Source organism: Cololabis saira, chromosome 9, assembly GCF_033807715.1.
Source record: "Cololabis saira isolate AMF1-May2022 chromosome 9, fColSai1.1, whole genome shotgun sequence".
NCBI classification, from domain to species: Eukaryota; Metazoa; Chordata; class Actinopteri; order Beloniformes; family Belonidae; genus Cololabis; species Cololabis saira.
The window spans coordinates 23,938,494-23,999,441 of NC_084595.1; the positions used below are offsets into that span (position 1 = coordinate 23,938,494).

A 60,948-nucleotide genomic window follows, 5' to 3' on the forward strand; every position below is an offset into this window, starting at 1 on the left:
ATTAATGCAAACCATAAAATATAAAAATTTTCGCCAGGCCTGGCTTGCGTGCAAAATTTGGTGACTTTTTGGGCACGTTTAGGGGGGCAAAAAGGCCCTCCTTTCGTCAGAACATTAAGAAGAAGAATAATTCCTACAGATACAATAGGGCCTTCGCACTGCAAGTGCTCGGGCCCTAAAAAAAAAGTTGTAATGATAATCAGATTTGGTGCAAATGTGAAAACAAAGGAAGAAAAGTATACAGAAATGAAAAATGAGTTGTTAGAAAGTTAAAAGTATGAGAAGGAACCCAAACGCACTTGAAGACAAGTGCAGCTGAAATGTGCATAACATTACCTTTACCACACACCTTTTTTTGTTTTTAAATGGGAAGAGAAGCATGGGCTTGAACTCTGGGCATGACATAAATCCCAGAGTACTTGAATGTCAGGTAAAATCAATGATAAAAAAATCTGAAATTATAAATCAAATCTGGCTTGTGTTGCTGCTGTGTCTCAGGTGGACTGGCTAATGGTGTCCAAGGCTCCTCCACCCTCCCACGCAGCTGGACCCCCAGCAGGGAGGAGAGGCTTATCAAGTACTCAGGAATAGGTCCTGTGGATGAGACCGGGATGCCGATTGCTTCCAGATCTGTAAGCCAAAGACAGAACTGCTTCATTATCCAACTTTTGCTCCATCTCATGTGTACTTAGGACTTATCTGGAATAATTTACCTTCTGCACCTCCCCTCTCTTCTTACACCAGAGTGTAAACAAGCCCAAAGACTGGTACAGGAGCATGTTCAGACAGATTCACAAGAGGCCAGAGGGTAAGGGCACTCCCCCCTCTTTGCTTTCTTTTCACACACCCAATTGCAGAATGAATTCCTCTACGTCAGTGTGTCAGGCATGGTGGAGGTGATCCAACAGACAGATTATTGCAATAAGACATAACGAAAGAGCATGAAAGTCTTATGTCACTACCGCTCATGAGTTCTGAAATTAATCCAAATTCTTACGTCAATCCTTTTCAGATCTTACAGGTCATTTGTCTTATTTGAAATTGGCAACACAGAGTAACAGTTTGAAATTACATATTTTCCACATGGTTTGTTTTATCAAACTGTGTAGGAACTCCAACTATTGAGGATGCAATTTAAAACATTATCAGAAACAATATTTCTGCTCAAACCCACTTAAAATAATTAAGGTTGGAATATAAAGTCACTTAAAGGAGCTTTTTAAGCAAAAAAAGGTTGATTGACCGTGTTTAGACTGACTTTCCACTATCAAATAATTATGTAATTATATAGTAGAAATGGTCACTACTAAAGAAAAAATATTATGAAAAGAAGGCTTTGGCACATTGCAACTTTTTGACCTATTTGTATAGTTGCCTTTTGAAGCAGGTGACTTATATTTCTGTTTACACATCTAACTTCATCTAAATCATCTTTATGCTCCCCAGACTCAGAAGATTCAGAGCTGTGGTCAGCTGAACGTGAGTGAATCCACAAGATATCACATCATTAGTCTTCTGGGTTGTATAATCAGTTCTTTATTTCAAGACTGATTTTCACTGATCCGCTGATCTGCAGGGCTCCGGCTGGCTGCCAGAACAGAAGAAAGCAATGAAACAGACAAAGATCTCTTCAGGCTAACACCACATGGAGCGCTACCAGATTGGTGAGTTTACACTGATTACACTGTAACTGCTTCGGGTTCACAGGATAACTTTTCAAATCCCTGCATGCAAGAGTGCGCACTCATCACAAAATGCTCTGAGATAGCTTGACAGTCACTCACTTCACACCTTAGGGCAATTTAATAAAAACTCCAGTCAATGGTAGATGGATGCTGTTTTCACTGTGGTGAGAAAATTGAACTTAATGTCCACCACTCAGAAACGAGAAGGCCAAAGAATCATATTTAAAGGGAGAATTCCACCTTTTTGCAATCTTGCAGCAAGACCGCAGCAGTGTGCCTGAGGTAGACGGTGCTAGATGGTTGCAACAGTGTCATCACTGTCTCTGTGCTAACCAAAATGTGGTTTCTTTCCCACACCTAACTACAACTGAAAATAAAAAAAATAAAAAGTGAAAATAAAACTAAGGGTGATGAAGTTGCAGATGATACAGTATGTACTGCGTACTGGTCCAGTAGTGGTTGCTAGTACTCAGTATGCCACGCTTAAACAACTATAGTGCAACACAAATGGAAGCCATTCCCATGACGACTCTGCTGTAGTGCATTATGGTATATAATACATGAGGTAGACTGGTTGCTTCCACACTGGAGAATGTATTTGAAACTGCGAAGCATCTAGACATTATGTAACTGTTCACATACTGCAAGTGATATACCGGTACTATATTTCGACAAAAATGAGGATGCACTAGTAGTACAGTATGCAGTTTTGAAAATGTCCTTTGTATTTATGTGACGTCACAGGTTCAGAGACCAACAAACCATGTTAAAAAATATGAAGCCAAAGTGAAACTCAGAGTGTATATTCCTGTGCTTGCCTTAGTTTTGTCTGGACGCCTCATCAAGCGAAGGAAAAAAATGTTTTCATCACACAGTATGCTTGAAACATGTTTGTCGTATCACGATACTAATGCGCATTAGATAATTGTTATTATTAGGAAGATAGAAGACATCCCTCACTTTATACTCAAGGTTATGTTATGTTACCAATGGATTATTTCTCACTTCACATACATAGAGACTTAACATACAGTTTAAGTCTTATGTGGGTGTCAGCTTAAACAAAAGCCAAGAGCTGGAGGGAAAATGTGCAGGAATTTAGCTTTAGTTGTTATCGCCACTCATGATGAAGCCATGATTAAGTTGCTGTCCACAGTTTGAGTCTGTGTGCGTGTGTTTCTGTGTTGGGATGTAACGTTTCAGGAGCGAGGATGTAGATAAGCTGTCAGACCCAGGAAAGCAGCACCCTCAACCCAGGAGCATATTCGACTTTGAGCCTGGGAAGACCACAGCCTCGGAAAGCCACAGCCAGGTATGACCTCACATGCGGAAACCTTTTAAAAATAAAACCTGAAAACGATTCCTGAGTAGGACTTTAAGCTCTACATCTAGCTCGCATCGCTGTTGACTCTAATAATTATAATTGTTTGTATAGTCTGTTTTCCTGAAAGGCTCAAGAGCAGGTTAGTCCTTGCATTTCATCTTCTCACGAAATGTATTCACTGACCGTGTTCAGTACTGGTTAGAAATACTCCCTTTTTTAGTCAAAGAAACAACATTAATTTAGCCTCTCAGACATGAAAAAACATGATCCGTGTTGGCTACCAGATTTTTAACTGTCAGTGATTTATAAGTTGGAGAGGTTGACGCTTCACTGGGTTTGTAATCCATTAACTTCAGTGTCCAGCACATTTTAGACACTGATGTAATTGAGCCTCGTATGCTGATTTTTAGTCGGGTTTAAATTCCTCTGGTGAGCTGCTGAGCAGCGTCTATAAAGCTGCTGTTTTTTTAATGTTTCCTTAACAATGTCCCAGGTCCAATGTGCACATTGTGTGCTGCATTTACACTTGCAGGAAAAGAAAAAAAAAGAAAGAAAGAAATCTTTGTTTCTACCCCCCAAAGGGAGCTGTTGTGTCTTGTGATCCGTATTATGGTGTTAACCTCTTGTGGTGTATAATGGCTCACAGCATGGAGACTTATTTCATTTCCTCTTTATGACAGCAACCAATGTTTGATCCCCTGGACAGTTGTAGGGAAAACCAGCTCAAATACCATATCAGGTGTTGTGCTGCTTCTCAGCGAAGAAGCCTTGGCTTCAGAGGAGCAAATTCAGCCAAGATTTCAGACAAAAACAAAACAAAGCTGTAGTCCATGGTTCTGACGAGCAGAGCCTTTTAAAGTAATGTTTAATGGAATCAGCTACTAATAGTGTCAGGTACTGTATTTGTAAGAGGAGGGTAAAAGAGACATTTGGCATGCTTGATACATGAAGAAATATGTTGGTTTATTATTTTGCTTGCATTCTGGCCAGTCCAAATGTGTTTTGGTAAACTGAAATTATTATAAGTTCTCTAAATTTTGGAAAGTCTCCTATTAAAAAAAAAAAAAAAGAAACACGAAATAACAATTTTGAACTGATGTTTTGGTTTCTATCTGACCCTGAAAGTGATCCACTGCAATCCAAATTAGTATTTTATAATTATGAGATGTTTAGTTGTGAAGTTTGTTTTCACAAAAAACAAAAGCCCTCTGTGGTATCAATTTAGCTAATACCTCATCTGGTTCCAAATTCCTCTTAACCCTTGTACACGTATTTAATGAGACAAACTGAGTGCCAAGTAACAAATCTTTTATTGCTATGAATGAGCGTTTTGAGACTGAATCACACATAGAGCTTGATGAATGTTACTTGTATCTCCGGGCAAACATTTGGCACTTCATGGCAGCATCATTATGTCCCACAATGCCATTATAAACAACTCATTGAATCAAAATTATGATCTTGAAATGCAGACTTTAGACAGTAAAATTAGATTGTTGCACGCAGAGACTGCAAGGTTTAGACGAGACCAATCAAAGTAATACAGTACATGAACCTGGAAGCATTTAGCTTGTTATCTGTCAATGGTTTAAAAACCAGCATCTACTTTGGCTCCAAAGTGCATTATGACTTAGTTTACAAGCACATCTGTGAGGACATCATTAATACTGAACAAGAAGCAAAGGCTTTGTAACAAAATATACAGCTATAGAGTTGGTTCCTCTTCAGGTAAGGCTTTGCTTATTGCGGAAAAACGATGTGAAACCCCATGCCGCACATTAGAATTATAATTACAATTCCATTATTCTGTCCAGAGTCTGGGTGCCTTACCCACCTGCCTACACCTATTAAAACCATTATGACCATCATAAAAGAAAAAATATATAATACAAAGAAGACTTGGAACAGCTGAGACTATTTTCGTAACAAAGCCACAATAATTGGCCCTCTTTGTTCCCAAATGAAACACAAAGATGCACGTCTCTACTTAAAATCGTTTGTGAGTATTACCATGTGTGTATAAAGAAGTATAAATATTCCGCTCAGTTAGCGGTTGAGATTTGCAGGGAACTGGGACATTGCAGACCCAGATAAGAGTAGGATTATCTGGTCTTCCTATTTTTATGTCCAGTCACAGTTTCGAATCAACTCGAACTTGCTGTTACCTGGAAGAGGGGAGAGAAAAGCTGAGCTACCTTGAGGTGCTCGCACTAGTGTCTGCTGCTGTGAACAGAGGTGTAAAGACGTGGTTTAAAAGAGCACCTTTGTACCGTATCCGAGATATTTTGACAAAGATGTCTCACAAACATTTTAATAAGACGGCTGGAAAATGTGTCCGCTTTTTAAAACGGTGGCAGAATACCTTTTGTTTAAAGAGTTAATATAGTTTTAAGTGTTTTTTTCCTCCCTTCATTTCTGTCTGCAGGTTCTTCTGTCTCCGAAGAAACCACCTGAGAAGCCAAAGTCCCCTTCCATTGAGGTGAGCATTTGAGATACAAGGAAAACTTGACCTTTAGAAGTTCATTACACGATGTGCATTTTCTTTAAGTTTAGAAGAGACTTCATTAGCTCCAAAAATGAAACTCCATAGCAGTATTTTGCTCTTGCGTTCCAACTTCATAATTGCTGGGGTTCAGGCCAGTTTGGTATCAGAGCTGAGTCGATTTGAGGCTGAGCTGGACATGGACATTCAGGGCCTGGAGAGGACACTTTCCCAGAAGAAACAACGTCGAGGCCGGGGTGAGGTACTGAGCCCCCCGCCTGACTCTCTCTACCGAAGCATCTTTTCTCCTCACAAGTCTAGCAGTTCACCGTTTACGCCCCACACTTCCAATGAAAGCTGCCAGTCTGTGAGATCACTCTGCTTGCTGCCTTTGAAATATGCACTTTTTTGTTTTGTCTTTGACCTGGTTGACTGCCACAGAATTGCCTGCCTGCCTTGCACTCAGATTGATCTGCTTCCTTTCTTAATCACACGCCTGCCACTTTTCCCACAGCAAACGTAGACCTGGCTGCCAGAATATTTTAGGCATAGTTTTCTTTGGATCATGTTTTTTTTTCATTATTCTAATCTTGTTTAGTACTTCCCTTTCCAGTGCCACAGTGACTTGCCAAAAATGCCACTTCTACTGTGTTTTCTTCTGTGATTGAATCAACCTCATGGACTGTAATTTGACGGAAATCAGAGACAACTCAGACAGACCATGAGCAGTGTGTGGTAGCGTGAGGAGAGTAGGACCCAGGGGATTTCTTTGCTCCTTTGGGAGTGGTCAGCACCTCCACTTTGTCTGAGTTGTTGTCAGATTTCCTCTGAGCAGTGAGATACTGAGCCGAGTTGTGCTGCAGAGAACAAACTGTGTTTATTGTTCACCTTTCTTGCAGGAGGCCTGTAGCAGGAATCCAGTATCTCCTCCAAAGGCTGTCGCTCCCTACCACAGGTTAGTCAAAGACAACATCAACGTGTTACCTTGTGATCACATGGAGGGAATCTGTGAGGATGATTGCTCTGTAAGACTATTAGCTGCATTTGATTACAGCTTTACAAATCTTTTAAACATACTTTCATGGTTTGAAATGCTTTTTTTTCTTCCCTTTAGAGTAGATTTTATTTCTGGATTCTACTTAGACGACAAAACATGTAAACAGATTTCACTGCTGATTTGGGAAAGTTTTTTTTTCTTTGCATACACACTCCACTGAAACAGATTTAGGGCTATAAAAATGTGGCAAAGTTTTGGATACACAATTGTTACTGTTACAAAAGTGCAGTTTTCTTACCAAAATATGAACAATTACATAAAAAACACATTTGATAAGGCTGTTTGACATGTCAAAAGTAGGTGTAAACCATGTTATGGATGTCAATGCGCAGCAGTCCTTTAGACAGACATTGTTTTCATAGTGTTTCTTCTATTGAAGAAACACGTACCAAGACAGCGTAAAAGAAAATATAGACACTTAACACACTCCCTCTGAGTGAAATTCCCCTCCTAATCCACTTTGATTTAGCATCAAAGCTCAGTAGAAACTTTGAGATTCCTTCTGGTGTTTTAGGAATCAGACCACTGTAATGCTAAAGAACAAACATGAAATACTTGGCACGGTGTCATTCAGATGCTCCTGTGGTTTTCTGTGCTGGACGGTCTGTTGGGAAGCTGTTAATTTAACAAATTGATGTTCAGTATTTGTTCCTTGAAGCAGCAGACAGCATTCCACACTTCCTGCCATGCATGTAATGCATTCTTGCAGGACTCTCATCATTGTTTGCTGAAATGAGATCAGAGATTCTGACCTCTTTTTATGTGTTAAAGGGATTTTGCGGAGGAGGTGGACATTGAATGTTGAACAACAAGGCTTTTTCTCAGCTGTGGGTGTCCAGCTGCAAACACTCAATTACAAAACTAAACTGTCTGAAAAAATGGAAATAAGTTCAGTGGAAGCCTGGCGGTCTTGATGCTTTGGGTTAATTCTTAATCCACAGACACACAGACTTGTGATTCTGACCATGAATGGAGAATCAAGGTTGTAAATGTAATAAAAATTCCACACCTCCATTAAACCAAATTTTCAATTCAAGGACAACAACTTGCACACACATTCCTCAGTCTGTCTGATTATATGTCTCAGCTCTGTCCAGTGTATTAAGACCATCTGCAAACAGATGATCCGTACGGTAAACCTGCGGGAAATCACCTTGCATGCTGACTCACAGCTGCATTCATTAACATATTTTCTTTTTTTTCTTTTCTTTCAGCAGTTCATTACCACAAAAACAGTCTGTCCAGCGTTCCAGTGGCATTTCAATGGAATCTGCTCCTGCATATGGTAAACATGGGGTTTATTTACAACCAGTAATGTTCATAATTTACCCATCTTTTCTTTTTCCACGAATCTGCTGGTTTTCATAATGCACTTTCAGAAAGCAGGTGACTTATATTATGAGATAGAAAATGTTTAAGGAACTCATATTGTCATAGTTCTCCTTCACGGCTTCTGTTGTCCTCTGAGAGTGAGAAAGTATCGAGTGTTTGCAGTTTTTATTTTCCTATAGAAACAGCTGTGGATGGGTGGGGAGGAAGCCCACAAAAATAGGAAGTAAAACTCGGAAGGCTCGATTAGAGATTAGCTTTATCCAGTTATTCTTCCAGGAAATTCAAGACCCTCTGAACTTTTGTAGTTGTACTGATTGATTTTTACATAGCAACACATTTAAAAACAAGTTTGCAGAACAAAAGAGTGGGTGTACTAGAGTCCTCTCATACATTGGTGTTCCTACTGGGTTTCACAGTGGACCGTCTTTCCTCCGCAAATGTAACCACGGAGCTTCCACCAAAAAAGGACGACAAAAAGGTACGTCTGTACAACCTTCTTATCGCCTAAAAAGCTGGATAGTCTTAGGAAATCCCTGTTTTTCCTAAAACGCAGAATGATGTGTGTATTTTCAGATGAAAGCAGCCAGAGCCAAGTTTAATTTCGCGGCTCAGTCACCCAAGTGAGTTGCATAAGCTGATGCAATAAATATACTATTTCCTTTCTTGCATGATCGCTAGTGAGCATGACCTCTTAACCTATTTCATAAAATAGATTTGAAACAATGTCATAACTCTTTTCTTCTATTCCAGGGAGCTCCCACTGCAGAAAGGTGACATTGTTTACATCCACAGGCAGGTAGATGCAAACTGGTTTGAAGGAGAACACCATGGAAGAGCTGGTATTTTCCCCACATCTTATGTGGAGGTGATTTTCATCTCATTTGAAGTTAGTTATCTCTAATGGGCTTACGTTATGAACTCTTTTCTAATAACAAACTCTTCATATGTCCTTCTCAGGTTCTGGCTCCCACAGAGAAGCCAACACCTATAAAGTCTCCCACTCTACAGGTCTTGGACTATGGGGAAGCTGTAGCTCTGTACAACTTCAACGCTGACCAACCTGTTGAACTTTCTTTTCGTAAAGTGAGTGATTCGTTCATGACCTCATCACTCACAGTTTCCACCTGTTCCCGAAGCGGTTGTTTTGTAATGGATCCCAGGCTTTAAGCTGGGAAAACCTTTCTTTGTCCAAGGAACACCTACCGGGCACCTTGGGCATTGAATCATCTGGAGGAAGTGGTCAAATTAGAAACATGTTCTGTATTTGTTGTTGGATTCAAGGGTTTCATGGGAAATATATGAATGCACACATGTGATAGCTGGCATTTTAAATGATCTTGAGTTTGAGGTGAACATTTAGGTCTTATCTTGTATTTATGCTGGTTGTGGTTCATATATGTGGCTGTGTTCTCTTAATTGTGCTGTTACAGTCTAGGCCAGAATCCTAGTAAAGGGCATTTTTGTTTGATTTGTGTAATTTATCCTTGTTCAATAGCTAACTTGAAATGCAGTCCTTCATATTTTTAGAAGAGGTTTTTCCAATACTTAACAAAAAAACAAGAAAAACATTGACACTGTTATTTTTGTACATTTAAAAAATGAGGTAATTCACATCCACCACTTTATTAGGTGTACCAGGTGTCTCCATTAAAGCGGTCACTGGTCAGTGACTGTGAAGTGAACGGCTAGCCTGGCTTTGAAACAAAATGAATGCACTGATGCTGCTGAAACTCAATAAGAGTCACATGCCGTTTGTTTAATCTGCACATATGCTGGGCTGTCAAAAGTAGTTACGGATAGCGTGTGGATCCAGTATTTTTCCTAGATAGTTGGAGTCTGTCAGACTGGTACCTTGTAGAAAATTCCAATCAAACTAATAACCGTAAGAAAGTTGTGTATATTTTTTATAACCTATTCAGAGACTCCCAAGTCAAGATCAGCTTTATGAAACATCTGTGAAGTGTTTTGCAAAAGAGTTGTGTTTCTTAATATGGCAGGTTCTAATTTAACACGTACAGCAGGAACAATACATGTTTATTATTTTTCAATAGAACAATAGTCATAAGAAAACACATTGTCAATTATAGGTCCTTCCTCCTCGATTCCTACCATAGTACTGTTTAAAAAGGAGAAACTTGTTAGAGATATACTGCAGCTGTGTCAAATTAGTTTGTCCTTCCTCTCTTTTCTGAAGTCCTGGCTCCCCCTACAGCTGAGCAGAAACCACCCGCCACCACAATAAGATACTGCTGTCATTAAAATCTTATTAGAGCATTCTCATCATTAGCATGCATATACTGTAAACAGGCTTCCTTATTCAGTTCTTTTTGATAGTTACTGTGTCTTGTACATCATTTGTTTGATAGTATATCATGGATATGAGGATCAGAACAGAGCATAATCACATGAAACAGATCAGCAAAAGCAAAGCCTTTACAAATTTTAAAAACAACAATATAGAAAACCTCAACCACTTACCAAAAAATCCCAGAATATTTAAGAAAACACAAAAACAAAAGACAAATCACAACAACATTTCAGAGTAACACAATCACAAACTGAAAACATCACTTTTGAAAATGCGTGTAGAATTCACAAAATACATTTCACAAACTACAGTAATATTTATGTCAGCATTGAAGCTTGGTGGTCAGTTCTCACACAAAAAGGTTCCTGCTTTGGATCCTGACAGGGGCCTCTCTGTGTGGAGTTTGCGTGAGTTGTCTCCGGGCACTCTGGCTTCCTCTACACAATGTAGTTTCTGAAATGCAGTATTTTTGTGATTTAAAAATTATTATTTTTGAATGAAATCCTGTTGCTATGTTGTCTTAAATAGTGTCCTGTTTTTTTGTTTCGTGTTGTTCTTGTTTTCTTTTATTCTTTTCTGTATTTTGGGGTTTGATGCTGTATTTTGCACATTTGAGCCACTGTATTCCTATCAAATATAATATTTTCTAAACTCTATTTTCCACTCCAGGGTGAGGTGATCAGCATAACCAGGCGTGTTGATGATAAGTGGTTAGAAGGCAGGATCTCTGGAACAAGCCGGAGCGGCATCTTTCCGGACAGTTATGTGCAGGTCAACAAGATGCCCCGCACCAAATACTCCACGGATGAATACTCGCCGGGCCCCATGTCTCCCATCTCCCCTGGACCCCAGAGTCCAGGACGTCCACTCCGTTCCCCGTGCCCGCTGTCACCGTCACCGTCATCCTCTTTCACCCCCACTTCACTGAGTCCAACGCCTGAGCACTCCACCATCAAACCGTCCTCACCTGTACCATACGGCAGCCCTGCTTCACAGTCACGCTCCCCCACTCAGACACTCTTATCCAATCATAAGCCCAACTTCACATCCAATACTGCTTCACCGAATAACCAGAACAACCACTGGGCTGCAACACACTCGGCCCACCAGAGCACCACAGTGAGAGCTGTTTCCCCTCCCACTCAGTCGTCAGCATCCGTGCACAGAGCAGGAGCTTCCCCAGCGAGCACCTCCAGATACCCTGATCCCTCACAGGTCTGCTCTCACTCCCACCCTGAGAAAGTCACAACATGTCTACACTTGTGCTGCCACTCCTTGTTGGGTTGCAGGACTCTGGCTTGTTATTTATTATGTCATAATACCTGAGTTTCTGTTTTTTCCTAGGGTGCAATAACAAACCAAGGGGCCCGTCCTAATGCACATGTCACCTCAAACAACCTTGGTTCAACAGCGGGGCAAAACCGACCGTAAGTCTGTTTCTTCACATTGTTTGCAGAACAAAACAAGTGTTGCAACTTTGGTGGAACTGTGTTTTCCACAATTTGTTTGACTTATCCATACTCTCTGTTTTAGCTATAAAGCTGTTTACAACTACAGACCACAGAATGCAGATGAGTTGGAGCTCAAAGAAGGTGACATTGTACAAGTCTTGGAGAAATGTGATGATGGCTGGTTTGTAGGTGAGGAATTTTGAAGACACTTTATTCTGTTTATTGGTGAAGTAAAAAAAGATCACAATTTTGAAAATGAAGTTTTAGTTTTGGGCCACCACTTATCCACAGAACTGCTTTAGTGTAATGAGAAACATAGAGGATCTGTTTGCAAAAAGTGGCTTTAATGGCTGTTCTTTAAATACTTTTAATCCACAAACTATTCCTTGAGTGCTTATGCCCTATGCGGAGGTTTAATACATTATTTTTCATGTTTAATTTGGTACAAAGACAACAGGGGTTGTGACAGATTAGCAGATAACAGAAAGAGAAAATTGTAGAAGGACAAATATGTAACAAAAGATTCCATTAAAAAAAAACAACCCAAAGCCCCATAATATCTGACATGACCTATTAAGCATATAAGCAATAACAAATCGTATGTGGAAGTTCAATTAAATGGTCAGCTGTATAGTGTTAAACAGAAAACGAACAGAATTAACAACAAAATTTGATAAAACATCCTAAACAGAGGAATTAAAGCGTTTCTGGGTTTTTGTGGCCGCTTGTAAATTTTCTGTTGTTGCATATCTCCCCCTAGTGGAACATTTGAAACATTGCAGGCATCACAAGCACAATAATATACGTGGTGTCAGTAGGTCTGTATACACTGTTGTGTGATAACCACACGTGTTCTGCTGTCCGTAGGTACGTCAGAACGGACTCATGCTTTTGGGACTTTTCCTGGGAATTACGTGACACCAGTTTGACTTCCTCACTTACTGCTTTGAACACATCCAACTGGACTTGTATGAGCCCGACTAGTGATAATTTCCCCGTAACAGTATCCACCACACTCCAGAAGCTGGTTTATCGAGGCCTGCATGCTCACTGTTTTTCCCAGAAGAAAAGAGAGGGAATCCATATAGTTCCACTCCTCACCTCCCTGCATGTATGTGTGTGCACATACAGAATGCGTGTGTGTTTGCATTGCACAGAGACTTGGAAGTGTGTTTTCACACGGATCATACAAGAAGAAAGAATGAATGCTGATGTGACTGTTTAAGATGCTAATGATGGATTTTTTTTTTTTTTGTTCCACAACTATTTGCAGCTGCAGGACTTTAACATTCCTTCCCACTTCCCGCTGAAGAGCACTGTTCCCTCTGAGGTCCTGACAGTGTCCAGCTGCATTCAGCTTTCACACAGTGTCACAAACCACTGCTGAAAATCATACATGAGCATTTTGTAAACTATTTTGCTGGAATATTAATATCTCATTAAATATTTCCCCCAGATTTTGTTTTAGATCTCTGAAAATCCCTGTGACAGGTTTGAAGGAGCAGCACAAACATCTGAGCGTAGTGCTCAAAGTAAAGCACGGTATATGCTCAGGCATATGAGGACCGTTTACAGCCCTCCAGAATGTTTTGGGTTTGGGGACGTCTAAAGCAACGGACTGGTTTGCCATACGTGAAAGTGAAGGGATATAAATTGTACAACGTGAGCTGTGTTGAATAAACTGAAAGTAGTAATCACAGCAGCAGATTGCTGAATTATCATATGGTGTGAATTAATATTGTATGTGCCAAAACTTACCTAAAATAATAATTAAAAAAATGAGTGCCTCTGTTAAACTATTGAAGCAATATCTCCAGCTTGCTTTATTTCTGATATGTTTACTGCTGCTTTTACAACATCCTCTTTTTTACTATGGGATTAATATCACCACTTTGAAAACTCCATAAAACAAAATTCATCTTCATTTGTTCCAGAGCATCTTTTGATGAGCTACGACTAACTACAAATCCTGTTCATCAAGTTATTTTGATGTTTTATATGACAGTGTCATGATTTCACTGTAATGAACCTAATTTTATTGAAAATGAAATGATTGTACAAAATTAAACAGTTTATAAGACTTAAAGTGTAATATAATAAATATATTTGCTTAAAAAACAATTTATTGCATATGTGTGGTACGCATTTCATGCATACAAAGTTATTAAACATTAAAGACTGATACTTTAAAGCATATCGTGTTCTTGGACTATTTTTTTAAATAATGTGATTATATTTTCATGACACACAGCTCTTTGTTGGCGCTGAACCTTTCTAACCCAATACCTTTGAAACTGTATGGTCAAATTAATTAATAAGGAAGTATATAAATGCATCAATGGACACGCACCACCATAGGTACAAGACCTCATCACTGCACAAACCTCCATCCGTTCCCTCAGATCTACAGGCAGCCTGCTCCTCCGAGTCCCAAAAACAAGACTCTGCACCCTGGGGGACCGAGCCTTCTTCTCATCAGCACCAGCCTGTGGAACCGTCTCCCCGCCCAGCTGAGGGCTCCACAGAACTTGGACAATTTCAAAACAGGCCTGAGACCCTTCCTATTCAGGAAAACTTTTAACTGTTAAGGAGAGTAGAGAGGAGAGGACGCCGGCATGTTTGTTCACCGCTTCTCAGTCTCTGAGTTTTTAAATTTTATTGATACTGACCTTTTCCTGTACCTGTTTTAACTCGTTTTAATCTTGTGAGCACTCTGAGATTCCCTGAATGAAGAGTGCTCTATAAAAAAAAAAAATTCTATTATTGAATGAATGAATACTTTATTACAGACTCAAAAGGTTCCATATAAAATACAAACCGGATTTGGTTGAAGTTGGGAAATTGTGTAAAATGTAAATAAAAACAAAATACAATGATTTGACAATCCTTTTCAACCCATATTCAAATTGAATACACTACAAAGACAACATATTTAATGCTCAAACTCATAAACTTTATTTTTCAAATAATAATTAACTTAGAATTTCATGTCTGCAAGAAGTGCAGTAGAAGTTGGGAAAGGGCATGTTTACCACTTCGTTACATCACCTTCCCTTTTAATAACACTCAAACATTTTGGAAGAGAGGAGACTAATTCTCTTAGCTTCTCATGTGGAATTCTTTCCCATTCTTGCTTGATGAACCGCTTCAGTTGTTCAACAGTCCGGGGTCTTCTCTGTCATATTTTACGCTTCATAATGCACCACACGTCTGGACTGCAAGCGGGCCAGGGGAGAACCTGGACTCTTTTACTTTCAAGCCACGCTGTTGTAACACGTGCAGAATGTGGCTTGGCATTGTCTTGCTGAAATAAGCAGCGGCATCCATGAAAAAGACGTTGCTTGGATGGCAGCATATGTTGCTCCAAAATCTGTATGTACTTTTCAGCATTTATGTTCCTTCACAGAAATGTAAGTCACCCATGCCATGGGAACTAATGCACCCCCATACCACCACAGATGCTTTTGAACTTTGCGTTGATAACACTCTGGATGGTCCGCTTCCTCTTTGGTCCGGAGGACACGACGTCCAGTGTTTCCAAAAACAATTTGAAAAGTGGACTCATCAGACCACAAAACACTTTTCCATTGTGCATCAGTCCATTTTACATGAGCTCGGGCCCAGATAACAAGGCGGCGTTTCTGGATGTTGTTCATAAACGGCTTTTGCTTTGCATGGTAGAGTTTTAACCCGCATTTACTGATGTAGTGACGAACTGTATTTACTGACAGTGGTTTTCTGAGGTTTTCCTGAGCCCATTTGGTGATATCCTTTACACACTCATATCGGTTTTTAAGGCAGTGCCGTCTGAGGGATCGAAGGTCACGGTCATTCAGTCTTTGTTTCCGGCTGTGACGCTTACGTGCAGTGATTTCACCAGATTCTCTGAACCTTTTGATGATATTATGGACCGTAGATGTTGAAATCCCTAAATTCCTTGCAATTTTGCTTTGAGAAATGTAGTTCTTAAACTGTTCAACCATTTTCTCACGCAGTTGTGGACAAAGTGGTGACCCTCACCCCATCCTTGCTTGTGAATGACCTAGCATGTTTGGGGAGGCTCCTTTTATACCCAACCATGGTACCCACCTGTTCCTAATTAGCCTGATCACATGTGGGATGTTCCAAATAGGTGTTTGATGAGCTTTTCTCAGCTTTCTCAGTATTTTTTTACCACCTTTCCCAACTTCTACTGGACGTGTTGCAGCCATGAAATTCTAAGTTACCGGTAATTATTATTTGGCAAAAAACAATTAAGTTGATCAGTTTGAACTAAATATGTTGTATTTGTAGTGTATTCAATTGAATATAGGTTGAGAAGGATTTTCAAATCGTATTTTGTTTTTATTTACATTTTACGCAATTTCCCAACTTCAACCGAATCCGGTTTATACATAAATACATATAAATTACAGGTCACACATTAAAATACATGCAAACATCTGTTCCAATGTTTCCATAGTCCAGATGTGAACCTTGTATCACTCCGTTTGACGTTAATGAGTGCAGTTATTAGACAATTTTCTGACTCATGGAGTCGACACATAAATTTAAACATAAAATTCCTCAGCAGAGCATGGAAGGTGGGGACATAACTCATTAACAAATAAATTGCTTGGACTTGTCCATCTTGGAAGCTTAAGGAAGATCCTGAACGCATCATTATATGCTACCTGCAACTTCTTTAGCTTGGCAGTGGTATAATTACACCAAAGGTGAGCTGTGTAAAGAAGTGTACAATAGGCTCTGAATAGATTTACTTCAACATCAGCTTTGCACATATGGAATCTACAGGCATATTGGCCTGAGCATGGAGCTTACAGCACTGACGCTGGATGTCATGATCACATAGATCCTCATTTATGATGTGACCCAAATACCGAACTCTCTTAACAACATCTAAGGGTACATCTAAGGGACAGTAAGAATGGGGGAAACTTTTGTTTCTGATCCTCCTTAGCTTTAACAATCAGAATAACACTCTTCTTAGGGTTAAACACAATGTCATACTGGACTCCATAGCTAGAGCACACTTTAAGCAGTTGCTGTAGCCCAGCACTGTATGGAGACATGATGACCAGGTCATCAGAATATATGAGGTGATTAATATTTCATCATTATATGTATAATGATAATAATAATAATAATAATAATTATTATTATTATTATTATTATTATTATTATTATTATTATTATTATGTTTGGGAAGCTTGTGCTGAAGAAAGCCCCAGCAGGGGGCGCTGCGGGCCTCCCCAGTGCCACAGCTTCCTCGCACCTGTGGCCAGGTGAACGCTGAAGGCTCGAATTAAGTCTGATTTATGGTTCCGCATTACACCAACGCAGAGCCTACGGCGACATTTACGCGGCGACGTACCCGTACCTGCGCGTCGCCGCGCACCCTACGGCGCAGGACTGCGTCGATTTAACGCGGAACCATAAATCAGCCTCTTAACCGACAGCCGCCGCCTTGGTGGCGCGCGCTGCGTCGCTCGGTCAACAGGTGGCGCCTGAACGCAGCGTGGCAGCTTTCAAATAAATGGCTCAATTATCTCCGCAGCAGTACCCCCCCCACCCCCCTCTCTCTGTTTCGTGATGCGACACGCCCCTGGTGCTGCTTGTGCGTCTTGTATTTTGGAAACGGCACATGGTGCATTGCTGGTGTCACTGGTGCCACTCACTCTGGAGCGGGAGCGCGCCGTCTCTGCATCTGACAGCGACGGGACAAGCAGACGGAGGACAGACCGGTTCACACTTGCTTCTTCTTTTGGAGATAAGTCGTTGACAGAGAGAGTCGGACTGGAACCTGCTGTCCACTGGGTCAACATTTGTTGTTTTTGTCAAGAAAAGCGAGATTTAAGAGGCTCCCTGAATCACACCTTTTACATTTGGTAAGTGACTTAAGCTCATAAAAGTGTTCCAGCATGGTTCAGATAATTCAAGCACCTGGATTTGATTTTAATTGACACAGCTCAGTTAATTACTGAACACCTTGTCTGTTGGGGGGTGCTATTGAACGCTCACCTCTTGTTGCAATATCTTTGTGTATGGCAGGTAGATTGAGCTATTGTCATAAAAAATATTGTGCTCGTAAAATGTGTAAGAGTTAAAAAAAAAATGGAGTGAAGCCTTGCAAAATCCTGATTTATGCCCCTGCTGTGTACGTACTTTGCATATGAGCTGCTCTGACTGATGATGCATGATATAAGTGGAATTTGGACAGATGTCTAACAAGTTAAGCTCGCACTGAGTGCAAGTTTTTAACACCCAACAGAGACTTTCAATCCCTTCTGTAATCAGGAGAGCAGGGAAGGTACTTCTTTGCACATTTATTCGTCAGTTTGATTTGTGGAGGGGGTGAACCAGCTGTAACCCTCTGAAACATTTACACACACATTCATTGCATGAATCCAGCTGCTGGGGTTATCTTATTTCCCCTGAAAAGTAACTTGTTGGCTGAAGACTCTGAATTAGCGTGTTCATTTTTAGTTCACCTTCAAGCCAGTTCCTCAATGCTGAAGTCTTTATTTTTCTTCTTTCATTTCTATCATCTCCCTTTATAATGTGCAGACGTGGCTGCAACTTCCGTTTCCAGTTCTCTAAAGGTGTTTAAGAAATAAATAGGCTTGGCTGTGAACTGAGCATATGTGAAACTACTTAAGATGTTTGACAGAACAACTCAGAAAAAGTCACAGTGAAAGTATGTTTTCTACTCTTTAGTTCCTTCCCTTTGAATGTGCTCTCTGTTGTGTCTGTGGTTGATGGCTTTCATGTGTTTGCTCTATCTACCCTCTACTTTGCCTTTTTTTCCCCTCTTTTACTTGGTAAACACTCAGGATGAAGCCATCCAGGAACCAAAAACAGATCACTGTAATTTTGGATGGAGCAAAGCAGAGGCTTTTCAAGAAAAGAGTGAGAGGGGGCCGATGCTTTATCTTGTAACTAAGAAAGATTTCTTTCGTTTTACAAATGCAGTGATCTTCTAACTGAAGCAAGTGAACATTTAAAGCGATCTGACTCACATTCTTTTCAGCATCTGTAACTGGAAGCTTTACTCTGCCATGCACATGCATGGAGGAAGTTTGCACAGTGGGTTTAGTCCGAAAGATAAGTTTCCTTTTTCGGATCACAGAAGTGTGGTTTTCAGTTTTATCAGAGACAGCCACTGTAACAGTGTTCAGATTCTTGTTTCTCTCACTTCGGGTTTAAGAGCCAAAGAATGTTCCCAACAGACCAGAAAACATTCAGCAATTATCAATGTGTTTCTCAAAGGTCTGCTGTATCCACAGTATTGATAATGTGCATGTTTGCTGCTTCTTAACTATCAAGTCAGATATAGTCTGAGCAGTGATATCGGTTTGTTTGATTATGATTCAAATGGGTGATTAGTAAAACCACCTCTTTCCTCTCTCATCTGCTTCAAAGCTGACTCATTTCAGTCTACTGCAGCAGCGCTGCAACAGAGTGGGGGGAAAAAAAGAATGTCAGAAAGAAATGACGAATGATTCACATTTTCAGATCCTTTTAACTTTGTCTACATTCTAGAAAAAGGCTCTTCTAATTTATTCATTTTATAGATAATATGCATGCATGATGGGTAAGGAGTCCATCATGCATAGACTTTAAAATACTTCAGTGATTATGTCACAAGGTGAAACTGACAAGACACTTTAAGTTTTCTCTCTGAAAAGGGAGTAACCGACAAAAACTTCAGGTATCCATACGCCCATTATCAATTTGACATGAACAATTAAAGATGGTGGACACATTGAACAACTCATAAGCCAACACCCTGTTTGACATCATCAAAATGTATTTATTTTTCCGTTTCCTTAGCTCCTGCAGGTATTTCTGAATAACTGGGTGTGATTTGGTGAGTGTATGGTTAGTTGCTTCATTTCTCTATTGCATTATTCTTTTTATTCAAAGGGTGTGTGTCCACTTAGGTGTCAACCTGTCAGTATGCACCATGACACCCATGTTAAAGTCAACAGCAAGAGACTGCTTTGCTGACATGTAGGTTGTGGAAAGTTCACAGTGGTGTATGGCATCCAGTGAGAGCATTAAAATGTGTGATTCATACCAGGAAAATTCCCCTGAAGCCACAGTGGTTAAATTTAAGACAGTGCTCCTTCACATCAGAACTCAGAGGCAGAGCGTTCAGCTGGATGTGTGTGTCTGTTATGTTCATCAGCCATTATTTTAGTATTGGCATATCTGAGAGCTGCTGCTTGTTTGTTTTGATTGAGGGTGTTTTAACTTAGAGGTCAAGAGCAGGGCCTTAGTTAAGCACCCTACTGATACCAGCAGATGTGAGGAACAGCCAGGTTTTCTCACTAAGAGCTAGCTGGGTATTGCATTGTAATGCCACACATTTACATAAAGAATGTTTGATGTTGGAGTGTAGTGCGTATGGCAACAACTTGTTTTTCCACATTTCCTTCCTTGTTATAAATGAGGTGCTAATCCTCAGAGCTGGCATTGTTAAACATGGATGCTAATGTCTTCCTGTGATATTTACTGTTTACGTCTGTCACAGCATGTTATTTAACAGTTTTCTTTACAAAATATATTTTCTGGCATTAAAAAGAAAACATCAAATGTAACTTACAACATGACCTAGGGTTGCTATAATGCTGATATGTTGTCATGCTGATTACAGTTCATGACTCGTAAAGGGAGAGCCATTGTACATTTTTGCCACATTCCAGTAAATTACTCATAGTTTCAGACTTTTGTCAGCAGGTTTCATTATTCAGACCATAACTACATACACAGAAGATTTGAAACATTAGAAGGAAGGTGTTATGTCTGTCTCTGTACACCCTTTCAAGCTGCCATTATTCCTTAGCTAGAGCCATCGACACTGTTGTATTTAAACAACATCTAGATCTCTAGGCTAGAAGATCGGCATTCTTGAATCAAAATGGGTTCATATGAAAAAAGCAAAACACAAATACATTTTGTCAATTAAACCTTAAAGGTTTCACCTTGTGTCTCAGGTCTAACACGACCGGGGGCCCGTTCTTATTCTTCCAACCTCTTCTTTTCCATGTTGCCTGAAGCTACAATTTGTCAGACATGACAAGTGCTAAAAGGACTTTAAACTACTGAACATTTACATGGCAGGCTGGAACTTCCCCTAGAGAGCAAGACTAAAATGCAGTGAAGTACAGCAGCCTTTGATGGCAGCTGGTGAAACTTTAAAATTTTGATTACTGACTTGGAAAAATCTACTAACCCCTAATAGCCTCAAGATCTCTCTTTTTTTTTTTTGGAGCTTGGTAAGGTTTCTCTACCCTGATTGGACCTTTTCCTTGTTGTTTTTTTTTTCTTATGATGCTTAAAATGTATGATTTGGGCCAGTGCTTTACATTTAAAGGCAACTAATTCCCACCATGTTTTCCAGTAAGTTATAAACAGCTGACTAATGTTTTCAAATTCTTAGTCATATAGTTGAGACATTTACCAGAAAGTTTACGTTGGTATATTTAGACAGAATGCAGATATATGGTATTTATCTGTGAATATTTACTACTGCAGAACAGCTGTAAAATATAACATTTGTATTAAGTCTTGTGTTGTCTTATTAAATTACTTTTGGCATCTATGTTTTGTTTAAATTGGCTCAGTGTGTTCCTGCAGCCTTTGGAGCCATAAATTTAAAATAAGCGTCTTATTTTTAACAAACGGTAATGATTGTGAAACTAATCAACTATTTTGAAAGTTGTGCAAAAGTTGATATGTCTCACTTTTAATCTTATGTCTTTTGGTGTAAAACCATAATAGAAATAATCAGATCATGGCAAACACAACCTCAGACAAACAACAACATGCAACTTTTTTCACTGAGCAAGTATTTAACAAAAATAATGGCCAAAATAAAGTAGTGCTATATGCAGTAATTGATTATGTAATGAAGATTAGATTTAATTAAAAAAACAAAATCTATCTTGCAGTCATTTATTTGACCATGCACTCCTTTTTTTTACCAGTAGTCTAGAGGCAAATGTGAGACATCGGTGTGACAGGAAAGCTTGGTGAGAATTGGATCATGCAAAAGGACAATAATCTGAAGCACGCCAACAAATTCACCAGAACACTTGAATGGAAGAATTATAAGCAGATCAGTGTTTTGGAAGTGAAACGCTGCAGAAGGATCTTAAGATAACTGTGTATAATAAACTGCTCCAACACCTAAGAACTGAAGCAATGTTGAGGAGGAATTTTGGCCCACTCTTCATCACAACAATCTGAGTGACGATAAAGTAATGCAGGAAATGACTACTTCAAATTATTGGTGCTAAGGTTTAGCTGCAAGCTATTAAATCAAAGTGATAGTTGATATTGCCAACTTAATTTTTGTCAGTTGAATAATGTTTTTTGGTTTATTTTTTAAAAGGAACTACCGGTACTAATGTTTACATGTGACTATGTTGTGGGACTGGGACATGAGCCAAATAAACTAGTCAAAAGTGTTTATGCCTCTTGTCGCCTGTCAAACATGACATCTTGTTGTGTGTTGGCATGCAGGTACAAAGGAAGTCATAAATCTCTGAGTTCGTCAGACGTGACTGTTTGTTTCACTGCGGCACAGTTCAGTTGTCCTCATGCTGGCCTCCTGCTGTGCAGCTGATGCTGAAATGCAAGCCATAGAAAATACTTCATGGCTAGAATTCTTGTCATTGTGTTGGGCTTGTTGAATTGTGCTGCCAAATTGGCATGGCTGCGAAAGCAACTAGATGTCACCAGAACAGATTTCAATGGTTGTTTATACCAAGAACTGCCCCGCAGTACTTTTTTTTTTTTTTTTTTTTTCTTTTTTTTTTTTCTGCGGAATAGATTTCATCAAGCTGTGTTCAGCACTTTAATTGTTCACTGATGAACTTTTTAAGAGACTGCATTGCTGCCAACAGAAAGCAACGTGTGAGACTTGGCCACTATACTACAGTGTGTATGTTTCTTTTAGTTTTTTCCCATCATCTACTGTCTGTTGGCACTTTTTACATCCTTTTCATTGTACCTTCACTTTTTCTTTTTTTTTTACAATTGGAAGTGTGAACATTAACTCCGATATCGACGGCGTGCAAGGCTGATAATGGACACTGTAGAGGAAAAACCTGCCAAGGATCATGAAACTACAGTAATTGACTCACTTAGACGTTGGGAAAGTTTGGGGCAGCTGCTCTATCATTATCACAAGTCCACTTATTTCTGTAGGCCACAGCAATTAAAAGACCCTAATGATGGGGAGTCCACTAACCCTGCTAATTGGCCTAGACTCATAATGAGTAACTATGTGTGCACTGTTTTGTTCCAAACCCTTGAAGAATGTGCAATAAAATGGACCACTGATTGAAGGGATGTCTGGGAGTAGCGTGGCTGCTGTCCTAGATTCACTAAACGTGTCTGTGATATGTTTGTCTTGCATGCTCCTCATATTTTGAGAAACTCAAATTGTGTAATAATGTAATTATTGACTACTCTTCATTGCTTTATTTAGAGACTGTAATTTACATTCCATGCTGCTGATATGAGTGTATATCAACCACTTTTATAGTACAGTACGTCATATTTTTGAATACTGCAGTTTGACCCTGTTGACCATTGTACATTAAACTATGTTTAACTGATATGGTCACGCTATTTCACTGGGGAGCTGTAAAAGGGATAATTAACAACTTGCTGATCTTGTCAGTTTTTTTGTGGTGATTTGTCATGTAAAAACAAACCCATTGTTAGAAAGTTGTGTCTGCTGTGAGGCAGGTCGCCATTTATATTGTTTACTTAAGAGGTGACGCAAGACCCAACTCTGAAAAACTGCTTGGGTGTAGTTATTTTAATCTTTTGAAGAGAAGCACTGTACTTTAAATAGCTTATGGCATCATCTACAAGTGCAGCCATGTATTATTTTCACAAATGTTTAGCTAAAATAATGCACCTTGTCGTAGGGACATTGGGTCAGTTTCAAGTACTGCGTGTGCAGGGTGGGGGGCTATGCAGGTGTTGCCGTGTTTATGAACCTGCTTTGTTTATCCCGTCATCACATCATGAAGGATGTCATACAACAGAGAGCTTTCATTCACAACTATTTGAAAAAAAGTGACAGTCAAATTACAGGTTACACTTTAGTCAGAATGCCATTTATAACCATTTTAGTGCTTTCAGAGCATGCTGCACTGGTTCTGACTCACCAGTATTTAAGAAACTGTATAAATGTATTTAAACCTGAGTTCTTTACCTTGATCTGAATCTATTCATACCTGTAAAATACTCCTTGGGACACCCCTTATCCCTAGTTAAACATTTCGACTTTTACCTATGTAGGGCATCAGTGTTTTGTAACTACAGTACACTGATTACCCTTTTGTACCTTTTTCTGATAAGAGCTTTATCATCTTTTGATTTCCATTCCTCAACAGGACAGTGACAAATTGACAATATGCTCTGCAATAGCATAGTAAAGCAGTTTAGGGGAAGCAACACTGAGCTGGTTACCCACAGACTTGACCAGCCAGCCCCATTTTTAGCTCAGTTTTTGGATCATTACTTTGTATTTTTGTAGCTCCAAAGTGTCTCAAAGGCTTCAAGAGAGAATGCGCAGGCTTTACAAGATGGTGTGTGCTACACTTTTATGGGCAGTCATAATTCCAGGAGTGTGTGTGTGTTTATTGAAACTCATTTCTCAGTTGTTCTCTATTTAGTGTGTTTTTCTTAGATTTGTATCTAACGTACTGTATGTCTTTCGATCCATCCATCCATCTTCCTCTGCTTATTCGAGGTCAGGTTGAGGGGATAATAGTCTAAGCAGGGGAGCCCAGACTTCCCTCTCCAGCTCATTCGGGGGGGTTGCCATGCCCACCGAGAGAGACAATCCCTCTAGCATGTCCTGGCTTGTTGAGACTTGCAGCTGACAATGCGGACTGAGCTCTGACACCAGATGTAGGATGTCGAATGCCTTCTCCCAAGTCCACAAAGCACAAATTCCCCATGCCCCCTCCAGGGACCTTACAGTGTAGAGCTGTTCCATGGCCAGGATGAAAACCGCACTGCTCCTCTTGAATCTGAGATTCGTCTATCTGGCGGACCATAACAGGGAGACTGAGGAAAGTGATCCCTCTATAGTTGGAGTGCACCCTTCTGTCCCCCTTCTGAAAGAGGGCGACCATCACACCGGTCTGCCAAGCCAGATGACCTGTCCCTGATAGCCACTCGATGTTGCACAAGCATGTCAACCAAGACAGCCCCACACCATCCGGAGCCTTAAGGAACTCAACGCGGATCTTATCCATCCACCAAGGAGCTTCTTAACCACCTCTATGAGATCAGCCCAAGAGAGCATCTTCTTCCTTCCTATGTCCAAAAGATAAAACTAATCAGAAAAGTCATGACAGGGTCTTGAGGCATTTTGAGCAATATAGTCGTACAAACACTAATATCAAAATTCCTATAGTGCTCAGCAATTTGTACCGTATGAACAAAGAGCAGAAAATAAACGTTTTTAGGTCTGTTTTAATAAAAATGGTTGTGCAGTAACATGGAGCTGGTATTCACAGTATGAGGTAAAATGGCATGTTAAAACATTAGGGAGAATGTGTATGTTCCTCTCAATTCTTCACAGAGAAGAGATGGAAAAAGAGCTCATCTGATCTGGTGTCAAAGCAAGGATGGTTTCAACAATCGACAAAAGGGCTGTGAAAATATCTCAAACATTTCCAGGTGTATTTCAGTACATCAAGGGTACAGCTTAATAAGACTGTTGGCAGTACTGGAACCACACTTTAAAAACATGTTCCAATTTGCTCTTTATTCTTTCTATTTTATTGTTTTTCTTAAAATGCTTGGTAGTGGGAAGTAAAGTTTATTGAGTTTCATTTTGGCTAATGAAAATTGTATGGAGAGTCCAGCTCCAGGGTTCATGGGAATTTGCCCAACCAGTCTACATGTGCTTTGTGGATCTGGAGAAGACATTTGACCGTGTCCCTCGTGCCACTCTGTGGGGGGTGCTCGGTGAGTATGGAGTCCGGGGCCCTCTATTAAGGGCTGTCCGGTCTCTGTATGAGCGGAGCAGGAGTTTGGTTCGCATTGCCGGCAGTAGGTCAGACTTGTTACCGGTGCATGTTGGACTCCGGCAGGGCTGCCCTTTGTCACTGGTTCTGTTCATAATTTTTATGGACAGGATTTCTAGGCGCAGCCAGGGGCCGGAGGGGATCCGGTTTGGGAACCACAGGATTTCATCTCTGCTTTCTGCAGATGATGTTGTCCTGTTGGCTTCATCAGACCGGGACCTTCAGCATGTGCTGGGGCGGTTTGCGGCTGAGTGCGACGCGGCAGGGATGAGAATCAGCACCTCCAAGACCGAGGCCATGGTTCTCCACCGGGAAAGGGTGGCGTGCCTTCTCCGGGTGGGTGGAGAAGTCCTGCCTCAGGTGGAGGAGTTCAAGTATCTCGGGATCTTGTTCACGAGTGAGGGAACGATGGAGTGGTGACAGACGGATCGGTGCAGCGTCCGCAGTTATGCGGTCGGTGTACCGGACTGTCGTGGTGAAGAAGGAGCTGAGTCGAAAGGCGAAGCTCTCGATTTACCGGTCAATCTACGCCCCTACCCTCACCTATGGTCATGAACTTTGGGTAGTGACCGAAAGGATAAGATCGCGGATACAAGCGGCCGAGATGAGTTTCCTCCGCAGGGTGGCTGGACGCTCCCTTAGAGATAGGGTGAGGAGTTCGGTCACCCGGGAGGAGCTCGGAGTCGAGCCGCTGCTCCTCCACATTGAGAGGAGTCAGCTGAGGTGGCTTGGACATCTGTACCGGATGCCTCCTGGACGCCTCCCTAGGGAGGTGTTCCAGGCATGTCCCTCCTCTCTAGGGAGGTGTTCCAGGCATGTCCCACCGGGAGGAGACCCCGGGGAAGACCCAGGACACGCTGGAGAGACTATGTCTCTCGGCTGGACTGGGAACGCCTCGGACTCCCCCCGGAGGAGCTGGAGGAAGTGTCTGGAAGGAAGTCTGGGCATCTCTGCTGAGGCTGCTGCCCCCGCGACCCGGGAACGGATAAAGCGGCGGACGATGGATGGATGGATGGACAATTGTATGGTGGCTCAGAGATCAAATAACTCAAAAGACATGTGACTGATACGAAAGCACTGGAAAAACTTGGATGGATGAAAAGCTTTTTAATCAGTTTTCATATATCATTTGCATAGTGTGACATTGTTTTATTTTTTAATGTAATGATGTAGGACAGCAAATGCAGACTATTTGGGATGGTTGTCCAGTGCTGTGCAAGCCTTTAAGCTAAATTGCTTAACTACTAATATTGCAAAAATGCTATTTGTGAAAATTATATCAGAACGTGATGACGCTATTCTCTCTTAGGCTTTGTCTACATTTTTGCTTCTCTAGTAATTTGAATTTAAATACTACATTAATCGCATTAGAGTATAAATAAACATCAGACTTTGGGGAGAGCGCAATCTGTAAATCATATAATCTCCCCAAAATTTTGATAAGCAGATTAATTGACCACTTAAACAAGTTTGTTTCTACAGCCTGTTCTCACATACATGCTTCAAATAGCTACCATATGTGATACAAGACATATCACAATAAACCGCTTTGTATGCCATAAAATATACATTATGTTTATGTATACAGTAGATGGGTACAGTTAACAATGTTGAAACAGTTAGCCCCTTGTGCCCTGTGCTTGCACAGCTTTTTGTTTGTTTCCTCTTGTCTTGAAAGAGCATTTAGTTTTTTTCTTTTTAACTCGTTGCTCTGCAGGCACTTAAGTAATGTTAGTCATGTGTCTTTGGTTTCAGATTTTTCCCATTCTTATTTGATGTGGTTGCACAATCCATGTCAAGGGGACTTAGGCCAGTCAAAGTGAATTGCTGCTGGAGATGAAAGAGAGTTCATGCAAATGTTTGCTGTCTTCACCAGTAGATCTAATATTAAGCCTGTCTGGCAGAAATATGTGACTGAGTAAAATCGTGCAGCTGTACACATGGTTCCATTTGACATTCTCATAACTAAAACCATTTTGTTGTCTTCACTTACATTGTTTTTTTTTTACTTTATTTTTTTCCTTTAGGTGTTGACTTGTGTATTGATCGGACCACCCAATGGCGCTAACGGTGAACCTGATTGGCCCTTCTCCATGGGGTTTCAGAATATTTGGAGGAAGAGACTTCAAGAGGGCCATAACTGTCTCAAAGGTACTAGTCAGATACCCTCTGTACTAAACCTCATCACACTTTTGTCATACTGTAATCTGTTTTTTCGAAGCACGGGTTCCACTGGCATGTCATGTAAACTTCCTCACTGCCTTTCTATTGTGATTGTTTATGTCCGTTGCCGTGTGGTACTTATTTCCTTGACTACTGAACCTGTTTGAATAGCATGCAAGTACATTGCATTAGAAGGAAACCACTGATTACAGTTATAGTGGGAGTTGAGGTGGGAGGTGAGTGGTTCCTGATCTTCCAGTGCTGTAGCCAACACGGAGTGTTGTTTGTGTTTCTGTGTTTGTACCCATGCCTCATGCAGTGATAAATATCTCCTTGAGCATGTGCATGACTTTAATGAACATATTGTCTCAGTTACAGTTTAAAAAAAGTAGAAGGTGGAATAGAAGATGTGGAAAAGTTGCAATTGCAGGCACGCACTCTGCCGTAAACACAACCAGGAAACCTTGCTCAAACTTGTGCATGCCAGAGAAACCTTGACCTGCCCACTGCACATCCTGGTCTAACAACATCATCTCAGCCTGGATATGTTGGGGTTGTTTTTTTTTTTGTAGCAAGACTCCCTCAATAGCTTCTCAGGCCATTAAGGATAAATTATAGCAAGGTCCTGGCAGGGTACCAGTTCTTTGAACAGCTGGAGTTATAAGCTTCTTCAACTTGAGAGGCATTTGTTATTTGGCCCTACTCAACAGTTTGCTTGGCTCATGAATCATGGGCTTAAATCGGGTTTTCACAGTTGCTTTCTAGTAAATAACACCAGTTTATTTGCTTTTCTCCGATATCAAACAGGTTCTGTGAAGTGACAGGAATCCTTACAGACACAGAGGTTAGTTTGAAAAACCCAGCGTGAGAAGTGCCTCATCTCATTACATCATTGGTTAGGAAGCCTTAGGGTTGTAGTTTCAACCAGTTTGCGCTTGCACAGCAATGACATGGAAGCACTCCTTTCTTTCCACTTGCCTGAAAGATGGCCTACCCCCATTTTCTTCTGGGCACAAACTCTGGTAAAGAGCCCCCAACTGATCTTAGTTGATGTGAAACCAGGCGTGTTCTCATCAGAAAAGAGACGCACTGTTGTGAGTCAGCACAAGAATGCTTGTTTGCCTCTCATGTGAGTCCACCGATGCCATAGCCTACCTATTTGGTTTTTTTCTTTCTTTTTTTGTTTTTTTTTTTTATTTGCAGATGCTGTGAAACATTCGGTACTTTCTTTAAAGGTTACAGCACTCACAGCAACTAGCTCCATGGTTTAGCTGGGATTCTATTTTATTTAAAGGAGCATGAGGCAAGAATAAGAAATGAGACTCATTAGCGCCACGACGACCGTCGGGGTTCCTGCAGCCAACAGCGAAGCCGGCTCGGGAGCGCGTGTGTAATCTCATGTGATTTTCAAATCAAGCTCTAAATATGACTTACAATGTTATCTTACCTGGTCAGTAGGAAATGAGCCATGTCAGCATCTGTTTTCAGTCCCAATTCAAGTTGAAGCTGCCTCCATGACTCACACGCGTATCCAATGTTTACTCGTGCGCCGTCGAGAACGCGTATGCAGCGTCATTTGACGTCACATCTGCAGGACAGCGCGGGAAATTCGGGCCCAGAATTGCAGCGCATTTTGCAGCACACAGCCTGTTCAAGGCAACGGAGAGATACACTAGAGGGCTCATTCTTTTTGGTTTGGAACGCTTCATCTGACATTATTACTAGAAAACTTAAAACGTATACGAATTTTTTTCATAAATCCTGCCTCATGCTCCTTTAAAAAACTGAGGTGAAAGTGGCCGTATGCATTTTATGTTTCAGTTCATATCTGTGAGAGTCACTTGGACATGTAATAACAATGGCATCAACAGGTGTTGTAGCTGGTTGCAAAAGTCCAGGGGTAGACAAACCATGGAGTCACACTTATTTCTCCTTCGAGAGCGTCATGGATCTGTTTGTTTGTTTGAGTGAAACTGTGGCATAGGTTAGTACCTGCTATGTGTGCCCTAGTATATTGATGGAGACATTGTGGGTTAACATTTGGTAAAGTGTGAAACATCTCTGCAATGCCTTTCCTTGTTTACTTTATCAATCAACATCAGACGTTCTACACAAGCATGAGGTACTGAGGTGTCTACTGTATGCTAGGTAGACGGCTAGAGTCCATTAAAAGTCGTGTTCAGGATTTAGTTTGTAAAACCTAACTGTGACCATGATGCTGTTCAACAGGTCAATGGAGGCAGCAAGGCAGAGAAAGCAGACCTGCAGCCTGGTGACATAATCTTGGAGATCAATGGGGAAAACACAGGAGACATGTTGAATGTGGAGGCCCAGAACAAGATTAAGAACTCCAAGACCCATCTGCAGCTTGTGGTGGAGAGGTACATGGATGCAAATCTGCTGTTAGATTACAAATTGTCCTATAATTAGTGTGTGTGTGTGTGTGTGTGTGTGTGTGTGTGTGTGTGTGTGTGTGTGTGTGTGTGTGTGTGTGTGTGTGTGTGTGTGTGTGTGTGTGTGTGTGTGTGTGTGTGTGTGTGTGTGTGTGTGTGTGTGTGTGTGTGTGTGTGTGTGTGTGTGTGTGTGTGTGTGTGTGTGTGTGTGTGTGTGTGTGTGTGTGTGTGTGTGTGTGTGTGTGTGTGTGTGTTCTGAAAACAAATTGACGAATACAGTGAAGTACCAGGAAATGTAATCGTGCACCATTGTCTCCATATGATTATTTTCCATGTCCCTAGCTTGCTGTTGTGCCAACGCCACAATCTCTTCCTACGCTGTTTTAACTATCTAGCAAGCACTGGACAAGCACAGCAAGTGATTGCAATCAGGGGAAATGCCAGCACATATCAGAACTACACTGTTCCCTTCCCTGGTCCCTCCTAATAAACCTTGTTTTGACATTTTTTAAGACCTTGTTTGGGTGACGGAAAGCTTCTTCTGTAAGCCAAGACTGTTGTTTGTTGGCATTTACATTGATGGTCTTCCCTAAATTCTCATTTAGCCACTGTTGCCCCCCCACTACCTCTCTGTTTTTCTTAAAAGCTTCCTCTTTTATTGCATAAATGTGCACACACCCTCGCACACGTTTCCATGTACTTCCTACTCGGATGTCCTTCGTCCATGTGAGTGGATTTTTCCCTTCTGACCTAATGTCTCTCACCAGAAATACCATTACTCCCTGTCTGCCCAGTACAATGCCACTGTGTGGCTCTGTGTCTTTAACCCTACTCTGTTAACTATCCTTGAGTTTTCAACACTCAGACTCTGAAGACCCTCACAGATTTGAGTTGATGTGACTTCTTAACTACACTCTCGTCTGTTGAGAATTAGGTTCAAACACACTCATGAGTGGATGGTAATTGACCCGCTAAAATGTATAATGATACCTGGATTATTGCTGAGGTGAGAACACATCATTTAGGACCAGTTTGGTAGTTTGTGTCATCTGAACAATGATGTGTGCTGATTTTAGTTTTTGTATAAAAAAGTAACCACATCATCACTATCTTTTAAGCTGAAATCTTTTCAGTTTGATTCTGTAACATCTTATTTTGACTTCATTGTTTTAGACCTTGTGGGTGATGTCATGTTGACCTAAGCGTTTGTTACTTAATGATCCCTTAATGCTCTCCCTTAGTCAGCCTTAAAGGGAAAGTTCGGTTTTTTACAACCTGGACCTTATTTCTGGCATTTTTTATGGTTGTATACTCACCCAGAGGTGTTTGGTGTCATTTGGAGTCCTTCGGAAGATATTAGGAGTTTTTTGCGAGCCGCTTCTCCATATAACGGTAGCGCATGAGGGCACGGCCGGACACAGACGATGCAGCGTCTAAATAACACATGATTGCCGCGAAACTCTTCATTTCTTTTATGAATCACTAGATCTGCTTCCAGGACCTGTTGTCTACATCCGGGGCTGTCTGTATAACAAGGAAATCAGTTTGTAAACAAGACCTCTGAACTCATGACTCATGTAATCTCTGTGCGCGCATCGCAGACACAGCTCTGTGTACAGCTGGAGTTCCTACTGTTAGTTATTTGAAACATGTCTGAATATTTGTCAAATTCTGAGGTTGTGGACGACGACTTTGAATATGATGGACGTCCTTACCGTTTTGAGCCGGAGTATACGGCTGAAGAGCTCACTGAACGGAGGACAGAGTGCGCGCACAGAGATGACGTCATGAGTTCAGAGGTCTTGTTTACAAACTGATTTCCTTGTTATACAAACAGCCCCGGATGAAGACAACAGGTCCTGGAAGCAGATCTAGTGATTCATAAAAGAAATGAAGAGTTTCGCGGCAATCATGTGTTATTTAGACGCTGCATCGTCTGTGTCCTGCTGTGCCCCCATCCGCTACCGTTATATGGAGAAGCGGCTCGCAAAAAACTCCTAATATCTTCCGAAGGACTCCAAATGACACCAAACACCTCTGGGTGAGTATACAACCATAAAAAATGCCAGAAATAAGGTCCAGGTTGTAAAAAACCGAACTTTCCCTTTAAGAGTAATTCCTGTGTAAGACTTCAGTTTATGTACCATATTAGAATTTAGGTTGTCTGTTTCAGTATTAAAAGGATGTTAACAAGTATGAACCCAGGTTATTTCATGTTTGGTCTTGTCAATCTCATCTTTTTTAAGCAGAACAAATTTCTTGTCAATGTTAACGTACCAGTTTCAATTTCTTTTGCGAAGAATATTTAGTTACTTCTAATAAGCGTGGTCTAGTTGCAGCAATCATCCAGCTCCCTTTCTGGTCGGACACTTCGTATCATTTAAGGCACTACATTTCACACTCAGGCTGTTTTTCTAAAAAAAAAAAAAAACAATAGACAAAGCAATTAGTCACTGACCCAATGGTTTTTGATAAGCGGTGTTAAAGCCTCTTTTTTTTTTTGTACCGAGTGCGGCCATGTTGCCTGGGAAGCTGGTGGGAACACGCCGATGAGAGTTAGCAGTGGCCAACAACTATGGCAACATAGCGGCAGATGTTTGCGGCAGAATTTCCCGCTTCACATGTTGACTCGATGGCCCTCTAGATTTAACATGATTCAACATTGATATGAAATCAAATATTAAGGCTTTTCTTTTTTTTTTTAAACCAGGCTGTTAATATGTTTATTTCTGCTCTAAAATTTGACATTTTAACATGGAGATCAATGGAGATTGACTCACTTTTGAAGACAGCCTCCAGCGCCCAGTTGAGGAACTGCAATGAATCTTACTTCGGCTTGAGACTTAACCTGGAAGTAAAATGCTTGGCGCTTGGTCACACACCAACAATAGATCTAGCTCAGAGAGCTACAGCAGACATCACTGCAGAGGCAACGAAGAGGCTCAAGAAAGTAATGATGGAAGAGAAAGTGAGTGTGTGATATAGGAAGAGACAAACGGAAGTAAATCTTAGTGTTGTAAAAGCAGCGTAACCTCTACTGCCTACAGGGGGACCCAAAGCACTAAAAGTTGAAAAAGTTCCTCTGTGCTGCCTTAATTTGGATTTGTGTGGCTAACACTTCATTTGCCACAAAATGTAATCTGATCCTATTGTAAGCCACAATAATGGACCAACATATTTTTACTTTTGCACAATTCTAATTCCCTTTAATTTATTTTTTTCACTGGGGAGATTGCACTAGTTTTTTTACTTCTTTTTTTTTTCTCTCCTGTGAATGTAACATGTTGAGGTGAGGCCAATAGGGATGAGTGATTTATCGCAGACATGCTAGCTTTCCCGTGTGCCTCATTACTTAGAGCTCGACCAAGAGGCTGTCAGCCTCTGGCCCTGCAGCTGTGGGGGTGGGCAATCCATGTTTACATTGGCACTTATGCTGCCCATATTTTTCCTTCCAGTCTTGGTGATGGTGTTGCTTAAGATCTGCTTTCTGCTTTAACAAAAAGGAAAAGTTGAAAAGGCAAGAGAGAGAATGTTTTCAAGGAATTGGCAGCGTTGTGGAAGTCAGTGATGTCCAATCAAAACTACATCAGGGTGCATATTTGCCACACCATTAGCTAAAAGGATGTCAAAACTGATTTTTATTTTTATAGTCTACACTTCATATACTTGTGACCTTTTGAAAATTGATTACTTTTCCTTCCCTCAGCATTTTCCTTGTAGGTTCTTGAACATGATATTTCTTACTTTGAGCCCATTAGCTTGTCCATGCCATTTGGTCCAATTTTAAATTCCCAGTTTATTTGTGTTACATTAGCTTTCTTTACTGCTGTATGAAATATTTTCTTTTTCTTTTCAGCACTTATGGAATAAACTGTTAACCCAAGTGCATGACAGGATAGTTAAGCTTTGGGTTGTCAGGGTTTTTGTTGTGTTTTGTCATTTAAAAGTCAGTTTGATTCATATTATTTATTTACTATTTTTTTAAAGACCTGAACCTCCCAGCCCTGGGCAGACTAACGGCATCAGCACCCCTGAACAGCTCACCGGCCGCTTCCAGGTCAGTGCTGACACTTGAGACTTTGTGTGTAACTTACATGTTTCATATAAGATTGATGTCACCCAACTGTATTCCTTTTTTAAAAAAGGAGATTTTGATTAAGTCCCACTTTTGATATAAGGGTATGGTGTTTCATTTCTTCTTAAGTATATATTATTAGCCTGTTTTTATTACATATCTCAGTTTCAATGTCATCAAAAGGGGAAGGAAGCAGTACATAATAATCCTTCAGCACTTGCTCATTGATTTATTGAGGTCATAGTTCCTACACCACCTTTTACAATGCTCTTGACCTCATCGTTTTACTTTTCTGTTTGTTCGCCTGTGCTGGCAGTAGACACTGATGCCCAGTCTTTGATTGCAGGAGGCAGTGATAGTGAGCCGGGATGAGAACCAGAACTACAGAGAGTACACCATCTCCAGCCCTGCATCCCTGTCTCCAGGACCCTGTTCACCAGATCCTCCTGGCAGCCCAGACAGAAAGAGGGATGGGCTGACACTGACCATGAACAAGAAGTAGCTCCTCTTGATTGCTTTTGATTACAGTATTGTTGTTCATTTTGATTACTTGAAATTACAGTTTGGTTACTATGAAACGGTAAATGTTATCGTCAGCATAGCCTGAAAAACATTTTAGAGTTCCATATTTCAGATGGCTGGTATATTCCCAAACGTTCAATGTGTAAATAGACCTGTAACTTGACAAAAGGCGCACAACAGGCGTGTCAATAGGTATGAGAGTAAGGCACAGAAAGTGGAGCCATGGGGTTGTATGGTTACAACAAAAGATATGCACAGGATATCACATTCCTCCCTTTGCTTTCCACTTCAACAAAAGCCAGAATGTGAAACGTTCACCAGAGTTTCTCTGAGTGGAGATTTGTTCAACTTTCGATTGAATGAAGTTTAAGCCAGATGGCCCTCCTTGTCTGGATTGATGATCTGTTCTCACTACTTACTACTACTTACTATTACTGCTTACTACGAACCCTTACTACTACTTACCTAACCCTAACTGTTCAACAGTTTGTTGATTTTAGTTTTCTTTTCGATCCATGGTGATTTATCAGTTTTAAAGGGATTTTGAAGCTAAAATTTACACATTCTTTATAATTTTATTGAAGGGAAAAAACACAATTTAAATATATGCATTAAAATATTAAAGATAACATATGCTACTGAAGGTTAAAGAAAACTATTTGTCATGGTTTTTGCATGTATAATGTATGTTGTGCAACTCAAAAACAAACTTCTGAGTCAGTCATTTTGTCTATTTCCCATGTTAGTGTCCAGCTGCGCTCATGGTCTCCAGAAGAAAAGGGGAACAGGCCATCGAGACCGCTGTCTCAGGTTGGTTTCAGCAAATTCCTCCTCTGGTTTCCTTCACTGTTGCCTTTTTATAGCAAATTTTAATTTGTTTTGGATTTGTATTCATGTGTTTTCCACTATTGTTTAGTCATTGTTTTTCCTTTTCCAAAAATACAAAAATGCAGCTGAAATCGAGATATAAAATACTATGTTCTCACAGTGATCGCTCTCTTAAGATGTACTGGTGATCCCCTCTTCATTCTTCAGCGCTCCAGCTGTGCATTCAGTGATCCCTGCAATATTCCCAGTCCTCTGAACACTTTCACAAAGCATTACAGCTTTTCACAATCCAAAAATGTCCCTTTCCTCTACTTTGGAGTTCACAATCAGCAGAAAGTCCCTCATGTCTCTGGCTGCATTATTTGTTCAGTGCTGAATAAAACATGCCAATTTAAAAAGTAAATCTTGGGCCTGGTTGTTCCTATGAGGGACACACAGCTGTGCTGGCCTCAGCTGTCCGGATGCTGATGAAGCTTTGCAATGCTGCTGCAACTGGAGGAGATAGCTTTAGCAGGTTCTGCAGGTTTCTAAGTATGGTAACATGGTTGCGCCAGTAGCTAGTGCCCTGTCCAAAGTATGGCCTATCGAGCTGACTATGGTTGAAAACCTGGGCATTTTTCACATGAATACTGCTGCCAGGAAGCCCAGTGTTTGTTTTTTTGTTTGTTTTGTTTTTAAATAACATTTTTATATCCTCTACAGGGGTTTGCAGCCACACTGTTGCACATTGCCAATGCAGACAGCACTAATTTCGCTTCAATTACAGGTTGCTCACTACCTAAAAAGGCGGTACAGCAAAAATTAAAAGGTTTTGCAATTCCACCTCGAGTGCCATTCACACTGTGCAGTGGGGGCAAAATGTAGGTGGTACAGAATGATCTGCCCGTGTGAATGGAGACTGCATTCTGCAGTCTGTTTTTAAAGTCATTGTCTGACACATGAGTTTTTGATACTTTACATTCAGATATAAGGACTTTGTGCATAGGGCATGTGCAGGATCTATGACAGTAGATCTGTTCAGTATGTCGCTGGAGCTCATTCAGACAGTCTAGTTGGAGGGTTTGTCCTCCCCACTCCTTAGACCGTATTTATTTTGATTGCACTGGCCGAGCTTGCAACAATAACACATTTGAATTCTTTCCCTTCTCTTTTGAATTGTTAGTTTCTTATGCCACAGAAAGTGCCCCAGAAAGTGCCCTAGAAAGGATTTGTGGTCAGTATGCTGCACGTCATTGTAAAGGCACGGTACAGATGGGGTTTGACGTTTTTTTGTATTCTTTTTCCTCTTTCGGGGAGTGTATAAGCTACAAAGGTCAGTCTTTGAAAATATCTGAAATTATATTTAACAGCAGGATGAAGTCATTTCATTGACACACTGTTTCAAGAAAAGGAAGCAAAACAGAACAATATTACTTTGTTTCAGAACAATAACTTAACCTTTTTAGATGGCTGAATGATGACTATTTGGTCTCAGAAAGGGATTAAAACATAGACGTCAAATACAAACTTGGGCTTATCGGACTCTCACTAAAACTATGCTGCACATTTACCCTTCCAGCAACAAAACCAAGAAGGGAGACTGGGGCGTCTGGAAAGACTTCAGTGAGTTAAAGAGAGAAAATGTTGTGGGAAAGTTCATCATGAACTATTTCAGCTATGCTTGCAAACTTGGTTCGATGCATGGGTCCCACTGAAGACAGAACATGTGAAATGACAGAGCAGGAAAAAACATCCAAGACCTTTTGTAGTGGCACAAAGAATTCCAGACATTTTTATAACTTTGGACATAACACAAGGTTAGATAAATATGCAAAGGTTTGAACTTCAAAACATTAAAGCATTCTTTTAGGAGGATGCTGGCTGAGAAGGTCCAGCTAAGGATTTTGCTGTGATTTTGGGTTTCTTTATTTGCATGTTGAATGTCGCCAGACATAGGGTTGTCACATCTCAGGTTTGCTTAGTTTTGTAGATTTTTACCAATCTTTGGTTTGTTGTCATTGAGATAAAAGGCTTTCATGATATCATAAAAGGAATGCATGACACAGTCATTTATTTTTATAATAGTTGTACAAAAAAACTGATATTTTTAGTCATTATCAAACATCCAAAAGGCTGATGATTTAGATGATAGTGCAATACAAATAAACAGAGTTGAAAGTTTTGCACTTACATAATCACAAGAGTATGTTATTTGATATATATTTATTATTAAGTGATATTAATTGATGCCTTGAATGGATTTCTTGACTTGTAACACAGAGCCAGTCCAATAATGCTGCTGGCGGACCACATACGGTTACCATAACAGGATTTTGAATCGGATATTTATATATTGAGAAATGGGGATAATATGAATATCGGGTATTAAATGCCTAGTGAGAGTGCATGAACTCTCTGGCTGGATTTCACTTGCTTATCATGCTCCAGAAGACTGTGACATCTGGTACCAAATGCAAATACTTTAGTTAAATAGTTCCTGTGTTCATGCTGGAAAATAAGTAATGTTGTTTTAAAGGTTAATTTTCTCAATCCTTGTTATGTGATTTGTTAGTATTAAGTCAATGGCTCTCTTTTTTTTTTGAGGAAAATAAATCGGTTGTCTTTAGCAGATATTCCTGTGAGGTATAAACATGGTTGTAAGCTCAGTCCTGCTCTTGCAGTGTGTCTGAGCTACTGTAACTGCAGTTTTTTTTAATACTCCACCTTTTAAAGTTGGTTTGCATTGAACATCAAGTTGGCCGAAGTCAATCAAAAGTTCACTTTTATGTGCCTTTTTTAGATTCAGTTTAATGGATGCAAGCATTATCAGATGTTTCTGTCCTAACAACAAATCTCACTGTGGTGAATGTCGGGAGTTGCAGGATTAAGTGTTAATGAGTATCCTGATTTGATGTCAGGGTGTATTTTCCTGTGTAGTAGCTGAGAAGGGGTGGTTGAACAGTCTTTGTTTACTATTCATCAGGTTGCCCATGCTCATCACAGCTTATTTATATGCTGTCAAACGTTTTACTGTTATATCTAAAGAGCCTGCAAACCACCGTGAAATATAGTTTTATTTTTCAACATCCTAAACCACATTAAAAAACCCACTATGGATTTCTAAAGTAATGAGGCTGCCTGCAACCCATAGGGGAGTAAACTGGAAGTAGGCCTACCCAGAAACCCATTGAGTTTTGTTGCAACTGAGAGATTCATGAGAAAGATCCTCAAGAGAAATCCCCTTCTGTCAGGACTGGCTTCCATGTTTGTGGTATTTATGAAGTTGTCTGTTCTTCCATCCATGTAACGGTTTCAATTTCTTCTTTCACATGTCTTTCAATTGTTGAAATTGTGATAATCTTATGTTGTCTGGGATCATTATCTCTGAATTAAACAGCATAGTGAATGATTTATTCATTTTATTTATTTTTATTTTTTTGGTCCTCCCCACTTTTTTCAAATATTGGCTCCTTGTTCTCAAAGGGGCGATGAGCCTCCCTCTGCAGCATTATGTGTAGAGAGGTTTTTGGGGGGATTTTCTTTTTTTTAAAATGGTGCCTGGAGGGGATATGGCTGGGAGAGACCTGCCATGGCTTCATTGTGCATTATGCTGCTCAAGCTGGCAGGAACACAACAGTGCAGTAAGTGCTGCCATGTGGAGTGTCAATGACAAGGGTCTCTGTCCTGCCTTAGCGGTGCAGAGCTCTGTTGTATCAGGTGATCAACCTCGGTGAAAAGCCTCTAAAAGGGTTTTCCACTTGTTTTGGCTCCCTGATTTGAGAGTGGGATGCAGAACAGGATCCAGTGTTTTCCATGGTGTTGGATATCCTGAGAAAAAGCCCCCACACAATAGTGGCTGTGATGGCAGACGCTGTCGAAGGCTAGTGCTGCTTTTTCCCTTGAGTCACAAGGCCTGCTGTTGTGCAACGTGAGCTGGAACAGAGGGGGGTGAGGCTGGAGCAGAGGGGACACCAGGGAGCCGGCTGATATTTCCAAACTATACTTAAGCCATCACATCCCTCTGGCGAGTACAGGGATTGTTCAGTCGAACCAATGTCATTCGTTCCTCATCCTTTGTATTTATTATTTACCTATTGAGGTGTTGAAGATTTTGTTACAGGAAACACTTGCCCTCCTTAAAGTGTCTTGAATGAACAGTCGTTGTAACGGATGATTCAAAACAAGATGAAGTCAGTAAACCTATAGATTTCTCTCCATGGCTAGAAGTGTGGGAAATCTCCATGCAAAGAAGTGACTAAAGCTGTTGCAAATCAGAAATTTAAAGTTTGGACTAAAGGGTGTAATATTATACCCAGTTGTTATTTATTTTTTTCTCATGGCATGACATAACTGCATTCAGACTCTAATAAGTTCACCACCGTGACAAAATAAGTAAATGCTTCTGGGATTCCTGAAAGCTGGGCGATGAGATTGTTTGGCTATATACCGTCATGGTTCAAAGAATCTGTTTATGCCATCAGCAGCAGCACTCAATAGGGCCAAAACAAAACTACATATGAATTATAACCCATTATAATCAGCCTCCCTGTCAGGGTGTTTATTGCTGCATTTTTAGATCATGATGGTTGCATTTGTGGGTTGCTTGATGCTTTGCTGGAACCTGAGGCTTTTCCAACTATGGGAAAAAAAAGAAGTATTTCAGTATTTTTCCAACTATGGTGATGCCCATCTATGACGGGGGCACATGGTTTTGATGCTGTGGACCAAAGCTTTTCTAACAGTGCTAAATTTGGTGGCTTAGCCAATGCTGTATGTCACCAAGCTCTTCCATCAAGCAGGGTAGGGTAGGTATTTATCCATATTGCCTCTGTTTTAAACATTTTTGCCCATCATTCTCCTCACAGCAGGCCAGCAGGCACATCAGTGAAAGGCTTTGTGTTCACTTTTAAAGATTCTGGTGGGTTGGAGTGCAAAGCTGCGGTGGTGGTTCTTACCAGAAAGACTTGGCATTTGGGAATAGAAATAAATTGGTTGAAAACTGAAGCTGGTAGGAAGTGTTTACCATTAAGAGTGAAGACTTCTTTGGATAAATGCACCTCAGTGAGTTTGCATTCAGCACTAAATGCATACAAGCATATCTTAGTGCACATTTCAAAGTCATTATTGTTAGCTCTATTTTAACTCTGAAAGGAGTGACCCTTGTGTTTGGTTTGGCATGTTGGTGCTGTGCTAAGCTACGCCAATGTCCAGGGAGTACTGCTGGCTGTGGCTTTAGTGGAAGGATGTTTGTATTTCTTTTTTTTTTTTCGCCCTACTTCTCCTTTGCATAGTGACAGGCCAGTATAAGTCTTTTTCACGTGGACTGGTAGCCGTTAAGCTTGGGGTCTATTATGGCCGCTCCATGGGCAGCATGCCTCTCCTCATCCCTGCTGATTGATCAGCCTGTCTGTTTTTCTTTCCCCTGGAGTGGAAAAGCAAACTGAGGCACTTTTGATTCCCTGTGCTTTTCAGGCCTCCTGGTGCAATCATGGGGACTGTGGACCCTGCATGTTTTATGGGAAAAGTTGGCAGGTTAAGATGAGCCCCCTCCTTTTTTTTAAACAAGTTTGTACCATTTACAATGAAAGTGGTTCAGGAATCCATCAACATTCCAAAAGTTGGAATAACATTAGTAACTTGCCTTTGGTATATGCATGTCCATAAAAACAGACAAGTTAGCTTGTATTCATTTTTTTTTTACATCAGACAACACGTATGTTTCAGGGTAATGGTTTAACAGGACTGAATTTGCTGGTCATAAATCATAACTGCTACCACAAAAATTATATCTGCAGTTAAAACTAGAATAATTGTTCTTCACGGAGATGCAATAAATGTATAACCTATTGACACTTTATATTTATCTTGGCCATTTATGAAAACTCCTGTTGAAATTTAAGAATTTAGTATGTTTTCTATTACATGATATAATTTACATTATAGCACTTAATCATACAGATGCTTTGAGAGCAGATAGTGAGACAGCCATTTAAGTTCATTTTTATTAACTTTAATGAAAATTGGTGACAAAGGAATAACTCATGAGATTTAAATATTTGAAAATATTTTGGTCCGAGTGTGGTGTAAACAATGAAAACCTGCGTTCTTTGGAATCCTATGTTGAAACATTAATCTTTTTGAAATCCCTGTACGTACTAAAATATCTTAGTGGCAAAAGGCCCATCCTCTCTGGACTGTTTGCTTGTTGTTTTTTTGTTTTTGTAGGATGCAAAATATGTTTTTTATTTTGTAGGTGGGTCAAAGAGTTGTAAGCCTCTCTGTTTAGTCTGCTCCCCCTGTGACCTAAACTCATGGATGCATCAATGGATAGAGGGAGAGATGATCGTTGCATCACATTATTTACATCCTTCACCCTTTTTCTTTTGTTTATCAAAACTATGATGAATGAGAAAAGGAGCACATAAATTTGTTTATAAATCAACTCATTATCCCTAGATTTTTTTTTCTTTTCTTTTTAGTTCCAAGCATAATGAGCTACAGATGTTTGATGATCTTGGTATGCTGCTGAAGTTGAAGCTTTTTGGGAAAGTTTTAATAGCGGTAAAAAAAAAAATGTGTTGCTCATGGCACCTTTCATGTACAAATAAACCCTCTGACTCTTATTCATCCAGCATTGTGTCTCTAAAACGTATTAGCAGAGAGAGAGAGTGCCTTCCAAGACCACCTACATTGTGATCGAATAAGACTGCTTATTCTTCTCTGAGCCTTCAAGTACTCACTGCCTCATTACCTCCACCATAATCAATACATTTGCCCTTATGCTCATTTGTTGTGCAGACCTTCAATAATTATGTATGTTATTTTGCGCATAGCCTCTCACCTGTAATGAGCTGGGATAGGCTCCAGCAGACCCCCGTGACCTTGTACAGGATAAAATGGGGATAGAGGATGAATGGATGGATTTTGAACCAACGCTGCAGCGCTTCAGATATGTCATCATACTTTTTAATAGAAAAGTCTCAGAACAAAAGTAAACCAATTTGATGCACCTGTAAATGCAAACAAATAAACATTCTGATATTAAATTGGTTTGGACACTGGAGGTTAAAGTAACACAACTTCATATATAGTCTTCAGAGCTGGGCTTGAGATTGTATCTGAAGTTCGACTGAAAAGCTAAATATAACTGTTTATAACTGTTAATATAAATTCAGTCATCTTCTGTCCATTTTTTATCTGGCCTTTAATCTTGTACATATCGTTCAGATCAGGGGCAGTTTGATGGTGGGTGGCCATGGTGAATGAGGGGGACATTAAGGAGGTATTAACCCCAGTATTCCAAAGATTGGCCAAACTATAGTTCACATTACTGAAAGCTGTACTGTATGAGAAGACAAGACTGTGTATATAGACTGCATTAGAGGATTGAACAAACCTACAAACACACAACCCTGCATGAAGAGGGCTTTATAAGAGAAACTGAGAGAAACTGAGCATCGTACAGTGTAGTAAACATGCACATTGAAAACAAAATCCTGTAAGTAGTTAATTTATGTTGAATGTTCAATTTAAAAACAGAGGCTAAAGTAGATGGGATGTTTTGCTGAAGCTACCACCATTTGTCTTGGCTCCATACACTCCCCCAAAAGTTTTTTAAGATGGCATCAAACAGATATTTACTTGTTTAAAAATTTGAGTATAATCTAACTTTTTTCTTTTTCTTTATTCGTGCAACATTTATAAAGTCTGGATACAGCTGCAGGGTTCAGTGTGCCATGCATCATAAAACACTATTGTTAAGCAATGTGGTCACTCATCTTGTTATCATTATAGTTACCATTAAAGTTCTTGTTGTAAATGGTCTTTTAATTCATGGGGAATAAGGGATTTATTTATTTATTTTTCAATCCCTTAGCAGCTTTTTCTGGGGACTTCGCTCCATCTCTCCCTTTCTTCCGTGCCAGAAAGGATGACGCGTGCGGCCACTTCATACTTCTGCGCTGACACAATGCTGTATCGTGTATCTAGATCTGGCAGCGTAAGCCACTGTGTATCCATAAACACACCATCCTACTGGCGTTTGTCATCATCATTGTATTTCAGACCTTTCATAAAGCAGCATCAGTGGGATGTACAGTAATGCGAATTAAAAACAGAGATTATGAATTATGATACAACATTATGTCCAGTTTTCATCCTTATATTGTGTTTATTTGCTACTGAATGTGAACTCTGTAATGGATCATTACTCAGACATAATTACAAGGCACGGCCCATCAGTGAAGGTGGATAATGAGTAGGTTACTGTGAACCTCAGTCTTTGCTCAGGACCTCCAGCAGTACACACTAATCGATGGGAAAGGCTGTACACTGCTCTTATTACCCAGCCCTGAATGTCTGGTGTCCCTTGCCTTATTGTAGTACAGCACTCATGTCTGTGGTGAAGCCAGAATGAGCAGTTGTCTCACAGCGCCACCAGGTTTCCCAAAATATATGCTGTTCTAGTCTAGGCATCCCTCTCCTATGTGGGGCTGCCCCGTGCCCTGTAATTGAAGCTGCAGGGTGGCAATGATGTGATGCACAGTAGCTTGCTTGGAGCCAGACAGAGAAGGCTCCTTTGACACTAGCCCCAGTGTCTATTTGTCATGATCTGAAACAGCTGCCCTTACTTCAGTTCGCCATTTCCTTCTCAGCATTTCTTGAACTGGCGGTTCAGAGACAAAGCTCTTTTTATGTATTTTAGTGTAATTGTTTTGCATCTATGCAGTTGTTCAAAAATTCATTTGCAAGTAACATGCCCCCCCCCCCCAACAAAAAAAAATCTTTGGAAAAATTTGAATTTTCTTAAAATGATTATTTAAACTTTTAATCACCAGTGAAATTGAGATCAGAGTAGAGCAAGAGCAATGTAAAACACATGAACTGGCAGAACTAATCAATTTTAGACACAGTCTAGCTTGGAAAATGTGGCTTCTTACCCTTCTCTGAATTTTTTAAAGTACATTCACAACTCATAACTGTTTTCTGCACATTTTCAATCAAATGTTTACCCTGTATCTTTACCCAAACAGTTTATGTTGTTCATGCCCTCACCTGCCCTTGCCATGTATGAGAGAAATAAAAAATAAATAAATGGCATAGTTCCACATTACTCCACACCAAGCCTGCCATCTTTACTGCAGCTGGGTCTGTGCTGCACAAAGCCAAACTGTGTTACTTGTTAAATACATGCTGACAGTTAATTGTCTCCAATATGTATAACTGCATGAGCATTCATTATTATTTGTATCTATCTATTTATCAAAAGTCAGTGTTCGCAAATAATCTGCTTTCTTGAGACTGTGTGGTGGTGGTTTCATTGGGCTTGAGTGACGGTCGCGAGGGGACATGGCAAACCACACCTAGAATACTGTACCTAAAGAAAAGTATAATTTAATGTGATGATTGGTGTGTGGAAACTGGTAACATCACCTTTTCCTAGTTAAACCTCCCACTCTTAAACCCAATTGTGGGGGGAAAGAGTACAGAAAGGGGAAAATTATACTTCATCCTCCCATGATGTTAATGTTTGAGAAGTACTTCAGGGCTTCTGAGACCCTTGTTTAGGAGCTGTTTTTGAGAGGCTGTGTTTGTATGCTCTCCTCCGGAGCAAAACACTTAATGTGGTGAACACACAAGTTGTAAAGTGAATAGCTGAATGTGTGATTGTATGCACAGCTTTAAAGCCAGCACAGCATACCAGTAACTTGCCCTAATGATCGTGGGTTTGTTGACTATGAACTTCTGATTACAGTTCAGTGCAGCTTTAATCAGAGCTTCCTTCTCCCGGCAGCCACAGGAACCACTGGAAATTGGCTGATATTCTCCAGTGTTCTGTCCTATCTATGGCCACGTTACTATCCGAGACGAAATAATAGGCTTTCCTCAGTTAGCCTGTGCCCTTCCCAATGTTTGCTGGTGCATAAAACATTTGGACATTGTTGGCACTGCCATGCTGCAATTTATCAAATGCATTGTAGCTATTAGATCAACCGTGAGTAATGGTTTGATGCTTTGCAATGAAACGGTAATGATTTCAGAAAACAAAAAGTTGTTGAACTTTCAGTAGTTTAATGCCAGTGTTACTCCTGCCGTGGTTACTGCAGTAAAACTCTGGCATTGGATTCTGCTAAATGGACGAGGGTGATGGCAGGAATTGCTTTGCCTGTGCAGTTTTTAATTCTTTCCACAGTCCACAATCTGGCTGAATTACAGTGGAACTTGTTTTGTCTCTCCTTCTTTGTTTCTTTCTAACTTTACTGCACTCTTCTTGATGCTCTCGTGAATCAGTTGTAATATTTATCTGCATTCTTTTTTTAATGCTGTTGGAGAGTATGATGCTCCAAAGTCACCAGTCAGACACTTGTACAAGACGGCCTTGCTTTGTGTAGCATGGGTTCATATGCACATAATTTGTCTGTGTGGAGGAATCTCTCAATCATGTACGTCCATCAGGTATATGCCCTTTTTACATTGCTTCCCAGCAGAAGAGGACATGAATCTCTTTATCCTTGTATTCTGATAATATGACATCTGTGATCTTATGAGCTTTGAGTTATTAGGCTGGGATTATCTCTGGAGGAATCGAAAGGAGCAGTCCCAATGATCGTTTCTGGTAAAGCCTTCCATGCATGCGCCACTAATCTGCCCACTCACTGAGGAAAAAGAAGAGGAAAATTGGACTCAATTGAGAACAGATACATTGTTCAAAGAGTTGCTCAATTGGAAGCGGGTGCATGCGTTGGACACACAAAGCTTTGAATCACTCCATGCTACTGTGTCAGTGTCGAGCTACAGCTCCAACTTAGGTCTCAGAGTCGGGTGGAGCCATTTCTTTCTTGGATGCAGTCTGTGTAACACTGATGCCAGCTGGAGATGGTTGAGGGAGGAAAAGCTTGTGAGATTTATCGTGAAAGCTATACTCTTGAGTTGCCTGTGGGTTATTTTAATTTGCAGGAGTTTTTATGGACTGTAGGCAGGGCTAAAATAAAACAATAAATTTGTTTGCCCAGTACACTAAATTGTGGTGCTGTTTTGGAGATGCATTTTCTTTTGTAAACTAAGTCATCTTGCTTTATTTAACGTTGAACTGTGCGAGTCTGCGTTTTGTGGTGATTGGTCATTATTACAGGTGGGGATGTGTTGGAGAAGTGGAATTCCTGACACTAAAAATGTCTTGGTTGATTTATGGGCTGTGCAGAATTAGTCTTTTCAGTGTCCATGGATTTGTGCCCTGGCCGTTTTCCCCAGTGTCTCACTAATGCACTCCTGGATGTAGATTAGGTTGAATAACTCACTCTTTGCATTTTATGTAACTGTGGGCTTCTGAATCTGGTTTATGTGAATAGCTGCAAGTCATCTGCTGAGATGTGCGTGTGTGTGTCTTTTTGTGTTCAGCGTGTATGTAGCACCCTCTTCTGTCAAAAGTCATGACTTTACTACCCGATTACCAGCATCTTTACAGTTTACTTTTCATTTTGGCTAAGCATGCAAGTGATTTTCCTCTTTTGGCAGTTGTCTGACCACTGTGAATAATTAGGATTTTTACACCATTTGGATCCTACATTCATGCAGCCTTACAAATCAAACGATGTTGCCACACTGTTTGCAGCCACATATTTAATCATCTGTCCATTTAGGGAGGGAAGTTATCATAGTCTGCCAATAATACAATTTACAAAAATATTTAACATGACTGAGAATGAACAGCAGGGAACTGACAAGTTTTGATATTGAATCAATAGAAACTCAGGCTATTGCAGTGATGGTGTACTGCTTATTTGGTACATGAATCTGAGCAACCCTTTGTCCACCTGGCACTCATTTGAGCTGCTGATAAATCTCTCTGGTTTTGATCTTGACTGGATACCTTTTGACTTTATTTTTTTTCCATGTTCTCATTCTTGCAGTCTTTCCAAATTTAGAGCTTCCTGTATGAGGGATATTTGATTTATTCTGGACCCAAGCAGCGTGGCAGAGCAGGAATCCACAGATGCAGCGAGTGAATTTCTGTCTCTGAACTGAACTTTCTTTCACATTGTGTCATGGTCTGAGCACATAGTACTCAGTAGTTCTATGGACTGTCGAGGTGCATATGATCTCTCTCGGGTATTCATTGTTGCTCTCCTTTTCCTGATAGGAGCTCTCCTCTCCAGATTTCCGGCAGAACTCTGTGTCCAGTAGGACCCCAACTCCACCGGGACGCTACTCGCCACATAGCCCCGTAGAGCGAGATGCACCTATGTCTCCCAGACGCAGGTAAACACTGCTTTTTATGTCGTCTTAGTTATTAAATACATGAACAAGAAATGTGTCAGTTTATATTATAGCATTTATTTTTTCTGTGCATATAATACAATTGAATGCAGCATTTAATTGTACTATCTTAACTCATTAATATTTGAAGAGTCCCCAAAACATAAGCCCAGCTGTACTAAAATGTTGCAGAAGTTCTCAGTGGTGCAGAGTATATTTCCAACAGTGACACACAATTGTCCTCATAACAAGTGTGTAAACATTGTACAGACAGCCCTTCAGTGCCACCTACAGGATTTTAGATGTTGCTGTGCAACCACAGATTGTGTGAAGCGTAGACTCACAGAATCTCAAGACAATGGGGCTAATGTGTAGAGGACTATCTCAGTAATTCACAAATTGAGCTTGTTAACACGTTTTGCTGCTTTTTCCTGAAGAACACGATTTTCTGAATGCAATATTGCCACAGAACACTATGGAGACACCACCTTGCACCTACAAGCAATTACCATCCATGAGAAAATCTTTTTAGAAACTTAACATTTTTGGTTTCTAATAACATTGTTTGTTGGATATAAAGTAAATATGGAGTTGTAGCAAGATGTGCGAGATGTGATCTTATGAGATGTGATCTGGAAATAAGAATAGTCTGTAGAGGGATATGTGAGACAGAAAGTATAAAGCAATTTGTTTTTATCTACTTCGTGTCAAGGGTTGTTCCAGAGGCATAGTAAAGATCCATTCAGAGCAATCGGTATCAACACATTCACACCTCATCTTGTAAATTCTGTGGCAACTTTACTTGCTCTGTTGATGCATGAGCTCCTCACTTGAGTCTGACGGAGTAAACTCTGCTAGAAGTCCACCCCATCTGATGCAGACATTTGCTTTCTTACATGGTGTTCTTCAGTACATGTGTGAAAGATATTCAACTGTCTATATTGAATATATAGAATTATGACTTTACACTATTGTTTTTCACAGAATAAAGGTCTAATTAATGCAGATGTTGCCACAGACACTAGTTGTGTTGTGCTAATAGTCTTTTTGCTGGTTGAATCATTGCTTTCTTGAAACATGCCTTTGCATTGGCATTAAGTGTTTTCCTTTCTGAAGAGTTTGTGTTTTTATATCAAGTTAAAGAGCAACAGGAAGAAATAGAATAGAAATTAGCATTAAGCTTTTGTAAAACATGGTGTCACTGTCTAGCATGGCAGTTTGCCCTTTCTGGCTTGTCCTGTCTGAGGTGATGTTGGTTTAATTTGACTCATTGCCCAGGGTGCAGGTGCTGCCCTCTGAGCTTTGTTTAGAAAGTAAAACTTTTCCTTTTGTCCAGGTCCTAATCCTTTATGTCCATACGCTCTGCTGGAGAACTGGTGTCTGTGTTTGCACAGTACAAGACAGTTGACTTTGGCCCGCTTGCCTCCTGGGTAACCATGAATAGAGGTGACGTGTCAGCAACTGTAGTTCTACCCAAAAACCCTTTTTATTCCTTTAAAAAAATACTTATGAGTTCTCCCCCTGATCGGCCCCCAGTCTGGAGCCCCCAGCCGGGGGAATAAGCCTCTCCTCCCGGCTCCGCTCCAGCCAATCCCAGAATAGGTGACACCCATTTACCCACCCCTTCATACCATATGGCCAATACATTTCTGCCCAGGGGCACACCTTTCACTCAGATTCTTGTATTTCTGTCTCGTCTGGTTTAGACAGAGATGTGTGTTCTGCATTTTTCTGTGTGATAATATTGTTTTTGCTCTTACATATTCTAAGTTTCTCAGTAGAGTCAGAAATTAAAGATCTGTTCTGGAGTTGTTCTCCCTTTTGTTTGGTTCCCTTTTCCCTTTTTTGAGGTGAGTCTTGTCCCTGTGTTATATAGACTTGTTTCCTGTCCAAGTGTTTTAATTGTTGTCCTGCCAGGAAATCAGGCTGAAAAATGCGGTTGGAATTTAGCTCTGTGGTTGGTTTAGGATGTGTTTTGACTATATGCATGTTGAGTCCGTGCTTTGTCTAGATCGTTATCGTTGCAATCTTTTTGCTGAGAGTCGATTTGGAAGCCAGCAACACATTTGACTGAGTGGTAGATGATACTTTTTTCTGTACATATGAAAACATTAAAAATTACTCCCATGAGCTTTTGGGTAACAATCTTAAAGTTCTATTACTTTTTAATGTTTTGCATTTTTCACTTCATGTCCATGCACTCAACTGCTCGTTTAGATGCCTCACGCTCGGTTCTGTTGTATCCTTCTCATTTGACCTAGGATTTTCATTTGTATTGTGATTGCATGTCAGAAGGCTATGAGTGAAAAGGGAAACAGATAGCTGAGGGTGGAGCAGAACATGAGGGAAACTTGGAGGTTGTGCTTCAGAGGTCTGTTTTCAATTTGAACCATGCTCCTTGATGTAGAGGAAAACCCCTTAGCGTCTCTCTCTTGCGTCTCTCACATATTTGTTGTCTGTCGTGTCCTTCTAAAACCATTTCAGTGGTGAAAAAATAAATTTCTACAGCTAAAATATAGTTAAGACCAGTAGATGTACAGAAAACCATACACGGGTGTACAGCTGTTGAAAGACATTTGATGCAGTTCTAGCTGCACAACAATTATTGTTCAAAGACTATACTTTAAAGCTCCCTTCAGACATGGTTCATCGATTGTAGGATAAAGGAGCTGGTCTGGAACGTATATAAATGCATTAATTTGTGCATGGCTTTTGTTTGACTTCAATCTTTTTCCATTTTCACAAACTCACTGCAAACCTTAGAGACTGCCAAATCCCAGTAACGTAAGCTTGTTTAACTGCCATGCCCAACTTGTCATGCATCACATATTCACCCATTTACAACATCCATCCACCTTCTTCTGCTTATCCGGGGTCGGGTCGCGTGGGCAGCAGCCTAAGCAAGGAAACCCAAACTTGGTTATTTTCATTTTGGGTATCATGATGTAGAGGACAGTCAGGTTAAGTTGACTAATTCTGACTGACAAGCCAAGCTGTCAGCAGATGGAAAGCATGGAACCACACCTGCTCTGACTCGTAGGAACCTGGCCAACCGGTTCAGTGATGTAAGCACTCTCGATACCTTTTTTAGATGAATATGAAAAAACATAGGTTGAATAATTTTTGTTCCTTTTTTGATAAATAAGTGACTGTATGTATTTATTTATTTATTTATGTATTTGGGTTTTTCTTTTATTAAAAGATTTGCTTGTAAAAACCGAGCCGCTGATCTAATTACTTAATCTCTGCAAGTGAAAGCATTTACTCTTTTTCTACCCACCTAGGATGTTGATTGCATGGTAACCCCACAAGGTGCATAGTTGCCTTGAGAAAATAACTAATTTCTTTTTTTTTTTTTTAAGATTTTTTTGGGCTCTAGTCGCCCTTTATTCAAGTTGTAGACAGAAAGGGGGTAGAGAGAGAATGGGGATGACATGCAGCAAAGGTGCGCAGGCCGGGATTCGAATCTGCCACCACTGCAGGAGGACTGTAGCCTCAGTATATTAGCCGCTGGCTTAACCCACTGCACCACCGAGCGGCCCGGAAAATAAATCATTTCTACAGTCACAGTACTGAAAGATATAGTCACTTTTTCTATTATTTTGTAGCTTTGGCTGTGAGCCTCATGTACTCTTTGTTTTTGAACTGAGACTGCTGATTTATGGTAAGGGGATCCTGTTGAACATATGATGCGAGATTAGGGACCGTCCCTCTGATGTGCATTCCAGTATGATTGTAATAACCTGGGATTTATTTATGTAACTTCCCTCTGCAGCAGTTCCAGCTCCGACTTTGCCATGCAGAGGTTCGACAAGGACTCGGAGGTGTACAAGATGATCCAGGAGAACAAGGAGTACCGCACAGCACCTCGCCAGTCTAACACCTTTAAAATGCTTCAAGAGGTCCTGGAGGCTGACGAAAAAGGTAAAGTATTCTCCATTACAAATATGTCTGAAAAATGTAATCTGTTAGTTTCCTATTCTGTGATGATGAGGAACTGAAATATGGACAACTGATGCAAAAATGAATTGTTAGATTTAGATCAGTGCATAATTAACATACAATAGAACAAGCATTTGTAGGAAATAAGCTGAAACACGAGAGCATAACAAGAATGCAAAATATTTGAGATCACGTTTCATAGATTGGGATTGAGGGTTTTGTCTTGGTGACTCCTATCCCATTTGTTTTAGCATCTATTTGTCAAATGCCACCTAGTTTACATCCTCTCCTTCTGTTTGCTCCCTGCATCTCTGTCTTGACAATCAAATGTTTGTCAAACAGAACAAGAGTACGAGTCTCTGTGCTCATCACCTGTAGCAATGGAGACAGCATCCCTCCTGTGTGCAGAGCACTTTGTAAACCTCATATTGTGGTGTGACTGGTTCTCCTGCCCCTTTGCTGTGATAGATAATGCTGAAAACAGATCCACATAGTGATAATATTTGATGGCGTGACAAGCAGTGTCTTCTGAAGCATGTCCATGCGTGATGAGCTGTGACTGCTGTGAGACCTGAACAAGCTCTGACAGACAGCAGCAAAGATGAAGTGTACTGATTTGATGAACAGTGTCATAACCATCTGTGTTATGTGTGTCTCTCCAGAGGCAGCAGTGAGGTTTCCAGGGAAACTTTCACCCAACCCCCCAAACCCAAAACCAAACACATCGGTGGGAGGAGTCACCAAATCCCACACCTGTGAGAAGTGTGGAGTCAACATTGTGTAAGTAGTCAGTCACTTGCATCATTTTTTTGGAAAATAAAAAATACATATATATTTTTTGGCGAGCCAAACTGTCATTGTATTTCATACATTTATATACCATAAATTTATATATCATAAATGTATGAAATACAATGACAGTTTGGCTCGCCAAAAATATATATGTATTTTTTATTTTCCCAAAAAATGATTTATAATATTTGTAATACATATAATTGGGAAAAAAAGATATTCAATAAATGTATCAGCTTGACAAATAGGAGAGAAAAGAAATGAAGTATGAGTAATTTCAGGATGGATTACATTACCCTCCTGATTTAAGTGTGTTACTATGTTCTTTGCTAAGATTTAATATAAGTATAAATCTTTGCAAGAGCTTTTCACTTTTTTCAGTATGAAACTCTGTCATTTGTTTGCAGAAACATTTGCAACTCTCCTTCTGATTTGCCTTGTAAATGAAAAAAATAATTTGGCCGTGTTGTCGGAACCACTTGTGGCTGCTTGATGTCTGACTGCTCTCGTCCGTCCACAGTACACAGGCGGTGCGCATCATGGATGACCACTTCCGCCACCCTGAGTGCTACACGTGCACAGATTGTGGGCTCAACCTCAGGATGAGAGGTCACTTTTGGGTTGGAGATGTGATGTATTGTGAGAAGCACGCCAAAGAGAGGTACCAGGGCCCTGGCACTTCTCCTCAAGCCACCGTGTCCTATCGCCAATGAGTCAGCTTCTCCCAACTTGCCCTCACTCTGGACACGGAGTGCTACTTATCTGGCCGAAACACTTCCTTGTTTGACTCATTTATAGACCTTGGGATGATGCATGGGGGTTGAACATTAGAGCAAATCATTTCTAATCACATTTAACCATATTCTGAAATATTAAGATACTCTTTCTTGCTTTACTTGTAACTGTAGGAGAATTGGGGCTTTTTTCTTTCATACGGCCCAGAGTTTATGGTCTCTTTAGGCTATTCTTGGCTTTTAACAATTCACAGCTGCTATGGATTGAAGCCACATCACATTGTATCAATGCCAGATTTGCATAACACCAGTGGTTTAGAAAACTAAACAAGACTGACTCTGGGGATGAGGATCATCATTTGAATTTCCTGCTGATGCAAAGGGACCAAAATTGAACCTATTCTGCATGCTGTTTAAAGATGTACTGTATGTACACAACAGTGCTGTGTGGGTGTGTATGGCTGCATGCTTTCACATGCAGATGTGTGGTGGCTTCTGCATACTTTCCTTTCATCTGTGTGTATGGCTGCCTTTGTGTGTGCGCTGATTAGAGGGAGAGAGAGAGAAAGGTGGGACAAAGTAGTTGAATTTTGTTTACGATTCATGCCAAAAGCCCTTGAGGTTAGTTGTATTTTTTTTCATAAGTTGAATTTATGAGTAAAAGTTAATCCATTTATTAATTAGTAAACTGGTTGGAGGCTGGAGTCTCTTGGCTGCTACAGGGCAAGACACCCTTGATAAGTCACCAGCACATCACAGGGCTACCAAATGAGATGACTATATACGCTCACCCTCATGCCTGCGGCCATTTAAGAAGCCCTATATCAAATAACATGCATGTTTTTGGATTGTGTTTGTGTGGGGGGGGTGGTGAAGAACCTGGACTTCAACCCATGCAGGCACAGGGACAACTCACAGAAATGTTGTTGTGAGGTGCCAGTTCTTACCGCCACAGCACAGACAGAAGTGATGAGAGGGGAAGAAGAAAAAAAAAAAACACAAAAAAAAAATTTTGATATTTTGTTGCTTTGAAGGGACGAGATTCTTTCAGTTTAGAAAATTTTTGCTGGTTTTGTGATTTGAAATGTTTTCTATAATATAGATCATTAAAAATGCATAACGTATGCACAGGATATAAGTGTTTAAAGAATTTCTGATACAAGTCCAGTTGCAACAATACTCAGAGATACACTTTAATGTTCATATTTCATGTGGCACTTAATAAAATTGCACAACCTGAAACTTCTTCATGTTTTGATTCTGTCGGAAACTGTGTTCAGATCGTAAATCTTTTCCTGAATCATCGTCTTCATTGTTATATTTATTTTAAGAACTAGTATTTCTTCCAATCTAAAATCCCTTCAGCCCCGGTTGTTGGCCTTTGACAGTCCTTTAAACATGAATTATTTTGCAAGTATTTTTGTACATACATACCCTTTTCCACAGCAGATACGTGGTTTTACTTTGGCAGTAAAACACAGATGTAACTAATTACAGTAACAATGCGGCCATTCTAATGGGATTTAATTACTCCAGTAATTAATTTACATTGGTAATTCCATCCATGGAGCGCCTGGTTTATCTGTATTGAGTTTATGAAATGCTTTGTGTTATCGCCTATTCATTTTAAATATAAGGACATATAAACCAAGGATTATATCAGGATTCTTGACTTGTTACAAAGAGGCTTGCGAAGTCAGGTTTGTAGGTAATGTGAAAGGAAACTAATGTAACATGATCCCACATTAATATACAGTATAGTCTGAGCTGAGCAGAGTTGCTTTCAGTTAGGATTCCCATGGGATGATTTGTCATTTGATTCATATCTTTAATTACTTGGGTTCATAGCATTAAAAATAAATGAATGCATAAATGAAAATACTAATACTAAAATACTATTTTTAAGAGCCAGCCATGTAATTCACCCTGCTTACCAAGAGGTGGCAGCATCTCTACGATTTCAAACGTTTGTCTGGCTGGTTAAAGCCAGGAAAGGGAGCAGAAATGGAGCCATGACCGCCACACCAAGTTACATGATGTTACAACAGCTTAAGATCTACTCTTACGCACAGGTTGTGAAATAAAATTCAATTACAAAAGCGGAACGTTTTGGTTATGTTTGTTTTTTAATAATAATAATAATAATAATACATTTTATTTATATAGCGCTTTTCAGGGCACTCAAAGACGCTTTACATTAAAACAAAACACATAATACAATTTACAATTACACAGGAACAGTACATAAGGACACAACATGAAACAGGACATTAATCACACATTAAAAGCAGTTCTGTAAAGGTGAGTTTTGAGATGGGATTTGAATGCTGAGAGGTCTGTACAGTCACGGATGTTTTTGGGGAGGGATCTTTACGAATCTAAGAGAAATTGTGAGTAGGCCTACATGTTATGTAAAAATATAGAGGAAGGAAAGAATAAATATGCAATGAAAGATAATGTGTAGAGGTAGCACTATACAATCAATAATGTGGTGACTGGTTATGGCGTCAGGACTGTGTATGAAAGGTAGTGTAAACGTTTGCTTCAAAAAATGATATATTATGTCTCAGCAGCTCTCTGGTAATCCAGTTTTAGTTTTGTCCCTCTTGGGGGGAGTTTCATGAAACTTGCATAAAATATTGGATTGGCCTCACTGCCCTCACATAGGATTGCATAAAGTGTCATGGCAACCTGATCAATATGGCCTACATCAAAGACACTAACAATGAAGGGATGTTTTGAGAGGAAAACCACTGTCACTTGATGTCAACTTAAACCCGTTGGGTGTTGCATCCAGAAATGTAACCTGAAACTGTTTCATAAACTCTATGTAGAAACGCTGCCAAGCTTTCTGGACACAAGCTCACCTCTGATAGACAAAGATGGGGAAGCAATCTGTGCTCAAGAGTATACAGTTCAGCTTTAAAAAAAAAGATTTTAAGTGTTGTACATGCAAAAAACAAAAAGGTTTGTTATAAATAGAAGATGCAAAAGCCAACATCAGTGATGGAATGGGGGTCATCAGTTTCCAGAGACATGGGTGACTTGTGTGTAGAGATATCAGTGTTGCAGAGACATTCATTGAGACACTGGAGAGACATGCTACTGTCAAGGTGACGTCTTTACATAATAATTTTCATTAGGAAATAAATGCTGTCTGTGCTGGATTGGCTTGCCTCTAGTCCAGATCTGTAGCCATAATGGAGCTTCGTGAAAAAGGAGAATCATGTAACAAAGCTCAAACAAAGCTGCTGAGCTGCTAAAATCTTTTATTCAACAAAAAATGGACACGCATTCTTCTTGAAAACTGCAACAATGTAGGGTCCTCAGTTATATCTCAAAATTAAAAAATGTTACAACGGGATGGGTGATATAGCACAATAGTAAACATCTCAACACTTGAGTGTGTTGCTGGGATAACATCAAGATTTGTTTTTATTTTCTAATTAAATTGAAGGTGGTCCAGTGAAGACACGAAAAATTATTTATTTTGTACTTTGTGCTAAAAGTTAACAACACAAATTTACAGATTTAAATTTTTGTTTCACTTAAGAAAACTTCCCAAGTTGTATGTATATAAGGGTTTGTATTCATAACGACCAACAGATATGTAGCATTGAAAACATGGTGCTATGTTAAAGCAGCACACTTATTCTTCCCCATGTGTTGCTCATTAAAACCATTTGTCAAAGAAGTGCCTTGAGCGGCAGGACTGCCTGGTGTACGGTCAGGAGCTCAGGAGGGATTTGTGTGTGCTGCTGATCATGCCACTAGATGTCAGGGGCTCTACAGGAAAGACAGCCAGACAGCCCGGGGCTTCCTGGCAGGAAGTTTTCTTTTGTTTATCTTCTGGCAGAAACACAATCCTGAGCTTTTGCTCAATCTCAGCAGTTGTTTAGCTAGTTTTTGTGATTGTTTGGAAATATCACATTTTTTTTAGATGAGATTTTTAGATGTTACATCATATGACTTGGAAGACAATGTGAACATCCCCATACTGAAGAGGGGTCATGAACCATCACTCCTATAAACTGTCATCTTACATATGTCAAAAACTTGCGTAATGTCTATGAAAACTGAAACGAAGACGTTATCTCAGTGCTTTATTTGCTGCCTCAAAGCCTCTCTGTTCTCCCCATGTCCTCTCCTTTCTCAATACCCCACCTGGAATGGAGTCCAGATGTGGAACAAGGAAAGGAGAGATTGCTTGCTTAGCTATATGAAGCAAGGGGGCTGCAGAGTGCAAGGAGAGTAAATGTTGGAACGACATTAAAGTTTGTCTGGATGCCATTAAGTACAATTTGATGTAATGTGCAGTTTGGGACGTGACATCTAAAATGGAAACTGTGCTCGCCATATGAGAGAGATTTTTGGCCTTGTGGGGTTGGAGGGGGGTGTTGTACTTGAAGCCTTATTTAACAGCTTGGATAAACAGCCCTCTGTTTCATTGCTGAGCAGGCGCCCATCTACCACTTGTGCTTTCTTTCAATAATCATGCCGGCCCTCTGAGCCTGCTCCAGTGTACAGTATCATATACAGGAATAACAAACCAGGGGTCCGTTGTGCAGTTCAGAACACAGTGCACCATTATATAGCCAGGCTGCTTGCATGACTGAGGGTCCTGCAGTCTAGCTATGTCGGTGAATACATGTCAAGCCCAATTGCATAAAATCCCCTTTCAAAAGCTTTCTTGCTTCATCGTCTCATATTTGGAAATGCTCTCCAGATTTGAATTACTATGGTCTCCTTCCTCCCTCGTCTCTCACCCAGTATATCACAAAGTATTTTTAAAACAGAAATCTCCTGCCATATTTTGGGAATTTTCCATACACAAAGGAAGCAAAAATGAAGGAAGGAAAAAACGTGAACCATAGACCTTTAGGAAGGATACTCTGTGGTGGTAGGGGATGTCATATGAAAACAAATAAATACATGTCATTCTTTCAACGTGAAATTTGAGTTGTGGATTATATATTTTTTTTTCCTCAGAGGAAGCCTTTTTCTCTTGAACACTGAATTATGGTGGTGCAAGTAAAGTCGAGAGATCTGTGAACCCATGTATTTAAACTACGGTTGCAGTATAAACAATGTATAGGACAACACTCTTAATCTCAGTTTCTTTGGAAGTTTAGCTTGTTTAGCTTGTTAGAGATGCAAAAATGCATTTGTTTTTGGAAACTACTTCAGTATCGTGGCTCCAGGAAGTCTTTATTACTGCATACAAATTTGTGTTAAAGTGCTTTTCAGATGCAGTATTTATGGTAGCCTGCTGTTGTCAGCGACCTTCCCAATGGATAGCAGGAAGCTTTGGGAATTACAAATGTGTCAAAGGTTTTTACCACCCACAATATGACAGCTCTGTAGATAGTTGAGCTCAAACTAAAAAAAAAAAAAGGAAATAAATAAAACATTGAAATAATGATATAGAATTCACTGACCTATCTATAAAAGTCTATGCTTCCTCTCCTTCCCGCTCATTGAATAGACTCTTTGAACTGCTCAGCCACACAATACACGGGAGGCTTTCAGCATTCATTCATAACTTCAGCTTGTTCGCCGAGTCCAGGCACACACTCAAATCAAGACATTTCCTCTCTTCAGGATGGGAACAAATAACACAAAACAAGACAGAGTCAAACAACTCTGGCATGTCATGTACATAGAGTGCCCTAATTGTTTTATTCAATTCTGTTGTTATTGTTTTTGATCAAATATCCCCATCTTTTCACTATTGTTACTTCTTTTTGACACATTGCTTCCTCTTTATGGCTTCATAGTTTGGGCCTTTGTTGTCTTATTGCAGCAATGTGATGAATTAGATCAATATTTAGGCTATAATCAGTTTCTCCTGGAATAGTCACAAGAAAATGGAAATTGTGGACTTCTATTTGTATTCTTTTATTTTTGGACACCATTTAGTTAAATTAAGTGTGGTTCCCCAGGGTGACCACACTTGAAGTGGCCCCCTCCTCCCACATTTTACGGTAAAAAAGGGAAATGTACTATGATTATAAAGACCATAGATTTACATGAACATATTGCTGAAGTATATGCTCAACACTCATACTACAAATAAATGTAAGACAAGCAACCAACTAAGAGTAACACCACAGATACTGTAGACATGAGTCTACAAACGCCATACTACACTGATGCTCCAATCAGGATGCAATTCACATGCCAATGTAACACCACATGTTAACTATCATCATTTCCATCTTATATGGCCTGTCTGAGGACTACATGCAAAACTATTACAGCATATGACTGAACAATTAAACAGGCCTACTGAAGGAGCTGATGTGAAGGTAGGGAACAGCACATTAATAAAATAGCAATGTTTAGGCTGTTAGATTTAAGGTTGTTGTTAAGGCACTCATTCAAACGCAATTCTTTTTATTTTATTATTATTATTATTATTATTTATTATTTTAATGTATTTTTATTATATCATTGGTTACTACTGTACCTTTTTATTCCTCTTCCAGCAAATATATAGAAAAAATAACAAAATATGACATATATGGTCCAGTTAGTCATTTGATTTGGTGCCCCCTCATTGGCTGGTGCCCCTGGTTCAGTATATGGATAATCCAGCCCAGTTTATACACAATCTTATATTTCAAATCGAGGAAGTGACTCTTTTTAAAATAAACTTTATTAGCATATCTTGCTATACAAACACCAACAAGGTATACAATAGTGTGGAACAGCACATACAATGATGGAGTAAATTATAAAAATATCTAGTATGAATAAGAAGTCATAATATAGATAATGAAGGTAATAGTCATAATAATAATAATAATAATAATAATAATAATAATAATAATAATAATATTTAATAATAATAACAGTAATAAAATGAGTAAGTAAATGAATAGAGAATAAAATAAATATATAAATAAATAAAACAGGAGAATAAAACAGGGGGAATAAAATCAGATGCATAGAAAACAATAAGGAAAGGTCAAGACAGTTATAAATAAAAGGTTAGTCAGAGGATACAGGGAAAAACGTTTCATAGTTGATTAAAAATATATTGCTTTTTTGTTGTTTATCAAATAAAGAGATTTGATGAGAGAATTTAATTCTAGTAGAAAAAAGGGGCAAATTTAGGAGTAGCACCAGCAAATTTTTGTTTGTGAATAAAGAATTTAGTGTAAATAACGATAAAATTCAATAGGTGTTCAAGAGCACGATCTTTAGGATAATCAAAGTAACAAATAATATCTTTAATGTTAAGTAAATAAACAGATTTAGCATCATTGAAAAAATGAAACTTAAGATCACTCCAAAATGTTTTGGATATGTCACAGTGAAAAAATAAATGCAGAGATGTTTCTGTTTCGTTGTGACAAAAAGTACAGGAGTCATTAACATCTGTAAATTTAGCAATGATACAGTTGACAGGGTATATGTTGTGTAGAATTTTGAAGTGGACTTCTTTTGCTTTGTTTGAGATGCAATATTTATGTGGTAGGAGCCAGGCTCTTCTCCAGTTTATGTCTGCAATGTGAGATCGCCAATAGATTTACCTCTAGGAATAACTTGGTTCTT

At 39.9% G+C, this 60,948-nt stretch overlaps 2 protein-coding genes across 10 annotated transcripts in view; both read left to right on the plus strand.

The window, feature by feature from the left end:
- The window catches only part of sorbs3 (sorbin and SH3 domain containing 3), a 23,203-nt gene extending 9,373 nt beyond the window's left edge, over nt 1–13,830 (plus strand). For 2 of the 8 annotated variants that reach the window (XM_061728869.1, XM_061728870.1), the window contains exons 5-21: nt 499–632; nt 745–808; nt 1,447–1,479; nt 1,577–1,664; nt 2,889–2,997; nt 5,435–5,488; nt 5,646–5,753; nt 6,391–6,446; nt 7,763–7,833; nt 8,297–8,358; nt 8,454–8,500; nt 8,631–8,745; nt 8,838–8,963; nt 10,858–11,403; nt 11,533–11,615; nt 11,722–11,828; nt 12,507–13,829. In XM_061728869.1, coding sequence (XP_061584853.1) covers nt 499–632; nt 745–808; nt 1,447–1,479; nt 1,577–1,664; nt 2,889–2,997; nt 5,435–5,488; nt 5,646–5,753; nt 6,391–6,446; nt 7,763–7,833; nt 8,297–8,358; nt 8,454–8,500; nt 8,631–8,745; nt 8,838–8,963; nt 10,858–11,403; nt 11,533–11,615; nt 11,722–11,828; nt 12,507–12,568 — 1,865 coding nt within the window. In that variant the 3' untranslated portion in view covers nt 12,569–13,829. Of the gene's footprint in view, nt 1–498; nt 633–744; nt 809–1,446; nt 1,480–1,576; nt 1,665–2,888; nt 2,998–5,434; nt 5,489–5,645; nt 5,754–6,390; nt 6,447–7,762; nt 7,834–8,296; nt 8,359–8,453; nt 8,501–8,630; nt 8,746–8,837; nt 8,964–10,857; nt 11,404–11,532; nt 11,616–11,721; nt 11,829–12,506 lie in introns of all 8 variants that reach the window. The other 6 variants (XM_061728873.1, XM_061728872.1, XM_061728876.1 and 3 more) reach the window with 6 other exon arrangements.
- A 13,890-nt stretch (nt 13,831–27,720) lies between these two features.
- Nucleotides 27,721–54,630, plus strand: pdlim2 (PDZ and LIM domain 2 (mystique)). 2 transcript variants are annotated; one of them, XM_061728878.1, is made up of 10 exons: nt 27,738–27,856; nt 28,676–28,712; nt 30,098–30,249; nt 34,249–34,318; nt 34,683–34,834; nt 35,605–35,668; nt 47,805–47,923; nt 51,696–51,844; nt 52,525–52,642; nt 53,175–54,630. In XM_061728878.1, exons 3-10 carry the CDS (start codon nt 30,182–30,184, stop codon nt 53,365–53,367), a joined length of 933 nt encoding a protein of 310 aa, XP_061584862.1. In that variant the 5' UTR covers nt 27,738–27,856; nt 28,676–28,712; nt 30,098–30,181; the 3' UTR covers nt 53,368–54,630. The 2 variants fall into 2 exon arrangements, with proteins under 2 accessions (XP_061584861.1, XP_061584862.1); XM_061728877.1 differs by lacking the exon at nt 28,676–28,712 and having other exon boundaries at nt 27,721–27,856.
- The last annotated feature ends 6,318 nt before the right edge of the window (nt 54,631–60,948 follow it).

Bases quoted from the DNA above. Each gene is read 5' to 3' on its own strand.
- pdlim2 (XM_061728877.1), top strand. From the start codon at position 27,764: ATGGCGCTAACGGTGAACCTGATTGGCCCTTCTCCATGGGGTTTCAGA. The intron at 34,835-35,604 runs GTAGCTCCTCTT...TTCCCATGTTAG, and splicing joins ACACTGACCATGAACAAGAA to TGTCCAGCTGCGCTCATGGT. The intron at 52,643-53,174 runs GTAAGTAGTCAG...GTCCGTCCACAG, and splicing joins AAGTGTGGAGTCAACATTGT to TACACAGGCGGTGCGCATCA.